The sequence below is a fragment of the Hyalella azteca genome, unplaced genomic scaffold (genome assembly GCF_000764305.2).
Source record: "Hyalella azteca isolate HAZT.00-mixed unplaced genomic scaffold, Hazt_2.0.2 contig10083, whole genome shotgun sequence".
Lineage (NCBI taxonomy): Eukaryota > Metazoa > Arthropoda > Malacostraca > Amphipoda > Hyalellidae > Hyalella > Hyalella azteca.
In genome coordinates this window covers 39,580-111,668 of record NW_025940132.1, presented here as the reverse complement: position 1 = coordinate 111,668, position 72,089 = coordinate 39,580, and the positions used below count along the sequence as shown (strand labels likewise).

Genomic DNA, 72,089 nt, shown 5'->3' with positions numbered 1-72,089 from the left:
GAGAGTATCCCGCCTTCAAGGTGGTGATGAAAGACATCGACATCATCGCGCCCAACGTGTCGTACAAAGGCGACACTTTGTGTGAGTTGCGGTGGTCTCTGTTCTTGTAATGACTTATATTTGTATTAATTGAGACAGACATGATGATCTGGTCATAATGAAGGCTATATTGACTATTCTATGTTGGGGATTAATTTCAAGTTCTATAAGTAGATTTTTTTAATTTGACTATAGAGTTAGACGAGTTTTGTCCTTGGCGATATAGCTGTCAATGCGTGAATTACATTTGTTAAGAGACAGAAATACACGGAACTGTGTCATGCGAGGACTCTTGTTAACATATAAATTAGCGGCCTTAATATAAGGAATTTATATATAATGACGATGTATCTGGAATATTAATAAGAACTGAAGCTACCCTAATCTTGGTAACTCTGTAATCGTAAATTATTAAAAATTCTATGCATTTTGAGATTGGATCATTTTACGTAAATCATTTACAAAGTTGCAAAATCCAATTTTTCTTAAACGACATCAAAGCGAGAATGAACTGGAAAATATGAACTACCCGATCGCTTAGCTATTTACACCGTCAGCTTGTTTAAGTAAGCATGTGGTGTAAGATGTAAATACATATTTTTGGTACTCTGTCAGAAATAATATACGTTTAAAAATTACTTTTTAAAGACAACACTTCCAAAGAATCCAGTGTCTCCAATCTTACAGATGTACAATGAATTTCTCATTTAATTTTCAAATAATAAAAAAAAATTATTTTTCAATTTTTTTAATATATAAATTTTTTTAATATATAATTTTTTTTTCAAAAATTATCATTCTATTTATTGATTCATGCATTGCCTCTGACTTCACACAAGTGTGCAAAATTTCAGATCAATTAGACCGGTAAAAGTGTGTCAAATATCAGTTATAAGATTTGTAGCTGACAAAATTATTTTTTCAATTTTTTAATATTGAAAAAAATTTTTTTTTAATTTTAAAATCATTTATTTTGACATTTGATTCATGCATTGTCTCCAACTTTTCACAAATGTGCAAAATTTCAGATCGACAGGATAAGTAGAAGTGTGTCAAATTTCGATTATAAGATTTGTAGCAGACAAATGATAATTTTCTCAACCAATAATTAATTTTAGGTGTCTCTCGTTGTGACAAGTTTATTAGTTTCTTCAATTGATTTTCTTTTTGTTTTTATTTCGTTTAAACATTTAGTTTTGTCGACGGCGTCGAATTTATTTCTATATACATGGTTTATATGGTGAGTGAACTTTGTGCTGAATTGATTTAAGTGAGTTTTTTCATGAAGTATTTTGCAAATTGAACTAAGTCGCACCGCTAGCAGTAAAGCTACGCTTGCATTATAATCGTTGCTTAATGAATTTTAAATCCATTTGATCTACACGTAATACTTCATTGAGAAACATAATCATATTCTTGTAATTTTTTTTCTTCTTGTAATTCCAGAATTCCTCGAACTTATATTCCTGTAATTTATTTCCAGATTGTATTGATTCTCCGCGAAGTGGCTCAGTTATACATTGAAAGCTGTAGCATTTCTTGACTGACCTTCCCCTATTATGATTCCAAGGATAATCAGCTTCTGAATTACGGTCGCCTTAAGCTCGCTTCCAACGTAAATTAGCGGCTCTCTGTCTGGAGTGATCATTGCTTCAATTATGTTCCATCTGTGCCATCTTGATGTGCAATAATGGTATCCAAGAACCAGTATTTCAAACAATGAATGTCGGAAACTGAAAACTGGTTTTAACTCGGAAGAATTAATTTTAGCGTGTTCCTATACTCATGTACTTTAGTTTTCGTTGACCTACCACGTAACCAACTATTACCGAACAGTAATAAATTCCAGGCGCTTGCCGCGCCAAGTGCCTCGTACAGCCGCAGTGCACGGCAGCGACGTACGATAAGCCCTCGTCTACGTGCAACCTCACGTACGTCAGTCAGTGCGAGGCCGAAGTCGAAACCAAAACTGGCGTCATTGGTCTCTTCAAGTCCGGTGAGTAAACTTTTAAATGTGAATATGCATATTGATTAAAATTGCGAAACAAGTAGCTAATGCACTCAATGCGGAATGAAAAATAATTTGGGAATTTCCCTCTTTTTCAAATGAACTTTTATTTTTAAATTATCATGCGGCAAGAAACAATCTTAAGGAGTAAAAGCTCATTAAATATTATTGAGGTTGTGCTTTATGCAGCGAGTAGAGCTATAAATTGATGGATCTCGGGGCATTTCAAAATATTCTCAGGCACAGTTTTACATTCGCTGATCAACGAAATCACAAACACGTACGTCATCCATATCAAAATTTGCGTGAATACCAAAGCGTTATCAAGAAATTATTCGGTAAGTGATCTGTAAATCGATTTCAAGCACCGTCAAGACTGCCAACGATATTCCTTCAAAAATATTTAATGCCTTGAAATTAACAACTGATGTCATGAGACGGGTGTTTATTGATACAATACACTGCGAAATGAGTGAATAATTATGAAGTCAGTGCTGATAATTTCAGCTGTTTGTTTTCAGATGTTCTACTAAGCATTGTACAGTAGAACATCTGTTCAATGGCCTGCAGTTGAATTTTTTGAGTTTGTGTATGACTTATTGCATTGATTCATGGGAAATTCGGCAAGATTTCAATACCACAGACGCGGTCATTAGAGACGTGTTCATCACCAAGGACGTCACTAACGACGGGTCTCTGGCGAACCAGCGGCGTCTCTGCAGGGCAGAAGGCGGCGAGCCTCTCGTCATCAAGACCAAGCAAGTCAGAGACAAGGCAGTGCAACTCGTCAAGGGTAAGATTCATTTCGTCCGTGCATTTCAAATTTAAGTAAAAAGTACATGTAATAATATACACTTTTTATTGTACAAGTTTCTTGCAATTTACACGCAATTTATTTGTTTTTCGTGTGACATGTATGTTGGGAAAAACATTTGTTGCACAGAAACGTAATTTTAAGACCAGCTGCGGCACTACAAATTCACAGTGGCTGCGGTTTGGTTTACAACCACACGTTGATTACACAATGAACCGAATTATAAATATAATTTTTAAAGCAGTCATCTATCTGCATATATATTTAAATTGAAGATTCTACACCATATATTCAGATCTAAGCAACGATTCGAAACCCATGCCAGCAAGCTTCCACGATAAATTATTAATTCAACTCACATACAGTTAGGTTGAGCAAAATATGAAGTACAGCATCAAACTTCCAATTTTGAACACCATTCGGCCCTGAAAGTAAAGCCTGTAGTAACTCTCCGAGAGGCAAACGATCAGCGGTTGAATTTTGCGCCAGTAACCGACTCGGGAACCAATTTTTAATGAAAATATATGAATATCGGCGCACAATTATGGGTGTTGTTTCCACAATAACAAATAATGGTTTCATAACTCCGTTTCATTTTTAATTTCTGCATTTCTTAATTGCAAAGCCTTGAAAACACCCTATCAAAGTCAAAATATTCTGAAATAAATTAACTAAGTCAGTTTTGAAATCATCATTAATAGAACATTTTTTCTTTTTCCAATTTACCGATAGAAAACGGCCAGTATGGATGGACTTCAACGAGGTTTGCCTGGCTGAGCGCCTCCTGCAACGACTCCCCGCCCTACCAGAACTTCACCTGGCCTGACGGCACCGACATCCACAACTGCGCCTCGCAAGCAAACGATGTACAGTACTTCTTCTCACAAGATGGACCAGCAACAATGCTCTCGAATTACAGCGTTATCCGACGTTCGCCAGTAGTCCTGCTTGTCGGTGTTTCGCCACAGCGTATACTAACTACACAGTTTCCCGTACTTTGCAGCAAAAACTAGCTCAGACGATGAACTCTCATCAGTTGATAACACGAAATTAGGGATCAAATGAACCAAGAAGACTTGCGAAAAATATCAGTTCTGTTCACTCCAATATGCAAGGCTTGGGTCTCCCAGTGTTCGTCTCAAAAATATAATATAATTATTTCTCTAAACAACTCACTATAGCTATTCGATTCGACTTATATTTGAATCAGAGCTCACAGATATATGTGGACTTGTAAGTGTTTCTTTAGGCTCAAGATTATACTTGATTAACACATTCAAATTCACAAAAAAAATTAAATTTCCAGATTTTTTATTAATATAGATATTGCTTAATTAGCAAAAAAAACTCAAGATTATACATGAATTATCGAGTGTTTAAATCAGTGTGCTTAAATTCACGAAGCAATTTCCACTGTTTGTACTTGAATGTAGATTATGCACTGTCATTTCATTATAAATCGCTCAGTTACTTTAATTAAACAGTGCATGCTCCAAGCAGTAATCAATTGAAGCATATCTTTTATTAAGTGTAGGGGATCGCGATTGGACTTCGAATTTGTTATTTTAGTTTCGAATCATCACAGATGTTAACTCGTGTAGGAGTTAAAATCTGTGTATTAGTATGATAGGTCACATTAATTACGTCCAAATTTGTGATAATCATGAGCTTGTCAATTCAGCGGTGTTTGCATAGTTATGAAATTTTTGTCTGGGTATTTCTATAGTTATGAAATTTTTTCCGTAAATATTTTATTCATTTGCGCAGTATTCATTTATATATTCTACTTTTTAGTCAATTATCACTAGATCTAAATTCTTATTCATTTTTACGTAGCAGAAAGATTCTGAAGTAATGCCAAGGGCTTCATGGGTGACATAAGCTACAGGGACACACGGTTGTATTTATAGTTTGTTTATTATTATAGTTGTTCTATAACATTTCTATTCATCCGTATTTTCAAGGGTTGTCAGTTCTATTATGCAGGGAAAGTTGATGTGTCCCGGTGACCCAGAAAAGCTCGTATTATTTTTTCCCCGATGCATTCTTAGTTTGACTCAACATCAGAAACAGTCTGAAATCCTCACATAAATCCTAATGCATTAGCCATGCAACTCCAAAGTCTCCATCGTTGTGACGGGCAATTATTTTCACGTTTTTCAAACAATTTCGATAAATATCGTACCACAGATTTGCTTTGTCAACTGTAGGTAGATTCCTGTAAGAAAATAAGTTTCTGATGATGAAAATACATTGATATTTGGTGATACGTTAGCTGATCTATATGTTCATACTAATATGATCTTTCCCTGCCTAACGACATTGGGTAAAAGAAAATTAGGAATTGTAAAATTCCCCTGTATGAATTAAGTGTAGTATTTTGACTATTAAACTTTTGACCTGACATCAGCGTAATTTAGGTTTCAGCGTTCAAGTCTCGGGATATCGCGCAGCAGAATTCATTTACTTTGCATGACTTAACATCCCAGTAAAATTTAGTTCTCAAAATTAGTATGACTTCATCACATTAAACTTGGAAAATCTTCAGGAGCGAGAAAATTTTTAATCAGTGATCGTTACGGCTGCAAAAAATTTACATCCTGGGTGCAAATATGGCCTGGTTATTATATTAAAAATATTCATCTCCACTGCATCTGCTTTTCTTCACAAATGTACTGCATCAACATTTATATTACAAGCACGTGTGTGAGTCTTATTCCAAATACTGAACACCAAACGAGAGATAATGACGGCTGAGAGCGAAGTTTTCTGAGAAGTCAGTATACGATATAAGAAAGGACAATTACAAAGGAAGGACGTTAGTTATTTTCTTTAAAGCAAAATTACAAGGGTCGAGAACTGTGGTTGTTCATCCGCAATGTATATCTCCTGTTTTGTTCTCAAGTTATTACATGAAGATTGCAATAAAATTCTCTCGATGATTCCTTGTTTCTTTATAATGCTCCTTGTTATTCCTTTGCTCTGTCGTCTGGTATATATAAGAAAATCTCAGGCAAAATCAATGAAAAAACTGAACTAAAATCCTGACTGTGGCTGGACCACACTTGATTGCGGCCTGTGTTTCTCTTTTCACTTAATTTTCACTTCTAATTATGGATGAAACGGACCCAACTCGTTTACAGTACTCGAAGAGAATATATGAAAGCTCATTTACAGTTTACATTGCTTAACAATCTTTTTTTAAAACATCATAATTCTGACTTAATTACAAGAACGTCATTAAGTCTCTTTCATAACAACCGAGTTACGTGAAAAATCTACATTATATATTTTTTATTATCTATCAATAAACATTTAACTGACTTTAGATTATTTTTCACAATGTTAGGTTAGCATGCAATACAGTTTTTTAACTATGGTTTACAAATCAGGTAACAATAAATTTCTTTCACAAAAAACAAGCAGGTGCAAATGAGCAACGTGCGGCGGTCTCGAAGCCACCGGATAAGTGATGGTCGTGCAGTTTGACAGGTTGTCTTTGGCCAAATAGCAACTTTGGCAATGCAACCTCGCCTATATATGGGTCATATTAACACAGAAAAGGAGGCATCAGTGCTACACAAAGCAAGGGCGTCTCTATTTTGACAATATGACACATCCATTTAACTGCTTGTACGGAACTCTGGCCAGCCCCATGCTAGATCAGAGTAGAGCTAAAAAGTTTATTTGTCAGCTTGCGTCGTACTATCAAAGCTGTACACGTAGCAGCCTAAGTAAACGTAGCGGCCAATTTCTCGACAGTTATTGGTCGGTTTAGACTGGAAGGCCGACAGTGATTTGCTGACGGAGTTATTTTTGTCCGTACTATTTTTGATAGTTAGGCCCCAGAGAATTTACATGAAAAATTCTGTCGTTACTTCTTTATCTAAGATTGTCATCATTATACAAAATATCGTTCAGTATAATGGCTAACGGAAAGCTTGTTAAACTTTAAATTAATTCCAATTTACATAAGTAATCAATGTAAGGTTTATTCGCTCACAAAGGGTTTGAAAACGCGAGTTTCCTTGAACTTCTTATCAATATCGGTTTCTGTGAAACAAACAACAATAATAAAATAATTGCGTTTAAAAATAGTATTGCGCGCTAGCAGACGAGTTCAATACTTTAATTCGAACACAAAACACAAGATCTAAAAACTCGTGTAAATATTCAGAACAAGATTCCTAATTAAAAGACGTACCAAATATTCCCTTCAACCTTGTAAGTCGAGTGCCAGCATCGAACTTGAAACAAACACGTGGATTAAAATCGACTATAACTAAGTTTTGTACGACATACACGCTCCATACGAACGATTTAGCCAAACAATGTACGCTTAAGACTTTATATTCAACAATTAGCACGGAACAATGCTCTGTTCTTAACGTCGCTCACGCTATTTATTTGTGATGGGCAGTAATAATACCAGTTTATTTTTCACAGTTTATTCTGGAATACTTGCAGTTGCCAAATTATTTTGTAGTGCGTAAATTGCAAGTTCACAGAAATCCACAATCCAGGTGAAGTTCTGGTAGGGTTGGGAGTCGTTGCAGGAGGCGCTCAGCCAGGCGACCTTTGGTGGTGGTGGCGACAGATTTATCACAGGGACATTTTCTGTTGATAGAAAGTAAATGATAGGAAATGATGATTATTATCAAAATGTAAACCTATTAAAAGTGAACGTTGGTTACAAGTCTTATAATCTCAAGTTGCCCAAAGAACGATTTCGATAACTTATTGACATTATCTTATATGTACTTCTCCTACTCATGATGCATAATCCAAAATGAGTCCCACCCTTGACCAGTTGTACTGCCTTGTCTCTGACTTGCTTGGTCTTGATGACGAGAGGCTCGCCGCCTTCTGCCCTGCAGAGACGTCGCTGGTTCGCCAGAGACCCGTCGTTTGTGAAGGCCTTGGTGGTGAACACGTCTCTGACTACCGTGTCTGTGATGAGTTTCAGTTTTAAAATTAAATTAAGTAATTTTATCGAGCTTGACCAGATTAAAACGATGAATTTGACCTGTAGCTGAACACATTTGCCAATGAATTATTTTTTCAACGCTTAGTCTAAGATCGAAAACATGATTTAAATGATGTCCCCAAGCGTAATTTGGGTCTAGATAAAGGCGTTAGCTTGCCAATATTATGAAGCTTTTATGGTCTGGAGTTAAACCTTTATTCGCCAATATTAATTTCATGAATATTCAAGGACATGGTTAAATTTGATGTATTTATATCCAGCCTTATGTAACTTATTCAACCTTAATTACAACCAGTCATCGTTTAATTTCAAATTAATATGGATTCCATGAATTTATTCAGCCTCAAATAATAATTATTAATATTTCAATTATAATCAGTATAATGATTCTTGCTTAAAAGTTTACTCACCGTACTTGAAGAGACCAATAACGCCGGGTGTGTTCTGTACTTTTGTCTCGCACTGACTGACGTACGTGAGGTTGCACGTAGACGAGGGCTTATCGTACGTCGCTGCCGTGCACTGCGGCTGTACGAGGCACTTGGTACGACAAGCACCTGGAATTGATTTAAATCTAATGAGATGAGCAGGCGTAAACAAATATTGAAAATTATTATCAAGGATCAGATACAGGACTTTATCTTTCAATAAGATGGCAAACCTATTCGGTATCGTAGTAATATTTCTTGGCTCGCATTCAATAGTTCAATGAGAGAATTCGTTTGCCACTAAAGCTTGAAATTTAAAGGTGGAAAAGGCCTTGACGGTGCGGACGTAAGTTAAAAGTTAACTAATTCATGGAAATCTAAGCATAAATGTTCTACAGGCATGCAGCACTTGACAAGCTCCGTTAAGACGTCACGTGGACCATTGTACCATGGTACCAACATTGCAACGCTGATATAAAATTTGGAAGCCTTGAATAAGTATTGAAACTCAGCTTTGGAATGGTTGAATGATAAAATCCTAATTCGGCTTGATGAAGAAGCAAACAACATAATTTGAGTTAATTCCGACTGCCTTTAACATGATTGCAATGCGTTTCCATTTGTCAATAAACAGCATCGAAAATAAGCAATCTTGCAAAATTTCCGTTCCTAGTGAAGATCACAGCTAAACTCGACCCGCACAACTCACACAAAGTGTCGCCTTTGTACGACACGTTGGGCTCGATGATGTCGATGTCTTTCATCACCACCTTGAAGGCGGGATACTCTCCAGCTGCCACCAGCTGCAGCAGCTGGAGAGTAGCAAGACGGTCCAGTTCATCTTTCCAGATACGTCAGTACTGTTGGAAAAGAGAAATCATGGATAAATTTCAGCATAGTTTTAGATCCGTACTAACATTAATAATTATTTAATAATTTACCTTCCGCAGTAATATTAAAAATGGTTTTTAAAATAACATCGTGTACTTATTGAGGACCTAACATCCGATTGCATAATTTTGGCGCTACTTAAATGGGATGCCGCGGGATATTCTCTCAACGAAATAAAGCCTTATATAAATTGTTAATGATCTGTAGATAGTTACTGAAGCAAAGTTGCTCCATCACGCTCTTAATTCCAAGCCCTGGAACTCAGACGATTGACGTCGATGCAGCTAGAAACTTATTTGTTAAAGTTGGCTCGATTTCGATCTTGATAACGTGGCAGCTGAACGAGCAGCAAGACGGTCCAGTTTATCAATGCAAATAAAGTCAGTCCTGCTGAAAGTCAATGAATAACATTTTAATAAAACCTCTATAGATGTTTGAGAATATTGATTGGTTAAATCAGACAAAACCTATAATTTAAACAAAAAGAAGAAATTTAACGTAGGAACATATAATTATCAACAACGTCAGTTAAACTTATACAGAAGTTAGTTATTAAAGCAATAGTTAACAAATTAATGAGTCAAGTAACGTAAGAAGTTTTAGATTAACAGTATCTAGAGGTTAGGAACCACATATTTAAACTTGACCAACAAATTCTGCATTTAGGTATGTGCAACGATAATAAAATAATCAAATTCAAACCTCTGGCAGGGAACAAGGGGATAAAATTTTCAAATGCTTTCAAACGCTGGTACGCTGCACTGTTCGATGGGAAGGCGCTCAGCTGGATGAGGTCGCAGCGCTAATAGATTCCCAGTACGATATCTCCTGCCACGGTGTTCTGCCTATCTGACGTGGAAGTTACGAAAACCTACACCAACGTAAGCTGATGCGCTTTGTACTCAACTGTACTCATAAGCAAGTATAAAAAACATAAATCGACAGAAGAATATCCTGATACGCGATGGTTGAACAAATTTAAATGTTATGGAGCAACAATACGCAGGGCCTTATCCTTTTTTGTATTGCTGGATACTTTTTCATATCATTTGGTACACGGATCCTAGATGTATTTATTCTGGTAATTGAGTCCAAGTTTTAGAAGCGGAGTCAAACCAAAGTAAAGGGCAATAACAAGATATTCTGTCATCAGCCCCAAGAACAATTTCAGTAATGTGCATAGACATTAACTTCTAAAACTTCTTAATTTGTACGCAACACAACATATAAGGCGAAAATTCGTTCAAGGTTCGGCGAAAACAATTTCCCCTGAAATAGGCGAAAAAAATAATCGGAGGCCAAAATTTGGACTTGTTAGGCACTCAATTAAATCATCACCGAACACATAATACGAACACACTCCATCATGACCGAACACTAAATACGAACAGCCGACGCACTCCAGAAAATAATAAGTTCGGCAGCCAAAATAAATTGGTAGCATATAATAAGTTAGGTAGCAAAATCGTTATGGAATAAAAAATATGCCCCAGGTCCTTCATTTTCCATATTTTAGTGTTGTATTGAAATTATTTAGATATATATAAATGCTCTTTTTATTTTTATACGCCATGATGCGCTCTGAGTTCCATTTCTAGTGCATTGATCATTTATGCAAAAAAGGCGCTAGTGTTTTAGATGACCTGAGTTGAGCGCCTTACCGCAGTACTTGAAAATTTGAAGTTGACTCTGCGCTCGTAGATATTCAATGTCTCTCAAGTAAGATATTGAAACAATTAGAATGGAATAGAAGTGTCGGCACTGAAGAAATAGGCCCATGGCCTGTTGTCGATTCTTGAGTTTTTCGTGACTTGATTCACAAGGGATCCGGCCTTTGGAACCCGATCTTTCCATAACTGACGATTGTTTGAGATAGCTGCTGGACTTATTGCCTGGTCCGTAATTTGCTAGGCATTTTAAGACTGAACATATGCTCCTGTATAGCTTCGTCTAGTCTGTTTGAAGCATATAACAGTTGCTATGAAAAATTATGACTGTATATAAGGTATCACAAAATATGTAACAATTTAAGTAGGCCTTCAGAACTCACACAAAGTGTCCCCTTTGTACGACAAAAAAATGACATTGGATGCTATAATCTTATATAATTGAAATCATGCCACCTGTCCGAGAAATCACTTTCAAAAACAGGCAAGAGCGTGGCATTTAAGTAATATCTTACTATTATATAAACACCTACCCAGGTGAGTTGAATTGGAAGTGAAAATCGTCATCATTCTGTAAACGCAACATTATAATATATCCATTTGCGACTGCTCGCTGAATGCGGCGTTGGCACTGGAAAAGTTTTGCAAGCGAAAATTCCTTGATTTAACGTACATTGCGCCGATGCTCATATTATTTGGTGATGTCGAAAGCAAGCAGCATATATTTTGCACAAATTGAGAGACATTAGCTTACCAGCATATATTTAAATACCTGTTAAATACCGAGATAAAGAATTTTCGCAGCATCTATTTTTTATTTACCAAGAGCATGTTGTTTAGAAGCATCTAATATATACTATTTCTTGATATGATCAAATTAACATGGTAAGCTTCAAACAGACTGACGATTGTCTTCTACGATTGAATTATATTCAAACTTGCGACGGTGTCAAAAAGGGGCGCGAACTCCGGGGCGCTATGATGTCGAAATCTTTCATCACCACCTGGAAGATGGCAGGCTCTCTTGCTGCTACCAGCAGCAGCAGCTGGACCAGCAGCGAAAAGCTGCAGCGCATCTTTTCAATTACACTACATAGACTGGAATTAGGAAGTTGTACGCTAGTTTTGATAGAATATTAGATAGTTTCTGGGTTTTGATTGCACGGAAGTTCGATTTGACAATGTGAAACTGTCAAATTTTTGGTCTAAATTCGCGTTAATTCGATGGTAAAAAGGAAAGGAACGGCCAACAATTAGTTGGGCATTAACGTTGACTATCCTAAAAATTGCTGCTGACACTTTGATCGAATACAGCAAAAATTTCAAACAAAGGATTTTCGAAATTTATTTTTATTTCTGGTCGAATACCGTGCTCAGCTGTCAACATTCCAATTGAGCGAACAATGCAATGGAAACGCGCTCAAAATTGTGCATTTTCATGGTCGGCTAATGATCAAAAATTGTTTATCTAAGTTTTATTGTCTATACAATACACATCAAATGTCCTTAATTGCAATAATGAGAGCTCAGAGCTTATTGTAAAATAAAAGTTTTCCTCTTTGTTAAGGAACTCAATGAACTCAGTCCACAATTAAGGAGCACAACGAATTGAGAAGCATTAAAATTTCAAGAGAAGTTGTTTTAAAAATTCAAAATAAAATTCAGTAGTGAGACTTTTTTGGTCAAAATCTTAGATTTTACAGCAGCAGTAACCGGAGGACAAAGTCATCTTAATTTTTTTGAAGAACCACATTTCGAGTCTTCCGGTCCAGTTCAAAATAGTTTATTCCATTTTAGTTTTAACTGGGGAAAATCAGGTTATTTGACATAATAACGTTTCGAATGCATATGGAAATGAAAAGATATTATTAAACATGAGCAATACAAAATATTAAATCCGTTCAACTGGTTTCAATATCCAACAAGCTGATTGTATGAGAAAAACTAAATATACGTATCTATTTAAAACAGCCATATTTACGTTCGGGAATTTTTTATACATTATTTCAGCACTTTTAATGCCATTGCTCAAAAGTTATATTTTTGTGAAAATTGAATGCTGCAGTTCTACTTAATATTGGTGCACATCATTCCCTTGTGATCCCTGCAAGTTATAAAAATCTATATTTTCATTCGATTCGACATTTAATTCAACACAAATCTAATGCTTAATTGCTGAGGACAAAAGGTAGAGTTTATAGAATAAAAAATAATTAATAAATTACAGGACGGTACCTGGAAATAGAGAACGGGCCAAGGGCTCTCAGTGAGTGCCGGTAAGTAACTGAGAACAAATTCCAGAATTTAAGACGTAGCATTGAGTTGGGAATTTGAAATGAACTTCGAGCCAACCAGTCAATGCAATAAATAATTCAGAAACTTTAAACCTTAATCAAGAGTTGAAAATCAATGCAAGGTCAAATGAAAAATTTATTTTCTGTTCAGAGCATAAGGTGATAAAATTGTGCAGTGTAATTTTTTTAATATACCGTACAAATAACATGATCTTAAATTCAGAGGCAAAATTTTCAGACCAAGAATAATATTTACTAATAAATAACAAAATTTATGATCTAGAAAATGAATCTAATACGTCGTTACCTTTAAATGAGTTTCAATAATTTTTAACATTCCCCGCCATTTGCAATTCGCACACGCTTCATATAAAATAATTTAGAAAAAAGCAGCACGAGATCAAACTATAATATAACTTCAAATGAATGATAACGGTCTCAAGTTTGAGCAAATGCACGGCGCGTGATATGAAGTTGAAATTAAACTGCTCCTAATTCAAAACATTCGTGCATCGAACAATTGTATTATTGTGTTCAATCCCGTTCATAAAATCAATGTATCAGATACTCGTACATTGGTATTTGATCAAGTATGAATATTTATATCCGGTCCTAAATGGTATCTGGTCAGGTATGAATATTTTAGTACAAAATGTTGATTCAGTAGAAAATTTCGTGGTTTATTCTTTAGTTTCTTGAATTTGAGAAATTCGGGGAACGTAATTGCTGAGCGGAGAGCTGACATTTTTCCGAACTTATGAGAGATGGAACTTATTATTTGCTGCTGAACTTATTATTTGCTGCTGAACTTTTTATTTGCTGCCGAACTTATTATTTGCTGCCGAACTTATTATTTGCTGCCGAAATTATTATTTGCTGCTACAAGTAAAGCATGTAGCACAAGTAAAGCATGTAGGCTGATGTAGCACAAGTAAAGCATGTAGCACAAGTAAAGCATGTGGCACAATAAAGCATGTAGCACAATAAAGCATGTAGCACAATAAAGCATGTAGCACGATAAAGCATGTATCCTTAGTATCCTTAGTATTTGTTTGAGACGTAGCAGTCCCAGGCCACGACGGTTCGCCGCCTCTGATTATCGTTCATCCGCCCTCATTTGGGCCACCTGATGCACGATGCTGTTGATTGCTTCTCGCCGCTGGTAGTGTTGCAGGGGTGGTCGATCTGGGATTGTACTGAGGAACACGTCTAGTTGTCTCTTGAAGGTCTCCAGGGTGAACTCCCCCTCTCTTAGATCCCTTGGTAGGGCGTTGAACAGCCTTGGTCCTGCAACGGAAAGTGATCCTTCCCACAGGGACTGAAATCTGACTGCGGATCTGTTACGTAGTGGGGGGATCTTGCAAGGGGGGAGAAGGGGGGAAGGTCTCGCTCTCGAAGTTTGGCACCATTCCGGTTATCATTTTCCATGTGTACAGAATGATGAGCATGTAGTACGGACTGTGAATGACTGTAGAATTCCAACTCGAAATTTCCCCCTAAACAATAAATGTATTCACTTGACAACGACGAAAATGCTGTATGAGTTACACGAGTGTTAGTTAGTCGTTTCTGAATTACATTCAATTGCAATAACTGTATTAATTCAATTAGAAATTCCCTAACCCAGAAAATTCTTTTACTCAGCAACAAACAACAACAAAAATACTGCACGAATTTCTCTATGGATAGTTCAGTCGTTTTAGAATTCTGTTAATTTACAAAAACCGTTTGAAATACTTTCACTCAACAATGGAAAATATTTTGCATTATTTTTTCTCGAACGTCAGTTCAATCGTTTCTGAAATTCATCTAATTTAAAATAATACGGTAATTCATCTCAAAATTTACCACTAACTCAAAAAATGCAGTCACTTGACAACGCCAAAAATGCTGAATGAATTTCACATGTGTCAGTTCGGTCATGCATGCATGGTACCAAAATTACGTTTTATTATTGATTTGTAAATGGAGTAAGAAAATCTAAACATAAACTATAAAAAAATAAGTTTAGACTCATTTATGATTAATGCCATATTCGGATCATGATGGTGAGAGCCCAACATAATCGCCTATAAAATTGAGGTCCTTTCACATGTTTCGAAGCAGCTTATTTTTCACGATCACATATTATATAATTTCTATTATAACTTTATGTAACCATACCTATAATTTGGAAAAAAATGATTATAAATAGAAAATTATGATCTAAATCATCGCTTATTATTATTTAGACCATAAGACTTAATTCTTATCCCATTGTCATCAAACATTTAATTTTATGTCATTTCTTAATAGATTAGAAACCGAAGAAAAAATCTTTAAACGTGATTATCTCTCAATCACAGTGCGCACTCGTGTGCAAAATGTTCAATCATGTTTGTTTGTATCTCGTTCAAAATATGCACTTATAAGCAACATGCCTATAAATGATTTGCCTCTCGATCAAAGTTTGCACATGTACGGGCGTAAATTCTTTGTTTTCCATAATTCCTAACTTTAGCCCAGCTTTTGATAAGTACCCGAGATTATGGTTCCGGAGGACTTGAACATTCCTCATGAGAAAAACTCGTTCATCGTGAAAAAGAAAAAAAACGAATCTATAAATAATGTCTATACTCAAGATAATTCAAATTTTAAATATTTAATTTTGAGAAACGTTTGGTAGTAATTAATTCATTATTAAACGGCAGAATTTAATGAACTAATTGAATCATTGACCATTTGACGAGTGCGGTAAAGTGATCGGCAACTTTTGATGAACTGATCTGGCGCGGCACACAAAATTTCTCTTATATTTGACTTCATTAACAATTGTTCGAAATGATCATATTCCACTCATTCGAACGGTACTCTTATGGGCAGAATATTTTAATTCGCAATTGCTTAAATTCGTGGAGTTTAATGTCTGAGGTATTGGCACGGTGAAATTTCGTATGGCGCTATTTTAATTCCAGATAAAAGCTAAGTGGCACACAAACGACTCAAGACTCTGTACAAGAAAATGCATGCTGTTTCATAAATATAAATAAAAGCCTAATGAAGGTTTAAAGAAAAGATTTTGACTATAATATAATCGGTTTGAACGGAAGGACCTAAGATTGAAGTAGTGTATTAGTGAAGGCTTTCATCATGTTTGACTAAAATCATTATCATCGTTATATCATCTATCAGTCATTAATATCATTACATCATGATGGCGACTAATATCCTACACCTCAATGATCTAATCATAATGAATAATATCTTGCATTTCTCAATGATGACCAATATAATCCATGATCCAGTATAAGTATCAAAGAAGTAAGGAATGTTTTCCTTAATCTCATTTCTTCTAAAACTGCCAATGATTGCAAATTAGAATACAATTCACATTCTCACTCTTGGAGAACCCCTCGAGCCCAGGGAGCCTGAGGGAGCCTGATGGAACCTGAGGGAGCCTGAGGGAGCCTGAGGGAGCCTGAAGGAGCCCGATGGAGCCTGAGGGAGCCTGAGCTAGGGAGCCTGAGGGAGCCTGGGGAAGCCTGAGGGAGCCTGAGGGAGCCTGAGCTAGGGAGCCTGGGGGAGCCTGTGGGAGTCTGAGCTAGGGAGCCTGAGGGAGCCTGAGGGAGCCTGAGGGAGCCTATATGGGGGAGGAAGTTGAACGAAGGTTACCATGGACGGGTTACCAAAGGATGGCTTAAGACCGTGCCTATGGTAGCAAGGGTAATAACAGGAGAATAAGTAAATCTGGTAGTTTATTCTGGTAGGTGAGTGAGAGACTTGAATTAATTATGAAAACTGAGGTGATGGCGAGAATTGTATCGGGTAAGAACCGTGCGAGTATATAGGGTGTTAATGTAGTATATACGAGATCGTGTAATATAAATGTGTACAGGCAAGACTCAGTGATTTAATTTAATTAATTTTAACACAACACACGAGAAAGCACTCGGCAAGACATTACAGTAGCAAGTGGAATAGGCTTGCTTAGGCTTTGAACCTTAACAACGTTTGCCAGTGGAGTCTAGCTGAAATTTGCGCTACGTGCAAGAACTATCGTGAAGTACATAGTAATAATGGTCATTATCAGAACTTAAAATTATTGCAAAATAACCGGATAATATATTTATTAAAACTTACCGTGCTTAACTGGCTTATGTTGATGGTTATGGTGTCTTTTAAATAATGCTTTCGCCTTTGACCTGAAGACGAGGTTCAAGGGATGCAAATTATATATAATTAAGACATCAAAATCGACGTATCATATTTAATCGGGGCACCTTTACTAAAGTTTGACGCGTTTCTATATATTATTCTTTATGAAAAATTTTATGTGAGTAATGTATCTAAGTTTTCACGCATAAGGAATCACATTTTTAAAAAACAATTTTAGTCTAAAAGGTTATTCAACCCCAAAAAGTTTAGTGTGCCTTCATTAGAGAGTTTTTTAGGTGAAGAAGAGAAAATGTTTAGGAGAAACTCACACAAGTGTAAAACATATATGACCGTTTAGTTCCCAGTGGTTAACATAACATAACATAGTGATCTCGGCGCTGAGGTGTAGGACTGATGTGGCCTGCATGTCACCGATTCTTTTCCTTTTCGTGCCTTGTTCACAGAAGATCAAAAATCGTGTCATTTGACCGAATCTTTTCACCACTGACGAAAGTTTGAAATAGCTACTCGACTTTCACCGGGTTCGATATGGTGCTAGGCATTTAAAATCTGAACATATAATTTTCCATAGCTTTATCTAGTCTGTTCTTGAACGCGTTCATACTTGGAGCGCTAACGATGTCATCGGGGAGGCTGTTCCACATGTTGGTGATTCGAAGCGAGAAGAATGTTGTCGCGTGGAGAAGTTGCAGCTCAGTTTTTTTAGTTTATGGGTGTGGCCCCTGGTGTTGCTTCTTGTTTCAAATTCTAGTAATCCTTTGGGGACCTTGTATAAACCATGAGTATACTTGTATACTTCAATGAGGTCCCCACGCAGACGTCGATAACTGAGGCTTTGAAGCTTCATAATCTTTAATCTTTCCTCATAGGCCTTGCCCTTCAAGCCTGGAACTATCCTTGTTGCGCGTCTTTGAACATTATCTATTAAATTTTTGTCCTTTTCAAATCTCGGTGACCACACAACGTTTCCAAACTCTAGATTCGGGCGCAAGACAGCAACAAACAACTGCTTCATCGCTTCTGCATCTAGGAACTCGTATGAGCGTCTGATTAATCCAAGAAGTTTGTTGGATGTGTTAGCTAGCGTTTCAACATGCTTAGAAAATTTTAGATCCTTGTCGACATAAACTCCGAGATCTTTTTCCACACTAGACTTATCAATCATTACTCTCTCGTTGCAACCATGTCTTCTCATACTGTAATCTTGCTGTTCATTGTTCTTCCCGAGGTGAAGTATTTTACACTTGTCAGCATTAAACGCAGCTGCCACGTATCAGCCCAGTTAACAAAGCTGTCAAGATCATCTTGCGATTGCGCTTTATTTGACGCATTCTTCACCAAATTATAAACTTTTGTGTCGTCGGCATACATGGAGCACACGCTGGACACTGCTTCTGGCAGATCGTTCATAGAGGCAACGAACAAAATAGTCCCAAGAACGCTCCCTTGTGGCACGCCACTGCGCACTGATGCCCAGTCTGACACGGTTCCGTTAATACTGACACGTTGTGTCTACCTACTAGAAAATCTCTGATCCATTGGAGGACGTTTCCCTCAATTTCCAAAGACTTCACTTTACGTACCAGCCGCTCATGCGGAACACTGTCAAATGCCTTGAAAAAATCGAGGTACAATGCATCCACTTTTTCCCTTTCGTCCAGCAGGCGAGTCCACTCGTTCAACGTAGATAATAAGTTAGTGGTGCAGGATCTACCGGCAATAAAACCATGTTGACAGTCTGATAGGAGATGGTGAGCAGTCAAGTAATCGATAATCCTATCCCCAAAACAGATTCCATTAGCTTACAAACAACACTTGTCAGACTGACAGGGCGATAGTTGCCGGGGCTGCTTTTGTCACCTTTTTTGAACAATGGTGTTACTTGAGCTTCCTTCCAGTCGGACCCAGCGTTCAGGGTGCAGAAATTGCCTTCGACGTCACCATGATTGATCCCCTCAAAATTAAGAAAGAGGGTTAGTATACCAATAACAGCTGGAATTCTGCACGTGCTTGATGGTGGTGTCTCCCATGATTAATGATGAAGACTCGAAGACTTGAAATATACAGCAAGAAAATGGACTTGCTGGCTTTTGCGATTTTGTGCGTTGACCGCAGCTATATTCTTGTCTTTGACAACCGAGACAACCGAAGACTACGTCAGCCAGCCTATTATGGGTCTAGCTGCAGTACGTTTGCTTATATTAAGAGGCGGGAGTTGGCAGGGTGGCCTAGTGGTTATAGTTAGTTCCAAAATTGGAGCAGGGAGTTGCGGGTTCGATCCCAGCGTTCTGCGACAGTTCTGGGCAAAATTGGCAAGAGAGCAGGGCGGTTCGACACAGTGGATATTGGAGCCGTGAGTTGCGAGGTTGAGACTTACAACAATCTGTAAAAATTCTGTGCTGTTCAGAATCGGCGACATGGCCTAATCTGCAACGTTGAAACGATATTCTGTGATGTGTCGCATCGAGTTCGCTCTTACACTCGGTCCTGGTCGAGTCAAATTTCGACTTAGTCTGGTGCAGCTCTCCCCAAGCCACACACCATCACACTCATACATTAGTAATAAACCTGCAGTTTACTTTACGTAAACCAAGGCACTCTGGATAGAAGAATCCCCGATATTATCCATCAGCTTAACATGGATTTTCGGAGAAAATCTGCGATATAGATTCAAAGCTAAAATGTAAATAAGTGGTTAAATTTGCACAGCCGTAGTGCATTAGCAGCAAGTAAAGGGATTTCAGGGTATAAATTGCATGGTGATAATTACGATCAAGACTCAAAAGCAAACACTGAGTCAGGTGGCCTTTGGAAGCACGTAACTTCAATATTTAGAGAGTAGCGATCAAGACTCAAGAAGAAGCTCTGTGACAGTTAGACATTTGAATTATGCAGCTTATAAATCTAGAGAGTCTCAAGAGCAAACGGTGTTGGTGGGTTAGTCTTTTGAAGTACGTAGCTTTAATTTCTATATGATATAGATTCTGTAGCGTATAATGTGTAGGTCAAGAAGCCACATGGGTCCTGAAATGTTATCAGATGTGACCGAAATTCCAATGCTACAAATATTTGAAATACGATGCTATCTCTGCCGTTTAAAGGTCACACCTAATTTTATGACACACATAATTTCTATTCTTGTGCGCTTTGATACATTTTAGGCAATGAACGGGGAAAAATGGCAATCCGACATTTTGCGGACATTCGAGGTACAACTTATGTGGAACATAGCACTTTGTATCCAATGAGCATCTCCATTGCTGAACGCAGGATCACGTTGTTCTCAGAGAGCATCGTTGCAGGTCCATCAACATAGTAGGGAGTTTTGACATCATTTGTATTTGATGCACAGTTGAATATGTCGCTGCCGTCAGGCCAGGTGAAGGGGAGAGACAAGTTTTTTTCGTCGCCAGTCGCACTCAACCAGGCAACGTTATCCAAACTAAGAATTTCAACCGCGTATTCTGTTGACATGAGTGCAATTTGAATTTTATTAAAATGTTTTTAAACAACGTATTTTAATTGTTATTTTACAATGTTTTTTTTTATTTGTGTAACTTTTTGCTGTCAAATTCATTTTGATTAATTCAATTCATTTTATGATTAATTTCGAAACTAGGTGTGTTGAAACATTCTCTGATGGCTGAAATGCTTTAGAATATCCACAACAATATCTAGTCAATGGAAAGTGATGTTTGAAAATAATTAGTCTTCTATGATGCGAACAATGATTTTCACAAAATAATTTCAAATTGCAAGCAAGGATGGCTTAACTTAGCTAGTTTTAATATAGCTTCCAAAATATTAAACTGTTATTCTTAACTATTAAGTCATCCCGAAGCGTACAATGTATTAAGTAATTTAGGAAATGGGCGTGCACGCTGTCATTTTAATATAATACGAGAATTTACATGCACAAATGAGTCTCACCCTTGACGAGTTGCACTGCCTTGTCTCTGACTTGCTTGGTCTTGATGACGAGAGGCTCGCCGCCTTCTGCCCTGCAGAGACGCCGCCGGTTCGCCAGAGACCCGTCCTTCGTGAGAGCCGTGCTGATGAACACATCTCTGATGACCGGACCTGAGGTTAGTTCAAAGACTTCACCAATATTTTTAGCGCATTTTCTCATTTATGGAAAAAATGCTCTATTGTGCTCATCATGTTCGTCCGTCTGTCTGTCCATCTGTCTGTCTCTTATATTTTTTCTTCACTGTCCAAAAATATCTGTTTTTCATTAAAGTTATGCAGTAAATTATTACGTTGATGCAGTGCATTACGTGCAGTAAATTACGTTGATAATCCCTCATTACCGTTATTTTAATTCATATGGTTATTCGTGTTCAGGAACTGCGGTGGGTTCACATATTTACACGCACTCAATACTAACTTATGAATATTATTATCTGTAGGCTGGGAACTTGCCACTTCAAATGCCTCCACACTAAAATTTTATCAAGCCTTCACAGACCAAATTAATATTTCAGTTTTAATTATTAATCGCGCTACTAACATTTACTAATAATTCATTACTAATCATTCATAATTCACATACCGTACTTGAAGAGACCAATAACGCCGGTTGTGTTCTGTACTTTTGTCTCGCACTGACTGACGTACGTGAGGTTGCACGTAGACGAGGGCTTATCGTACGTCTCGTTGGGCGCGATGATGTCGATGTCTTTCATCACCACCTTGAAGGCGGGATACTCTCCAGCTGCCACCAGCTGCAGCAGCTGCACCAGCAGCAAGGCGGTAAAGTTCATTCATGCAGCTCTATTAGATATGCTGTAATGAAAAAAATAATGTTAACTAGTTGAAGTGCCAAGTTTTATAACCCATAATAGTTGAGAATCCCTCATGAAATCATCTTTACTAAATCCTAATACTAATTATTATAATCCCGTACAACGATGCCTCAAAATTTCTACGTGAAATATAAAGTTTCAAGTCCGGGTAATATCGCGACAAGATATGGTTTGTAGGTAGGTGACGAAAATTGTATATATTATTAGTGTCAGGCTTCATACAAGCACAAAGAGATGAAAAACACATACATTGAATAGAATATTACAAAATATCAAATTAAAAATAAAACAGTAACTTGTGCATTTCATCAAAATATAATCTATATTATTAATATTATCAACATTTATGGAAAAATAAATATTTTTGTTTTTGCACTATTATAAATTTTAGAAACATTAAGTGCTTAGCACCAAAACAAATCTATGGGAAAAGGTGCTCGATAATTTAAACTAGATCGTATAAACTTTCATAGTTCATTATGACAAGTTCGATTGGAGATCAAAGAAATATTTTTATTTATAATCTTCTTGATTGTTTTCTCGATAACTAAGACTATATATATATTTGTAGACATTGGCTGCTTGAAAATCAGTTGAAAATCAGTGAAAATTCCGAAAGATATTTTTAATATTTTGCCAGCGTGTCGAATGATTCAACATTCACTGTCAAGTTCCAAGCAGCGTTGAGTATGACACGCATAAAGTGAAGCACAGAGATGCGATCAGAGCCAACGCTTTGTTTTAGTATATAAAAACAAGCAGTATATGTTTCAGTATATAAAACGATGTTTCTGTATATAAAACGATGTTTCAGTATATAAAACGATGTTTCAGTATATAAAACGATATTTCTGTATATAAAACGAAGTTTCAGTATATAAAATGATGTTTCTGTATATAAAACGAAGTTTCAGTATATAAAACGATGTTTCTGTATATAAAACAACGTTTCGGTATATAAAAAAACGATGTTTCGGTATATAAAACGATGTTTCGGTATATAAAATGATGTTTCGGTATATAAAACGATGTTTCTGTATATAAAACGATGTTTCAGTATATAAAACGATGTTTCAGTATATAAAACGATGTTTCTGTATATAAAACGATGTTTCAGTATATAAAATGATGTTTCTGTATATAAAACGATGTTTCGGTATATAAAAAACGATGTTTCGGTATATAAAACGATGTTTCGGTATATAAAACGATGTTTCGGTATATAAAACGATGTTTCGGTATATAAAACGATGTTTCGGTATATAAAACGATGTTTCTGTATATAAAACGATGTTTCTGTCCATAAAACGATGTTTCGGTATATAATGAGACACTGATGCAGCGTCATTATTATAATATAGATCAAACTCTACAGGCTGCTTACGCACATTAATCTGCACTAAATCCTACAAATCTATATCAGTTTGATGTGGTATTCATGACGATCTGAAGTTGTCGCCTAAGCCATATTACGTGCTGAAGTGTATCAGAATAACTGAGATATTGTTAATATCGTTAACAATGCAAATACTCATCTGAATCGGGACTATGACGAAAAACTTTACGGTGTAATTTAAGAAAAATTAGTATAACCTAAAATTAATCAATTTAACGTTAAATGAGTTATATAAATCCCACTCTAGTTTATGTGGTGCACTAAATTTGATTTGAATTTTAATACATATATTATCTTCCTTCGCTGTTCGAAAGTTTTTAATGCTGAATTTGGAATTGACATGTTTTTCGCTATATATTAAGGGCATTATTACTTGCATTCGGACACAAAATCGTGAGTTAACAATGAATACTGGTACAAACTTTTCAGAGCTTTCTGTTCTCATCGAAAGTTAAATAACGGAATAATATTTGTCTCAGTTCTCGAATTTTCTCGTATTCTTAGTAAGTTAAATACTCGCACTAAACTCCGTGGAGTATTTTCAGGGTCGTTTCTGCTAAGTTGAAATTGCAATAATTTCCTCATGTTCAAAAAGACAAATTTAATGTAAAGAATGATGCCTGAAAAGTCGTTAAGATGAGGCTAATTGACGCGATTAAGTCATTGCTTACTTGCAACATTAATCAGATCTTGTGTTGAGAAACAGTTACCGTGATTATTTATGGATATTTGTCAAAGTTTTAGTGGGTGTTGGTTTGTAACCTGGATCTACAAATGTATTTGAATGAAGCTGTCGGGCCCATTCCTTAAATGAATAAATATGAAAATAAAGCGGCCAATGGCCCCAGAAATTATCGTTGAATGACAAATCTTTTTATACTTAAAGAAGGATAAATAAAACTGAACATGAAATAATTAATTCTAAAGACATATCTTCAGGTACAAAAGCAGATATGAAAAACTGTGCGTTTCCTTAGGCTAACTATCGGAATCCAAAGAAAATCTTTTTCAAGTCTTCATTTCGGAGCCTTTCTGCTCACACAAAAATGAGAACAAATAGTTAAAACAAATTAAATAAATAAAAAACTAATCAGAACAAAAAAATATTGCACGGCTCACACGCGATTAATAAAGAAACAATATAACTGACATGCTTGCACCTGGTGACTACACAGAGGTTAGTGCCTTCATTACACTCGCTTCTCTTCACTAACGCACTATTGACTCATCAATAATAACATGCACAGGTGGTACATTTATTTATTCCTTGCGATCAAAACGCATGAAAATTATAAGTGTAACGTTTGAAAGTAAGCAACATTATGTAGAATTTAAGATTTCTTATCACGAGTGTTAAGTTCTTATTAATATTAGTAATCAATTTTGACTAGATACTAACCTGTTCACTCGGTGACAAGTATTCATTATTCGAGTATCAGACTTATCGAGTGTTTCTGTTTTATAAGTCATTTTACTAAGTATATCTAAAGGTTTCAATTGCTAACATTCTCATTCCTTCTATATGTTTATCCATACAGAATATATAATATCTTCTATCTATACAAATTAATTAATTTGATATACCATGAGCATGCCTAATATACTCTCTCATCGTCTCGAAGTTTTCGTGACTTTTCGTGAACATGAACAACTGAGGATTGATAATTAATCGAATATTTAATTAAAAGTCTCGACGGTTCTAACGCTAAGTGGATCAAACAGAATGCAGCAAACCATGTTCATCATAAATACAGTTTGTTCAGGTTAATTTGATTTACACAAAAGAACGATTCAAGAAACAACGGTAACCCTTAATTTTGATTGAAACTTTCCATGCGAGCGGTTATAATTAAAACTTCACAGCAAGGTTCTTGCGTTTTTATTAGAATATGATTAATTAACTTCTTCATATCGCTAGGTTGGTTGGCTTTAATTTGAAAAAAATGCGGTCTAGTGAAAGTTTTTTTGTGAATGAACGAAACTTGTCAAAAATGAACTTATCAAAGAATATTAAAGGATTGATAATTTCTGGCTTTATTATTTATTGGGGTTTAAGTGAAGTACTACAAAATCCTTCGGTTAATCGCTGGTGAAGAGCTGGTTCTTGGAGCTGGTCCACGCCCGCGCAGAGGTAAGAAGCCGGGGTCAAAGTAGCAGCTAGAGCGCCTGGGGTGCCACCTAGGGTTGGTCCTGGCGCAGACGACATCGACTCTAACACGTGCCCACGTATGCGTCCAGAGTCCCGACCGTGCTTAAGCTAAGCTACCATGCAAGTCTTTCTTCATGAGTCCAAAGGTAAACCGGGGCCGAAGATTCTTCATAATTTCCGTACAATATGACTTGATGCGTCGACAGATGAGGCAAAATTGAATCTAGCACGAATCTACATCAGCACCCTTAGAGTTGCCGCAATGAGGACAGACAACGAACTGGCGAAGATTCTTCAGAGGAGAGTGAAGTAAAGTAGGGGACGAGATGTTAGTTCCACGTTGAATGTGCACACTAAAACTACTTCCAACGTCACTTAAATCATTTGAGGCACAGAGCAGGTTAGGATGCTTAATTTATGCCCGAAATTTATCAGAAATTAAAACTAAATCATTTTTTTTGTTTAGAGTATGTAGCCCAAGTAAAGCATGTAGCACAAGTAAATGTAGCACAAGTAAAGCATGTAGCACAAGTAAAGCATGTAGCACAAGGAAAGCATGAAGCACAAGTAAAGCATGTAGCACAAGGAAAGCATGTAGCACAAGTAAAGCATGTATTACGGACTGTTGAATCTAACCGATGAAGCCAACAATAGAAGCGTTTCAGAATTTTTTTAAATTCCATTGTTGTGGAATTTCAACTCGAAATTTCCCCCTAAACAAAGAAATGTATTCACTTAACAACGACTAAAATTCTGCATGAGTTACAAGAGTGTTAGTTCCGTCATTACTGAATTCCAATTAATTCCAATAACTGTAGCAATTCAATTAGAAGATCCCTAACCCAGAAAATTCTTTCACTTAACAACAGCAAAAATACTGCACGAATTTCTCTATGGTGTGTTCAGTCGCATATAAATTCCATTAATTTTCAAAAACCGTTGCAATTCGACTCGATATTTTCCTAGCCTATGAAATATTTTCACTCGACAACGGGAAAAATTTTGTATGATTTTTTCTCGAGAGTCAGTTCAATCGTTTTTGAACTTCGTTTAATTTAAAATATCACGGTATTTCTTCTCGAAATTTACCCCTAACTCAAAAAATGAAGTCACTTTAGCACGCCAAAAATGCTGAATGAATTTCAAATGTGTCAGTTCGGTCATGGTACTAAAATTGCGTTCCATTACTGATTTGTAATTAGAGTAAGAAAATCTATACAGAAACTATAAATACAAAATAAGTTTAGACTCATTTATGATTAATACTATATTCGGATCATGATGGTTAAAGCGTAACATAATCACTTATGACATTTAGGGTCTTTCACATGTTTTGTTGCAACCTATTTATCGCGATTACATCTTGTATAATTTCTTATAACTTTATGTAACCATAACTATAATTTTGAAAAAAATGAATGTAAATAAAAATGTATGATCTAAATAATTGCTTATTATTATTTAAACCTATAGACTTAATTCTGATCCCGTTCTAATCAATCATTTAACTTAATATCATTTCTTAATAGAGTAGAAACTGAAGAAAAAAATCTTCAAACGTGCTTATCTCTCAATCACAGTGCGCACTCGTCTGCAAAATGTTCAAACATGTTTGTTGTTTGGATCTCGCTCGAGAAGTGCACTTATGAGCAACATGTCCATAAATGATTTGCATCGGGATCAAAGTTTGCGCATGTACGAGCGTAAACTTTTTATTTTGCATTAATTCCTAACGTTAGAACATCTTTTGATAAGTTCTCGAGATTATTGTTCTTGAGGACATGAACATTCCTCATGAGGAATGATCGGTTCATTGTGAAGAAGAAAAAGCGAATCGATAAATAATTTCTATGCTCAAGAGCAGGCAAATTTCAAATAATTAATTTTGACAAACGTTGAGTAGTAATTAATTAATTAGTACTAAACGCCAGAATTTAATGAATCAATTTAAAGTTTGACGAGTGCGGTAAAGTAATCGGCAACTTATGATGAACTAATGAGAGAATGCTCTAAAAATAGAACTGATAAATAAACAATCATAAATAACAAGATCCATTCGTTTCCGCCCGTCAGCAACTGGTCTGGCGCGACGCACAAAATTTCTCTTATATTTAATTTCATCAAAAATTGTTTACAATGATTATATTCCACTCAATCGAACGGTACTCTCATGGGCTGTATACCTAAATTCACAAATGTTAATATTCATGTACTTAAAGTCTGAGTTAGTGGCACGATAAAATTACTTAGTGTTATTTTTTTCTAGATAAAAGTTAGGTTCACTCAAACGACTCAAAACTCTATACGAGATAATCCATGATTATTAATGTTTCATAAATATAAATGAAAGCTTTATGAAGGCTTAAAATTAAGATTTTGATTATAATGTAATCGGTTTGAGCGGAAGGATCTAAGACTGAAGTAGTGTGTTCGTGAAGGCTTTCATTATGTCTGACTAAAATCATTATCATCATTATATCATATATCAGCCATTAATATCAATATATCATAATGTCGAACAATATCCCACATCTCAATGATCTAATCATAACGAATAATATCTTGCATTTCTCAATGATGAACAATACATTCCATCATCCAGTATTAGTATCAAAGAAGTAAGGTAGGTTTTCCTTATCTCATTTCTTCTAAAACTGCCATTGAATGCAAATTAGAAAACAATTCGCATTATCACTCTTGGAGAACCCCTCGAGCCCAGGGAGCCTGAGGGGTTTATGATTCGATAATTAATGATTGTGTGATGTTCACAATTATTCAATAATTAATGCTTGTGTGATGTTCACAATGATTCGATAATTAATGATTTTGAGGGAGCCTGAGGGAGCTTGAGGGAGCCTGAGAGAGCCTGAGGGAGCCTGAAGGAGCTTGAGGGAGCCTGAGGGAGCCTGAGGGAGCCTGAGGAAGCCTGAGGGAGCCTGAGGGAACCTGATGGAGCCTGAGGGAGCCTGATGCAGCCTGAGGGAGCCTGAGGGAGCCTGAGGGAGCCTGAGGGAGCCTGAGGGAGCCTGAGGGAGCTTGAGGGAGCCTGAGGGAGCCTGAGGGAGCCTGAGGGAGCCTGAGGGAGCTTGTGGGAGCCTGAGGGAGCCTGAGGGAGCCTGAGGGAACCTGATGGAGCCTGAGGGAGCCTGAGGGAGCCTGAGGGAGCCTGATGCAGCCTGAGGGAGCCTGAGGGAGCTTGAGGGAACCTGAATTAGCCTGAGGGAGAATGAGGGAGCCTGAGGGAGCCTGAGGGAGCCTGATGGAGCCTATATGGTGGGGAAGTTGTACGAAGATCACCTTGGACGGGTTACCAAGGGACGGGTTAATACCGTGCCTATGGTAGCAAGGGCAATAAATGGAGAATAAGTAATTCTGGTAGTTTATTCTAAAAGGTGAGCGAGAGACTTGAATTAATTAGGAGAACTTAGAGAGACCCAGTGAATTAATTAATTAATTTTAACACAACACACGAGACAACACTCAGAACAGCTTTGTAGTAGCACGGCAGAAGTGGAATAGGCTTGATTAGGCTGCGCACCCTAATGATGTTTGCCAGAGGGCTGTAGCTGAAATTTGCGCTACGTACAAGAACTATCGTGAAGTACATAGTAGACATTGTCATTATCACAACTTAAAATTAATACAAAATTACTGCATATTAAATTTATTAAAACTGACCATGGTTAACTGGCGTATGTTGATGGTTATGTTGTCTTTTAAATCCTGCCTTCGTGGTTGACCGTAAAAGAGGTTCAGTGGTGTGAATTATACATAATTGGCATCAAACTGTATAAAATCTCGTTTTGTTCTGATAATGCTGCTGATATTAGGAAGTAGAACCCTTAACAGTAATGAACAGTAGTTTTGACCTTGATATATAAATTCACACTGAAGAATAATAGCTCTGGCTATTTATCTAGAGATATAAAAGTTAGCCAATAGTTAAAATTCAGGTATAGCTCCAACATAAAAAGTGTAAACAGAGAGTAAATCGATGTATGTGTATCATTCATAATCGGTGCATCATTATTAAAGTTTGACGCGTTTCCATATATTATCCTTTATGAATTTTTTTTTGAGTACTGTATCTAAGTTTTCATGAAGAAGCAATCACATTAAAAAACATTTCTAGTTTAAATGAATATTCTACCAGAAAAAAGTTTAGTGTGCCTTTGTTTTAGAATTTTTATAAGAGAAGAGAAAAAGTTTGGGTGAAACTCACACGAGTGTAAAACATAAATGACCGTTTAGTGCCCAGTGGTTGACCCAGCCTTCAGGGTGCAGAAATTGCCTACGACGTCACCATGATTAATCCCTCTCAAAATTAAGAAAGATGGTTTGTATCCCATTAACACCTGGAATTATTCTGCACAAGCTTGATAGTGGTTCCTCTAATGATCAATGATGAAGACTTGAAATATGCAGCAGGAAAAAGGACTCTCCGTCTTTTGAGATTTTTCGCTTTGACCGCAGCTTATCTTTGGCAGCCGATGGCTACGTCAGCCTATTATGGGTCTAGCTGCAGTAAGTTTGCTTTGTAGTGATGAATACGCCGCATACAGTGAAGAATACGCCGCATACAGTGAAGAATACGCCGCATACAGTGAAGAATACGCCACATACAGTGAAGAATACATTGCAAAAAGTATAGTTGCAAGGTGATCTTGACAGGTTGGTTGACTCATTTGATAGGGCTGATAAGTGGCAGCTGCGTTTTAATGCTGACAAATCTAAGATTATCCACCTTGGCAAGAATAATGAACAGCAAGATTACAGTATGAGAAGACACGGTTGCAACGACAGAGTGATGAGGTCGAAGTCGACAATGGAAAAAAATTTAGGAGTTAATGTTGACAATGAGTTGAAATTGTCGAAGCATATTGAAGCTCAAGGTAATGAAGCCAATAAACGACTTGGACTGTTCAGATGCTCTTACGAGTACATACATAGATGCTAAAGCGATGAAACAGTTGTTTGTCCGAACCTAGAGTTTGGAAACGCCGTGGGGTCACCGAAACTTGAAAAGGACAAAAATTTAATGGAGAGTATTCAAAGACGTGCAACAAGGATAATTCCGGTATTAAAAGGCAAGCCTTATGAAGAAAGATTAAAGATTATGAAGCTTCCAAGCCTCTGTTATCGACGTCTGCGTGGTGACCTCATTGACGTATACAGGTATACCCTCGGTGCAAACAGGGTCCCAGAAGGAGACCTAGAATTTGAAACAAAAAATCAACACGGGGGTCCACGGCTATAAACTAAAAACTGCGTTCACTGTTAGAAAAATTACCGTTAACGGTATTACCGGCGTTTCAGTGGCCGGTCGGCACGTGAAAAGAAACACCGTGATGTCGTTTTTATTATAATATAACACTAGAAATCAGTAAAACATCTGATAAAAACGACGAAACAGTTTATTTTCACGGCGCGACCGGCCACTAGAACGCCAGTGGGACCGTTTTTTCACCGTTTTTTCTAACAGTGTTGTAGCTCATTCATGCCACAACATTCGCATGAATGTCAAAGCCTCCCTGATAGAGTCACAGAGTCACAGCCTCCCTGCTAGCTTCATTGACGCTCCGAGTATGAACGCCTTCAAATAGACTAGACGAAGCTATGCAGGAGCATATGTTCAGTCTTAAAATGCGTAGCACCTTACGGACTTTGCAATAAGTCCATCAGATATCTTAATCAATTATTGTCAGTGATGGAAAGATCGGGTTCAAAAGGTCGGGTCCCTTGAGAATCAAGTCATGAAAAGTACAAGAATCGGCAACAGGCCATGGGCCTATTTCTTCAGTGCCGATTCTTCTATTCTATATAAAGAAGCGAGTGTTTGCAGGGTGGCCTAGTAGTTACAGTTAGTACCTAAACGGGAGCAGGGAATTGCGGGTTCGATCCCGGCGTTCTGCGACAGTTCTGGCCAAAATTGGCAAGGTGGCAGGGCGGTTCGGCACTGCATGTGGATATTGGAGCCGTGAGATACGAGGTTGAAACTTGCAACAAGCTGTAAAAATTCTGTGCTGTTCAGAATCGGCTACATGGCCTAATCTGCAACGTTGACATTATATTATGTGAAGAGTCGCAGCGAGTTCGCTCTTACACTCGGTCCTGGTCGAGTCAAATTTCAACTCAGTCTGGAGCAGCTCTCCCCAAGCCACACACCATCATGCACACTCATACATTAGTAATAAGCCTGCAGTTACTATGCGAAAACCAAGACACTCTGGATAGAAGAATCCCCGATATTATCCATCAGCTTAAAATGGTTTTTCGGGTAAAATCTGCGATATAGATTCAAGGCGGAAAAGTAAATAAGTGGTTAGATTTGCACAGCCGTAGTGCATTAGCAGCAACTAAAGGAAATTTTGGGTATAAATTGGATGGTGATAGTAGCGATCAGGACTCAATAGCAAACACTGAGTCAGGTGACCTTTTGAAGCACGTAACTTTAATATTCAAAGAGTAGCGATCACGACTCAGAAGCAAACACTGAGTCAGGTGGCCTTTAGAAGCACGTAACTTCAATATTTAGGAGTAGCGATCAAGACTCAAGAACAAGCTCTGTGACATTTGAATTACGTAGCTTATAAATCTAGAGAGTCTCAGGAGCAAACAGCGTTGGTCGAGTAGTCTTTTGAAGTACGTACCTTTAATGTCTAAATGACATATATTCTGTAGCGTATACTGTGTAGGTCATGAAGCCACATGGGTCCTGGAATGTTATCAGGTGTGATCGAAATTCCGATGCTCCAAAATATTTGAGATGCGGTGCTATATCCGTCGTTTAAAGGTCATAATTAATTCCATGACAAACATAATTTCTATTCTTGTGTGCTTTGATACATTTTAGGCAATGAACGGGGAAAAATAGCAATCCGACATTTTACGGTCATTCAAAGTAAAACTTATGTGGAACATAGCACTTTGAATCCGTAAGATGACTCCATTATTGCACGCAGGATCACGTTTTTCTCAGAGAGTCTCGTCGCAGGTCCATCAGTCAGGAATGGCGTTTTGGTGTCATTTGTATTTGATGCACAGTTGGATATGTCGCTGCCGTCAGGCCAGGTGAAGGGGAGAGACAAGTTTGTTTCGTCGCCAGTTGCACTCAACCAGGCAACTTTATCCAAACTAGGATAAACTTTGACCGCGTATTCTGTTGGCATGTAGACCATGAGTGCAATTTGAATTTCATGAAACTGTTTTTAAACAATGTATGTTAATTTATATTTCAGAGGAAAAGCATAAGTTTGAGTTTTTTTCATTTTTTAACTTTTTGCAATCAAATTCGTTTTGATCAATTCAATTCATTTTTTGAATAATTTTGAAACTAGATGTGTTGAAACGTTCTCTGATGGCTCAAATGCTTTAGAATATCCGCATAAATATCTATTCAATGGAAAGTGATGTTTTGAAAATAATTAGTCATCGATGATGCTAACCATGATTTACACAAAATAATTCTAAAATACAAGCAAGGATGGCTTCACTTAGCTAGTTTTTATATAGCTTCCTAACTATTAAGCTATTAAATATTAAGCTATTATTATTAACTATTAAGTCATCCCTAAGCATACAAGATGTATTAAGTAATTTAGTAAATGGACATGCTTTCATTTTAATATAATACGAGATTTTTCATATACAAACAAATCTCACCCTTGACGAGTTGCACTGCCTTGTCTCTGACTTGCTTGGTCTTGATGACGAGAGGCTCGCTGCCTTCTGCCCTGCAGAGACGCCGCTGGTTCGCCAGAGACCCGTCGCTTGTGTTAGCCTTGGTGATGACCACGTCTCTGATGGTTGTACCTGAAATATGTTCAAAGACTTCACCAATATCATTTTCTACTTTGTCCAAAAATATCTGTTATTCATTAAAGTTATCCAGTAAGTTACAATGAAAGAATGACGTTGATAATCCCTCATTACCATTATTTCGATTCATATGGACTGCGGTTTCGAACTGATTCATTTCGAGCTGCGGTGGGTTCACATATTTACTCGCAATCTATACCACTTATGAATATTATTATTTGTTTGTTAAGAACTGGCCAAATCAAATGCCTTCACACTAAATTCTTATCAAGTCTTCACAGACAAAATTAATATTCCAGTTGGAATTATTAATCGCTCTACTCACAGCTACTAATAATTCATTACTAATCATTCATAATTCACGTACCGTACTTGAAGAGACCAATAACGCCGGTTGTGTTCTGTACTTTTGTCTCGCACTGACTGACGTACGTGAGGTTGCACGTAGACGAGGGCTTATCGTACGTCGCTGCCGTGCACTGCGGCTGTACGAGGCACTTGGTACGACAAGCGCCTGGAATTTGTTCTCATTTTATGATATTGATTTGCGCGTTTAATGGTGTGTAGTCAAGTGTTTAGTGTTATATTTATAGTATTTTTTGGAATATTTATTAATTTTAACTTGAACAGCAGCTATGAGCATGTGTTCTAAGACTTTTAGATGCCTGAATTGAAATACATGTAGTGAGTCAAGAATAATTTGTGATGCTAGATGTGAAAGACATTTTTTAATATTTTGGAAAAGAACTATATTTAGCTTTGGAATAATTCCCTTTAATGTTATTTTCTTGACTCGGCCAATACAAGATCCACAGTTTATAAATCTTAATTATAGGCTCATTAACTTAAAATTAATATATACATACATATATATTAAATTAAAAATGGTCTACATCGAATGGAAAATGGTCGACCTCAGAATTAAATTCTGTATTATCTGTCGGAGTCTCAAAATAAAACCAGAAGCTAATAAAGAAATTCCGGTAAATATTCGATCAATTATTGATACATAAAACTATACAAAGCCATCTCCATCTCTTCACTACACAAACTATTCAGCCTCGTAACTCGACCCACACAACTCACACAAAGTGTCGCCTTTGTACGACACGTTGGGCGCGATGATGTCGATGTCTTTCATCACCACCTTGAAGGCGGGATACTCTCCAGCTGCCACCAGCTGCAGCAGCTGCACCAGCAGCAAGGCGGTCCAGTTCATTGTTGCAGCTCTACTAGATATGCTGTAATGAAAAAATAATGTTAACTAGTTGAAGTGCCAAGTTTTATAACCTGTCTTTGATGAGTCTTTGCTACACCAATAAATTTCTGAAATATTTTGAGTAAAATTGAAGAAATTTTGATGAATATTATGGCAGTCTGAAAATTGCTGGCAAATTTATTTTTCGTTTGTAACGGTTGCTGAGAACAAAGAATAAACAATTGAACATAAAGTTAGAGTTATCTACGTTCTAAACAGTGTAAACACTTGAGACTTCGTTTGACGATATTTTTTGAGTCCCAAATGTTGTCAAAATTTTTTTCACGCTAAATTAAACCAGTTCAACTAGGATATTCTTGGATTATTCAGTTTTGCAACAAGAAGAATAACTGGTATTATGACAAGATTTTTTTTTGTTATAAGTGGGGTAATTGCCGGAAAATATTTGCTTGAAAATAAAAGCGAATCGATTTCTTACTTCGTGATTCAAAAATTTCCCTAGATTTTTTTTCAACAAATAATCAAATATTTTAGATTTTTCGAATTTATTATCATGATAATTTACGGAGGAATTTATCAATACATTATTGCTTGCTTATATACGGAATTAAACTCGTTAAATTGCGCCAGTGAATGCAAAGCTCGTTTATATACATAATTGTAATTTGCATCTGTGGCACAATAAGAAATAAACTTTCCTTACGTATAATACCAATTTTCGAAATAAATTAACATTCAGAATTCATTGCAGATTTTATTTTAAGCGTGCAGGTATTTATTTTATTTTAAGCTTGCAGACATTCATTCTATTTTAAGCGTGCAGACATTCATTTTATTTTTAGCGTGCAGACATTCATTGCATTTTAAGCGTGCAGACTTTCATTATACTTTAAGCGTGCAGACTTGCATTATATTTTAAGCGTGCAGACTTTCATCTTTTCTTGGCCGCTCACGATGCACCGGCTGCACCCATCGTTGTCGCTTGTCATCTTAGTCTCTGCTACGGGTTGAGTCTCTGCTACGAATTGAGTCTCTGCTACAGGTTGAGTCTCTGCTACAGATTGAGTCTCTGCTACGGATGGCTTCTGCTACGGTTGGTCTCTGCTACGGTTGGCCTCTGCTACGGTTGGTCTCTGCTACGGTTGATCTCTGCTACGGTTGGTCTCTGCTACGGTTGGTCTCTGCTACGGTTGGTCTCTGCTACGGTTGGTCTCTGCTACGGTTGGTCTCTGCTACGGTTGGTCTCTGCTACGGGTTGAATTGCTGCTATGCGCTGCGCTTGAGAAGCGGAGGCTGAGACTTAATGAAGTTCATTGTGATGAATATTGAACATTAAGCCCAGTGTTTGCGATGAGTTTTGTGAATTAAGCCCAGTGTTTGTGATGAATATTGAACATTAAGCCCAGTGTTTGAGATGAATATTGTGAATTAAGCCCAGTGTTTGTGATGAATATTGTGCATTAAGCCCAGTGTTTGTGATGAATATTGTGCATTAAGCCCAGTGTTTGTGATGAATATTGTGCATTAAGCCCAGTGTTTGTGATGAATATTGTCCATTAAACCCAGTGTTTGAGATGAATATTGTGCATTAAGCCCAGTGTTTGAGGTGAATATTGTCCATTAAACCCAGTGTTTGAGTCGGGTCTCTGATCTAGCATGGGAGCTAGCCAGAGTTCCGTACACTCAGTTAAATTGATGGGTCATATTATCACAATAGTGACGGCCATGCTTCGTGAAGCACTGATACGTCCTTTTCTGGGTTAAGATGACCCATATATAAAGGCAAGGTTGCAGTGCCAAAGTTGCTATTTGGCCAGAGACAACCTGACAAAATGCACGACGATCACTTATCCGGTGTCTTCGAAACCGCAGCACGTTGCTTATCTGCATCTGCTTAGTTTTTGTGATAAAAGTTATTGATACCTGATCTGCAAACTATACTTATTTCAAACAAAGACTATTTTGTAAACTAAACTAATATTGTGAAAAATAATCTATACTCAGTAAAATGTTTATTGATAGATAATAAAAATATATAATGTATATTTTTCATTTGAATAGGTTGTTATGCAAGAGATTTTATCACGATCTTGTAATAGAGCCTGTACCAGGATGTTATAAAAAAGTTATTTAATTTAAACTGTAAATGAGCATGTATGTATACTTTTTAGCAATGTAAACGCGTTGGTTCTGTTTTATTCATAATTAGAAGTCAAAAATAAGTGAAAATAGAAACGCGGTACACAAGCGTGGTGCAGTGGCAGCCTCAGGCAGGATTTTATGTTCAGTTTTCTCATTAATTTTACCTGAGATTTTCTTATATATACCAGGCGGCAGAGGAATAACAAGGTGCATTACAAAGAAACATGGAAGCATCGAGAGAATTTTATTTCAACCTTCATGTAATAACTTGCAAACAAAACAGGAGAGATATATTGCTGATGAACAGCCTGAGTTTTCAACATTTGTAATTTTCCTTTATGTTGTTCACTGTAAACTTCTCGGAAAACTTCGATCTCAGCCGTCATTATCACTCGTTTGGCGTTCAGTTTTCGGAACAAAAGTCACACACGTGCTTTTAATTTTAATGTCCATGCAGTACATTAGTGAAGAAAAGCAGATGCAGTGGAGATCAAAGTTTTTTTATGTAATAACCAGGCCATATATGTACCCGATAGCTAATTTTTTGCAGCCGTAAAGCTCCCGGGTTAAAAATTTTCTCGCTCCTGAAGGTTTTCCAAATTTAAAGTGATAAAGTCACATTAATTTTGAGAACTAAATTTAATTAATGGGCTGTTAAGTCATCCAAAGTAAATGGATTCTGCTGCGCCATATCCCGAGACTTAAACGATGATACCTAAATTACGCTGATGGAAGGTCAAAAGTTTAGTAGTCAAAATACATACACTCAATTCCAACAGGGAAATTTTACAGTTAATAGTTTTCTATTACCAATGTCGTTAGGCAGGGAAAGATCATATTAACATGAACATATAAATCAGCTAACGTATCACCAAATATCAACGTATATTCATCATAATATTTTCTTACAGGAATCTTCCTACAGCTGAAAAAGTGAAGAGGTGGTACAATTTACATAGAAAATGCTTGGAATACGTGAAAATAATTGCCCGTCACAACGATGAAGACTTTGGGTTGCATGGCTAATGCATTTAGATTTATGTGAGAATTTTAGACTGTTTACGATATTGAGTCAAACTAAGAGCGGATCGGAAAAAAGAATAAGACGAGCTTTTCTGGGTCACCGGGACACATCAACTCGCCTGCATAATAGTGTGGACAACCCTTGATAATAAGGATGAAAATTCAAATTCGGCATGCATAGCATGGGATGTAGAACAAATGCAAAAACCTCTGTGTAATCATATTTGAAGACCATTCAACTTGAATCGGAATGAACAAAAACTAAACAAACTAGTACTTAGGCCAGTGAATGTCGGTTTTCGGAACAGAGAAGTAAAAAAACGGCAATTAGATTTGGTAACATTGCAATCGAGGAAGGACAAACAATTGTTAGATTCAAGGTCTATAGTGAATTTGATAGAATTATGTTGTAAGGTTACGTAATCAAAGAATGGTTCGATATAAGTGGGATGTTTGAAAATTAAAAAGGTGTTAACGATTTTCAAACATCCCTCTCATGTCAAACCATTATTTGATTACGTAAACTCGCAGTATCATTCTATCAAATTTGCTATGGAGCTTGAATCTCCATGACTTTGTCCTTCCTCGATTGAAATTTTTTTCAATTTAAGGATATCATTTTTAAGTTGTTAATAAATGAATGAATGTAATATTTTTATTACATTCTTCATTTCAAACTGTAAAGTGTTTTATCATCCTTAAAACAAAAAATATGCAATTGGGGTAGAGGGACCAGGGGTGGGCGCCTTGCCCAAGCCTATGGGCCCATTGCCCCAGGGGTGGGGCAATGGGCCCATCTTGGCACTTTTTACAAAGGAGTGTTTAACTAAAAATTAAATTACTCTATAGGCTTCTAATTCGAATCATACATTCCTCATTAGTTGTAACTTTAAACAAAAAAATGAACAAACTCGTATCAATTAGAACTTCATCAAAAATTTAGTTTAAAAAAGGGGTGGGTGCGCTGCCCAATGTTACCCTAAGTACTTTTTGTACAAAACTTTAGCGCGACCTCCCTTTTTAGTGGAAGGAATGATTGCATTTCACTTGAGATATAATGTCAAGAAAACAATATAATTATACTAATTTACTTAATCTGAATTATGTTGGGTGAACACAATAGCTTTAAAAAAGAAGGATAGGCCCGAGCTGCTGCCCGGTGAACGTCCTCTGAATCGGGAGCAGGAGCTTCACCTGGCTAGTGTCAACCAGCCATGTGGTAGCACAGGGAAACTGACGCGCTAAGCTCCGTGCAGCCCATTCTGTCATAGGAAATGCTAACTGATTTGAATTATACGAAAACCAAATAGAAAATTAGAACAAGCTGAACATTAGGGTCCGAAATATTGTTAAATGCTTAAATTTACGGACATAGTAAACAGCTATGCTCTTAAAATTTTATGGTCATCTTAAAATTAGAGATTTATAAAACTACTGCATACTGTAACTGACTGCAAGCTTTGGCGTGTTTGCCTGATTTGTATTTCGCATTTGACTTCTGAATTTCCGCACACAGAATCTTGTATATCTTGACAACTTCATCGTCAAGTTAGTCTTGGCAATTCCAAGCTCAGCTTTATCCTTTTATTACACCCACGAAGCAGAAAGAAAGCGTAAGTGAATATCTAAAACTCTCACTCTCTTGCTGTCTCTTTACACTCTGACGTTGATCAAAATAGTTTCGTATTTATAATGTATTATTTGAACCCAGGATATCAAAGTACAGAGTTCTGAACAGTGAGTCAGTGACCAGTTTTTAATGATGAGTGACCACTCATTACATTGCTGTCGTTGAAAAAATCTAGAAATGGCGTAAAAAATTCGCTCTGAGTCTCTGACTTCTAATTCAAATGCAAGATTCACTCACACACACCCTAAATATATCGTCCACTTTCAAGTGCCTAAATTATCGATGTTCACGCAGTTGGTGAGCACATTCAATGCGTATGTAGATAATGCAACGATGCAGAACTTCCGCCTTCCATTCCGCAATCTAAACTTTAGTGAATCCTGGACCAATTGCGTCACGACCGGAAAACTTCTCATCCGCACTTCTGTTGGATGACGTGTCATTTATTCATCTGCTCCACCTGAATCCAAGATGAATAAATAAATTGTTTTCTGCCCAAAATTTGCCTGCATAAGGTTTATCTCGAATCATGACGAAATAATGGAAAATTAATCGTTTAAAAATAAAGATTAAAAATGCGAATCGAATATGAAGATGATACTAATTATTATCTACTTAGCTTGCATTGTTTGGTGTTGTTGGTGTAATAAAAAACCTTTTAATAGCTTCTAAAAGTTTTTTACATGTAGAAGTGTCAGAAGCATATCCCAGCCTTCTGACTTTATGTCCTTGTGTCGCTTGACTGTTAGGCATGAATTTTCATTGCAGTCACTTTTTTCTTAATCCTAACTAGAGTCCATGCAATCCTATACATGATAGGTGCGGACCGCTGCGTGTTTAATGAATACCAGCACATGTGTTTTTTCACATATAATAAAATTAGAAATGAAATAATCAGTGGCCGCAAGGCGTTGTTGGGATGAAGTCTTATAGTTGGTCTACGGATCAGTCATGTTTTGGTTATATCGCTGCCACAGTCTCCTCAGACCGTTTTCCCTAACATTATGAAGCAATAACCGAATGCACCAAGCACTTTAAAAGGACGGAAACTTAAGTATCAAAAATAAAATACTTAAAAAAACTTTAAAAAAAAACCACGCTTTTCTTGTGGACTAAAAAGTAGAAAATAAATTATGGCTCGCCCCAAAAAACGTGTGTCGGGCAGATTTATGATTAAAGCGAAAAGCACACAACACACGAATTTTGAAAATTTGATGGTGAACGTACAGCCCGACCCACGTTTTTTGGGGCGAGCCATAATTTATTTTCTACTTCTTAGTCCACAAGAAAAACGAGGTTTTTTAAAAAGTTTTTTTTTTAAGTATTTTATTTTCTCCTTTTTAGTCCGTTGCTACACATGAAAAACGTTGTTGCGAGACAATTTACTTGACTTGACGTACGTATCGATGATACGCAGCGTATCATCGATATACGCAGTCTAAACACGAATATCCTCTCGAGGATGACGTGCATTAAAGGTTCCCAACCCCTGCTTGTGAGTTCCTTTAGAGTTTATAACTACTGCAGAAAGGTCAGCCATCCTACATAATATTCATTTTATTCCAGTTGGCCACGCAAATGCACGAAAGAAAATTCTTTTCGAAGTTCTGTAGAAAATTGTATTCGAGGGGATACATTGTTGTTCCCGTATTTATCTGGGTGCGTGGCTGTAATAAAGAAAGGTTCGGTAATGAATAAGTACGCCTGAAAACGTGCAACAAATTATTGATTATTGTATTGCCATCGGGAGCTGAGCTTCCCTAAAAGTTTCAGAGCGCTAGCTAGCGGGAAAGTTGGTGAAATATCGATTGCAAGATTTGATCATCACAAACAGACAGACAGACGGACGGACACGAAAGCGAGCTAAGAAAAACATGGTAAAATGGTCATGGGTTTCATTTTAACCGAGTGTAGCATGGCATAAACTGAATTATCATGCGAATCTAACCACGAAAAATTCATAAATATTTAGTCTTCGTTACTTTGACTTGACAGGGTCATATTTGATTTTAAATTGGATCTATGTTTTGAGCAGCAGGAGTTTCATGCGACTTATTACCGTTCATTGCTTGCATAAATTGCCTTCAAATTGTATAGTGCAAGCAATGTAAATTTGACGCACAAATGTCTGATTTTTTTGATGGCGAGATAATAGGTCTTAATCAATAACTTAAACAAACTTGGAGTTTTATGCATTAAAATATTGTCGTTGTACGTTATCGTTGTCAACAAGATAAATTTTAAAATTATAATGCTCGTGATTCTGAAAACATTTATAAGCAATCAGGTTATCATTTGTTTTTAAGACATCCAATGCCATCACACAGGTTTCTGTTTTTTTTTATGCATAGAATCTCATTGGTAATACAAATACTGGTTGTGCGTGGCATTTGTCAAGTGAAACTCGTGACGACACTCAGCTACAATTATTTCCTAACTAGTTAGTGAGTGAAAAATGATTCACGTCTCTTGGGTGATTAATCATCTTCCATGATTCATTGGTCCAGTATATAATGGCTGCTTTGTATTATATCATTATATCATTACCAGAGCAACATTTCAAAACGGTCATATCAAGATTATTATAGATATTCACCAGTATGTCCGACTTTTTGTAAAGAAATGTAAAATGGTGTGAATAATATTTCCAGGATCTATGAGCAAATGAATGTTATTGTCCAGAAGATAATTGCAAGAATCGAAAGATTAAAAGACCTGCAGCGAATGCTTTTTTTTGTCCTTGAACAAAATGTTCACTGTTCCGAATTAATTACTTTGGTTGGAAAGCGAAGTTAAAGTTTAACCCCGAACGGTTCAAAAGTCAAACATTATGCCAGAAATCATAGGAGTAAACCGAATATATTTATGTATAAAAATTACCATATACATATATGAATGGGTTATATGTTATATGAATGTGTTAAAATTCATTTGGAAACAATTCGCAATTTGTTTGAATCAATACCCCTGAATACCTACACTATAGGCCTACTAAAATATATTTCGTTAATATCTCAGGTGCTTCCCTCATTTTGTCTAACACTTGCTTGTAACATCAGAAAGATAATTTCATGATGGATTCCATGAATTATTTTACTTGAGTTTTTTTTTCTTTCCAAACTTGGTTGCCAAACAAAGAATATATTTATACTAAAATTAGAATCGCTTTCAACGTTCATATCTTCCCTTTTCTTCCAAAAACACCCGTTAGTCTGTAGCCGTGGCTGGCCTCACGCTGGCCTCACGCTGGCCTCACGCTGGCCTCACCGCGTCCAGGTGTGCGGCCTCTCAGGCAGGAGCTCAGCCTCCCGTTAGTCTGTAGACGTGGCTGGCCTCACGCTGGCCTCACCGCGTCCAGGTGTGCGCCTCTCAGGCAGGAGCTCAGCCTCCCGTTAGTCTGTAGACGTGGCTGGCCTCACGCTGGCCTCACCGCGTCCAGGTGTGCGCCTCTCAGGCAGGAGCTCAGCCTCCCGTTAGTCTACACTTGCGATCGACGGAGTAAAGAAGGTCCACTGCAGGGCACACTCACAGCAATAAGTGAGATTTTGACCGCATAAAGAAGCACTTTTTGTTCTTGTTAGGGTCATGCTAACCCAGCGTAGCCCGAGAAAATGGCGAATTAGAACTACGTGCAGAAAGTCTGTTAGTAATTGGACAGTATTACTCATGCATTTTCCTGAGTGGAGTCGAATCCGTTGTTCAATTAGACTTCGAATACGAAAAAAGTTCGATTCCGTAATGCTTGAATTTTTTAATGCCAGGCCGATGGTGATCAACAGCCTAATTTTCCAGTGGATGGTGGGAAACATTTAGTGTGCAAAATTTAAGCTCAGTAAAAGCTTAAAAGTTTACTTGAGAAATTACTAAGAACATTTTCAAGCAAAAGTGAAATAAAATATTATATTTACTTAGAAAATGCCAATATATTTCAGAGAAATTTTCGTTACGTGAAAATGTTCTTTACGATGTGGGGGTACAGTGGTAATTCTATAAAATTATCAGACATTATCTTCGTGAATTTATTTCCGACGGCAGCTGATTGTCTAAGGCAGATCTGCAGTTATGAATTAATGATTGAGCTCTCGAATGAATGCTTTTCTAAATAAGCCGTTCTCAAATTATATCAAGCCAATTAACAAATTATCGAGCATAGTTGGGAAATTACACATAGTTTGAATATTGATATCGAGCAATTTGATACCTTATTCTGCAAAAATTATTAATTATTCTAGCATAAATAATACTTAATACAACACTTTAACTTCACTTCTTGGGAAGTGAACACTTCTTCACTTACTTCTTAAAACTTTTTGACTTCACTTCTTGTTTGTTTGTTAGTATGTCTGCCACAAATCTTATAATCAATATTTAACACACTTCTACCATTCCCATCGATCTGAAATTTTGCACACTTGCGTAAAGTTGGAGACAATGCATGAATCAGTTGACAGAATATATAATTTCAAAATTTGATTTTTTTTCAGTATTAAAAAAATCGAAAAAATAATTTTGTCTGCTACAAATATTATAATCAATATTTAACACACTTCTACCTGTCCAATCTATCTGAAATTTTGCAGACTTGCGTAAAATTGGAAAAATGCAATGAATCAATTGACAGAATAAAGAATTGTAAAAAATTAATATTGAAAAAAATTGAAAAATAATTTTGTCTCCAACTAATCTTATAACCGATATTTAACCCATTTCTACCTGTCCAATCGATCTGAACTTTTAAACTCTTGCGTTAAGTCGGAGAGAATGCATGAATCAATTGACAGAATAAATAATTTTGAAATTTTTTTTTATATATTAAAATAATTGAAAAATTATCATTTATTTAATATTCAAAAATGTATATTGGAGACACTGAATTCTTTAGAAGGGTTGGCTTTAAAAAGTAATTTTTAAACGTTTTTTATTTTAAAATTAAAGCCGCCAAAGTTACTCTTCCACTGAGTGCTTTTCGATGTGTAAGAGCACGAAACTGTCTCAGCCACTTCCTCTTGTTTTCTACAGATGACAGATTTGCGGCGTCATATCCATTGATCCAGCAGCTTATTTTCCAAGTCTGTTTATGATTCACGCGCGCAGCGATCATAAGATCGACACTTTGCGGTTGCATTCATGTCACGGTCGCGGTGTGAACCAGTCCAGAAAACCCGGTTCATGTTATCCAAAAATGTTAACACATCTTTCTCTATCATGTAATTAAAACGAACCGTAAATTCCGAGCGTTTATATTTCCGCTTGAAATTGAGACTATTACAAAAATTTATACCCATGTTAAATCCCGCATTCATTTACCTTTCCATGATTGAATAAAACATTATTTGAACCATTATAAACAGATAATTATTCACCAGTTAGTTAATCAGTTAGTTTACCAGTTAGTTTACCCGTTAGTTTACCAGTTAGTTGGCCAGTTAGTTTACCAATTAGTTTATCAGTTAGTTCACCAGCTAGTTTACCAGTTAGTTTACAGTTAGTTTACCAGTTAGTTTACCAGTTAGTTTACCCGTTAGTTTACCAGTTAGTTGCCAGTTAGTTTACCAATCAGTTCATCAGTTAGTTCACCAGCTAGTTTACCAGTTAGTTTACCAGTTAGTTTACCAGTTAGTTCACCCGTTAGTTTACCAGTTAGTTTACCAGTTAGTTTACCAGTTAGTTTACCAGTTAGATAATTAGTTAGTTTACCAGTTAGTCTACCAGTTAGTTTACCAGACCAGTTAGTTTACCAGCTAGTTTACCAGTTAGTTCACCAGTTAGTTTACCAGTTAATTTACCAGTTAGTTTATCAGTTAGTTCACCGGTTAGTTTACCAGTTAGTTTACCAGTTAGTTTACCAGTTAGTTTATCAGTTAGTTTACCAGACCAGTTAGTTTACCAGCTAGTTTACCAGTTAGTTTACCAGTTAGTTTATCAGTTAGTCTACCAGTTAGTTTACCAGTTAGTTAACCAGTTAGTTTACCAGACCACTTAGTTTACCAGCTTGTTTACCAGTTAGTTCACCAGTTAGTTTACCAGTTAGTTTACCAGTTAGTTTATCAGTTAGTTCACCGGTTAGTTTACCAGTTAGTTCACCGGTTAGTTTACCAGTTAGTTTACCAGTTAGTTTACCAGTTAGTTTACCAGTTAGTTTACCAGTTAATTTGCCTAATCCTAACCTCCACCTTGTCTCGTATAATGCTAGCCTTCACAGATGAAATTCAATGAATGATACATTGCTAAATGAACGCAGGTGTCCGACGCACCTGTACTAATGAGCACTTAATCACTTGTTAATGAGTAGTCAACCACCTGTTATAAAAAAGCTGCGCAATAGATTTGTTCAAATTACATATATACACCGTCATTTCATATTGCTACTGCCTCATATTGCTACTGCCTCATATTGCTACTTACTCATATTGTTACATGCTCATATTGCTACTGCCTCATATTGCTACTTACTCATATTGTTACATGCTCATATTGCTACTTACTCATATTGCTACTTATTCATATTGTTACTTATTCATATTTTTACATACTCATTTTGCTACTTACTAAAATTGTTACTACTCATATTGTTACCATGTATATTGTTACATACTCATATTGTTACTTACTCATATTGCTACTGCCTCATATTGCTACTTACTCATATCGCCACTTACTCATATTGTTACTAACTCATATTGCTACTTACTTACATTGCTACTTACTCATATTACTACTTACTCACATTGCTACTTACTTATATTGTTACTTACTCATATTGAAATTTACGCATATTGCTACTTGCTCATACTGCTATTTACTCATGTTGGTACTTACTCATATTGCTACTTACTCATATTGCTACCTACTCTTATTGGCACTTACTCATATTGCTACTTACTAACACTGCTACTTACTCATGTTGCTACTTACTAATACTGCTACTTACTCATACTGCTACTTACTCATATTGGCACTTTCTCATATTGCTACTTACTCATATTGGCACTTACTCATATTGCTACTTACTTAGATCTCGCGCTATGTCATCAAATAGATCTTTGGTCTGAAGTTTACGTGTTCCCTCTTTCTGATCACGAAACTCTAAGTCGGCCTCGAAAAAAAGTAGTTTTCCCACAATTACGAGTGTATATTTTTAGTAAACATAGATCATTAAATTTGAGTACTCTGAAGTATAAAAATAAGACATTTCCATCGTATACATAAGATATTTCCATCGTATCATATACATAGCAAACGAAAATGCGCTATTAACGTCTTGAACTATAGGTGTGATTATTGTTTACTATGTAACATCTAGGGCAACTGAGAGGTAGGTATGTCGACCTCATGCAATCACGAAAAGCTGACACAAGTGTTCGGTATGTATACATTAATTGCTTTGGGGAACTGATATTTTAACACAATTTCATTGTGATACATTTGTGGTAAAACGTCATCATCTAATTTCCAATTCTCATTTCAGTCATACAAATTATAAAATAGTGTGCATGAATTCTATTCATCATGATACCGATATTTTTTGCAGATAAATTAATATAAAAACATATTTTTTTCAAGCTAGAATCCGTCAATAATTAGTTTACAAATTCACTGCAATTACCGGGCCCAGAAGCGAGTCTTCATTGTTCGTGCAACTATCCGCTCTTCGTACGTACGTGTGGCTGATGCAATTTTATCTGTATATTATAATAGCAAATTATAACCTAGAAATCAACGAATCAAAGTGCGATACTCTGCTGGTTACCAGAGAAGCCTCCCGGGCGATCTTCAATACTATGAGATAAAATCATTCATTGAAATAAAATGATCATAAATTTGTTCTACTTTTACACAATCATAACAGCTGATGTAATTGATAATTTTTTTAACTAGTGAAGAAAAAATATTTCTATTAGTGGGACTGCATTTCCATAACCGAGGAAGAAGATTTTCTTGTATTCCATGTGTAGAGCAAACTGCATGAATGCCTCGAGTGTTTCGCAATCAAATTATAAATAGCAGCCAAAAACACAGGAAGATGGCATAAAAACTGCCTTAGTGCTGCAAAGAGGGTAGCAACAGATGCAATTCTTTATCTGAAATTTATGTCAAACGCGAGTTTCAAAATTATTCCAGCAATCGTCCATTTATCGTCGATCCAAAGCGCGGTCATCCAAAGTTCATCCATTTTCTTTATTGTCGCAAAAAACTAACCGGGCCCTTGACCTTACAACAGAAACAGGGAAGATGGCGTACAAGGGACTGTTACGTATCAGGCGGAGCATCAACTGTCCCACACTCACTGCGGTGATCCTGATCACAATCACGCTTATGCACATCAATGGCACGTAAGTTGGCATATACAATGGTAGATTGTGCGCTATTTTTGTTAGCTTATTTGCAAAAAATATGTATTAGTGTGCGGCATTCAAAGTCGATTCATTTTTCAGATGGATGCTTAGAAGTGTGTGATGAATGTTCCTAATATCAGGCCCCATGAAGTAATAATTGTCTAATAATAAGTAATAATAATATTAATAAATAATAAAATATACAAAAATGTCCCTTAATATTATCGCTGTGAAATTGATACAGTTTTTAAAACAATTCTGTCAACTTTGATTCAAGTTTGTACGTATGTACAAGCATGAAATAAATACCCGATCGCCACGGTCGCAAGCGGCACCTGCAAACGTTGAATCAATGTTGACGGCGATAATAATTTCTCAGTGATATTATCACTGAGAAATCTATCATCAATCTATCAGTGATAATAGAGACATTTTTATAAATTTTTTAAAATCCATATCTTTCATTACACTTTACATCTGTTTTCTTGCAAGACTAATGATGTGGGCAAAATATGTGTAAACTTTACGACAGAAATTACCTAATCAATTTGACCCATCACACAAAATCTTTTATAGCAGATAATAGGTAATACTTTTTTATAGCAGAGACTAGGTAATAATCTTCATAATAGAGACTATATAATTGGTTTTATAGCAGAGACAATATAATAATCTGTATAACAGAGACTATGTAATAATCTTTTATAGCAGGGACTAGGTGATAATATTTGTAAAAGAAAATATGTAAAAATCATTATGGCAGAGACTAAGTATCAATCTTTAGAGATGAGACTAGGTAATAATCTCTTATAGCAGAGACTAGGTAATGATCTTTACCGAAGAGAAACTTGATAGCCTCAACAAGAAATTTCTATTTGATGTTGATTTGTCGTTAGTGTAAATTGCAGTTTTCCCCCAGCCAAGGTGAATAGGACTGATAAACCTACGATGCTGTAAATTAAAGCATTATAATATAAACCCATTTATGAGAAATCTCCTCCTAAATTATGGAATAAATAAGCTTCATAAAATATATATCAATTTTCCAATCCAATTCTATGAGCAGAATATTCCATGCTTGACACGCCTTATTTATTTGTATTTTATTTATTTATTATTATTATTTATTTTTCTACACGCCGTATGACAGTTGTTACATAAAGATTTGTTAAATTCTTCAGATCCAGACCGACTTTTGAGCCACCGCGTACAGTTTCAAGTGAGTGTTTCTGATGAATTCAAGAGACTCTCAAATTCAGACATGAAATACATGTATTACTGTAGTTCGGCAGAAGCTGTTGTTTAATACAAGATATACTCTCATTAAGATATACTATCAATAAGATAAACTCTCTGGTCTTCAATGGAATCTCTGGTCTTCTGGTACTAAAATACGTGTTTGTACATAAAAATGCCTTCGCCTAGATCGAAAAGTATTGAGTTGTCTATGAAACTGTAATGAAATATATCTCTCATTAGTATGAAAATTAACGGATTATATGTCGGTTTATAGCTGGGTTAATTGAATACAGGGAATCTCGTCTACTCATTGCAGTCAAGTCTCAAAATTAATTGATGATGAGCACAACATTGTTCAGACAAATTATGTGGCAGGACTAATTGTTCCATTCACATGTGACATTTTTTCTATATTGTTTGATGCTAACATTAACTACAAGGAAGCACACCCCAGTCAGCGTAGGGCTAGCAAGAAACCTTAGATTTTTATGTGATCAGATAAAGTAGAGATCCTCATTCTAGATTTTATTCATTCAGCCCGAGCTGTTGTGTTTAGAATTATTTACCTTCTTTCACCTAACAAATTAAAGGCATCACCCGCGTTCTGCAAACAAGCTAACCATTATGAAAAAATAAAGGAACCATTTCAAGGAATTAGAATAATTATAGTGAAAACTATCAATAATTTTTTTATCCAGGGATAATGAAATGTTTACTTGATTTCACTCCTCCCCCCCCCCCAACGACCCCACAGAACCCCAGCGTGACCAGCAGCATCGCCATATCGATGGAGCGAAAATTCGGGTCCCCGCTGATGGAACAAACGAAAACTTCAGTCTTCCTACCAAGAAGCCAATTTTGAACTGGGAAAATTTTTTCGATTACATAGAAGAGGCGGCTGGGTGTAATAATCTCGTGAGTAAAATAATAATTGATCTATTTCCTTATTGTATTGTTTAAGGAAGCTTAGTAGGTATATTGTATATTTGAAACGAAAGGGAGGGAATAAGGGATGAGTGGTGCAAAATAAGAGTCATTTGAAATATGTCATTTCTTCTCAACATATTTTTTTGCAATAAAATTAACTGACCGCAGAAAGTATAAAATCCCATATTTTAAATTTTGCAAGCACTTTTCAAGTGCCCATCAGCACAGAAATCTAAACTCATTGAAAATTTTTGCATATTTTTATTGCCAGCAAAGCCCCGTATATTCCCTTTACACTCACAGAAAATGTTTGGAGGAGCAGAACGCGGGCGTTCAGGTCAAATTGATGGCGACAAGGCCGTTTGTTTGGACACCAACGTCGCCCCCACTCCGGGCTCCTGCATCGTCCTCTCCTTTGGCATCAACAACGAGTGGAGCTTTGACGACGCCATGGAGCAATATGGCTGCAAGGTCAGCTTTGAGATAGATTGTATTAATTATTTAAGTAAATGAAGGGAGGAGTTGGAGCAGCGGGTGGAGCTTTGATGACACTAATGAGGAATATACGGCTGTACGGTGAGGGATGGAAGGAATTCAACGAATACGTAAGATTAGAATTGAAAATATTTTCTATTTTAGCAACGACTTCACGATTAAGATTTCCATTAATTGTCTTGTATAGTAACGATTATTGCATTGCACTATCATTAATTGTTGTAGATTTTCGAATAATTAACAATTTTTTCAACTGACCGTGGCAGGTGTACGCGTTTGACCCCACGATGGGGGAGCAGGCTTACCTCAGGGGAAGCAACATCCACTTCTACCCCTGGGCCTTAGGAGGCGAAACTGGGGTCGCAAAATTCAGGGGGAAAAATAGAACGGTAATGGGCCACTCTCCGTGCACCAGGCATATGACGTTGAAATACCAAGGATTAAAAGTTTTCTCGTTGAAATCAACTAGTAACCAATGTTGTTTCGACCTCATCTGACTCCAGGGTAGCCAGTTCTCAATAATGTATAAATGTGAACTTTGAACAATTTGAAAAATGACAAAGTCCACTGAATAAAAAGTAAAAATTTTAATGTAAAAACAATTCATATCCGTAAGTTGCAGATGAAGTTTCGAGATAAATTGAATAGTTTTTTTCAATTTGAACTAGATAGCAGGCAAACATGCATATGTCAAACTTTGATTCTTAAACGTTTTATCTCGAATTTTTGTTCCATTCATGATATATTTTTTGGATTCCACATGATCATTCAATTGTTGAACTTAGCTAAGGTTGCGTTCTGCTCGTTAGGCTGTAACGAGCTCGTTAGCTCGTTGTGACCTGGGCCCATACTTTCAAAAAAAGTTAAGAGATCGTAAGCCCATCAGCCAATCATTAACGGCCACGCAAGCAAAATCCACCAATCATAGACAAGAAAATAGAGCGTAAGTACTTACGTTCACATAGCGAGCTTTGAAAGTATCCACCAATCATAGACAAGAAAATAGAGCGTAAGTACACTTACGTTCACTTAGCGAGTTTTGAAAGTATGGCCCCTGCCAACTAAAATTCCGATGAATATGTATCTTCTGTCTGAGTCACTAGTATCAAATTTGTTCATCAGTTTATTATTTACTTACTTTTAATTCAATTATTACTTTCGTCTACACCCAATTATTAAATTAAAAATCTTTCACACCAAGCAGAATCATTATAGCAGAATCATTATATTGTCTTCTTTAATAGTGTTAATGTAGACTTCGTTGAAGTTCCTCATAGTATAGTATCTTCGGCATTGAAGAATAGGCCTGGATAGGCCTGTCGCCGATTCTTTTATTTTTCTTGACTAGACTGGTCTTTTGATCAAATCTTTTCAACGAACGGTAGGTTTAAATCGTTTCTAAATTTCAGTTGTTCCGTAGCATACGAGGCATTTGAAATGCCTTGTATCCTACGTATCCTCGTCTCCTCGGTGACTTTTGCCGAACGGAGCCTCGTGGCGAAATTCTTCTACCATTGATTCTTCATTAGTAAACACCAGGTCTAGAGTATTTGGAGTCTGATTACCTCTAAAATGGGTTGGCTTTGTCATGTGCTGGTATAAAAATGAGTCTCTCGCAGACTCCATGAACAAGGATGAAGGGTGATTCTTATCCCTTGGAGAGGATTCATGTGCCCAGTCTAGTTCTGGATGGTTAAAGTCACCAACGATCAACATATGCGACCTGCTGAAAGTCATGCTTGGTAGAAAACTGTTCAGTACTTTATCGTTATCAGGGGAACTGTTGGGTGATCTATACAGGACACCTATTAGGAGGCTATCCCTGCTTTTTAGAGAAAGCTCACAACACACTGATTCTCTAGCTGGTTGGTGCTCTTCTAATAACTTAACTTGTTGGGCCCCATAAAAGGTTCTAACCCACAGAGCTACACCTCTACTACACTGCTCTTCGTTTAAGTTATGAATGCAATCAAAACCTGGCAGCTGAAATTCAACTGGTACAATTCCCCCCCCGTGATTTAANAATTTTCCCCCGTGATTCTTAGGAAGTGTCTCTGTAATACAAATAATGTAAATACACTCGTTTCCGATCACAGTTAACAGTTCATTTCTTTTGTTCAAAACGGAATCAGAGTTCGTGTAGAAACATTTCAAAACTTTTTGTGCATTTTCATTTTGATGTACGAGTAAAATTTTTACCTTATTTACATAACTGCATTTATGTACATGATTTCCACTATTTAATTGTCTTCCATCTCCCCTGACTGTCGGTGAGCGGCGGAGTCCTCGTGAGATCTTGAATGTTGTTGACATGATTTTCCGTGCTTCTGCATGTTTCGCTCCTGCCATTTCTTGCGGAATTCCGCCCTCTCTAAAGGGTTGGAATCCTTCTTAACAAAAACAGATTTGAATTCAACAGTTTCTCGTGTTGGTGAACACTATAAGTTCTGAATGATCGGACAGATCTGCACATATCGTGATATTCTTAAGAAGATAAACGAGGAGAAAAGCGTCATCGACTACCTCAAGATCGACGTCGAGGGCTTCGAGATTGACTTCTTTCGCAACGTCCTAAACGACGACGTCGAACTCCTGGCCAACGTCAAGCAGATCGGAATGGAAATCCACCCAGGTGACGGATCCCTGCTAACATCCACAGAGATCAAATTGCAAAAATTTAGATCGATATCAAGTATTAATGGAATTTTAAATCTGAATGACATTTGTAGGTATATTTAAAGATCGTCTGCTTGTGATAAATTTATATTAGAATTTAAGTAACTCCACACGACTGATTTAAATAAATAATTGACTGTTTTGTGCAGGGAGGTCGACGACGAACAGAGACAAGATCTGGAGCCAAATTCGGCAGCTGCGCAGTCTGCATTTTTCGCAGGTCTCCAGTCTACCGAACGTGGTTGCTGGCAATTCTTACAAATTCGAGAACAAAACTGTTTCTCAATGTTATGAAATTCTTTGGGTTAATGAACAATTCCAAGGGAATTGAGTTCCCTTTTTCGTAACTTCTGCTTGAAAGAAACGTGCGATGCATTTTTTTGCCTTTTTCCAATAATAGTTCAAATAATGTTCAACATAACTCATAAGCAAAGAAAACTCCACAAAAACTCATACTATTTTTAAAGAAAACGTTTCGGAGTCCAGCTTCATCGTCAGTTTAAAAATTCTAGAACACTGATAAATCAGTAATTAGTATAGTAAAGATTAAAAAAAAACTTGAAGGGTAAATCCTAACTATTTACATTTTTAGAGGGTGGGAGATAAAAGTTAAATTTAAACCAGGCCTGTGTTTAAATATATACCATGATTCTAAAATGCGCAAATCACAAACACCGGAAGTGTAAAGTAAAACCTTGAAATTACTATCAGAAGTTGGAACATCGGTAATAATCTCTTTTTACATCACTTCTCTTTAACTTCACTTCTTGTTGTTTGTTTGTTTGTCTGTTTGCTACAAATCTTATAATCAATATTTTACACAATTCTACCTCTTCAATAGATCTGAAATTTTGCACGCATGTGTAAAGTTAAAGACAATACATGAATCAGTTGACAGAACAAATAATTTTGAACATTTATTTTTTTAACTTTAAACTAAATTGAATAAACAATTTTGTCTGCTACAAATCTTATGATCGATATTCAAGACACTTCTACCTATCCAATCGATCTGAAGTTTTGCACCCTTGAGTAAAGTCGGAGACAATACATTAATCGAGGGACCGAATAAATAATTTAGAAAATTTAATTTTTATGCATTAAAAAGTTTTAACAATTATCTTTTTATATATTAAAAAATTTTTTAAATTATTTTAAATATATTCAAAAATTTTTTTAATAATTGAAAATAAAATCGGAAATTCATTGTACTTGTGTAACATCGGAGACACTGCGGATTCCTTGGAAGTGTTGTCTTTAAAAAGAAATTTTCAAACGCATATTTTACAACACTTCTCTTTAACTTCCCTTCTTGTTGTTTGTCTGTCTGCAACAAGTCTTATAATCGATATTTAATACACTTCTACCTCTCCAATCGATCTGAAATTTTGCACACTCTCGTAAAATCGGAGACAATGCATGAATAAATTTTCACAATAAATTATTTAAAAAATTTAATTTTTATGATATTAAAAAATTTAAAAATCAAATTTTTATTATATGAAAATAAAATTAGAAATTCATTGTGCATGTTTTCCATCAAAGACACCGGATTCTCTTGAAATCTTGTCGTTAAAAAGTAATTTTTAAACGCATATTTTTTCATAATTGCTGAAAAGTTTTACCGACAAATTGATGGTTTGGGCATGACTCTTCCGCTCGGCATAACCTTTGCAAATATTTTTATGTGTTTACACGAGGTTTCTTGGCTGTCCAATTGCCCTCTTGATTTCAAGCCAATATTCTACTACAGTTACGTTAGTGGCACTTTTTTAATTTTTAAGCATCCCTCTCACGTTAAACTCTTCTTAGATTACCTAAATTCGCTACATAAATTAGTGAAATTTTATTCTACTTACCATATTCTGCACGCTGAATTCGAATTTTTACGCAATATCATTGCGCTTATTTGATTACCGACTATCTGGTGTTTACCCAAATAATGACATTCATGTCCAAGCGGTACAATGAGGTTGCTTCCGAGCCCGACTGTAGGAATGTTTTTTATTGCTCTCTTCCATACTTCGGTCCTGCATCCGAAACTGTGTCAATGGAGCTAAAACTTTGTTTTTAAAGTATTGCGCAAATGTTAATCTTCTTGTTATATTGGTCAACAATTATAAAATCGGTTATGTTTTAGATACAAAGGTACCTTCCCTAAGCATATGCGAGCGTCCCTAGTTAATAAATATAGTTGTGCACGATGTGCATCTGCGTACGTCGGGATGACGTCTCGCAATCTTCATTCTAGGGTCACGGAACATAGTAGCAAGAGTTGTAGAACAGATCACTTACTATCGCGCTCCACCTCATTCGGCTGTGAGTGCTCACGCCGAGCAGTGCGATGTTCCAATTTCTGATAGTGACTTCAAGGATTTAGCTTCCACTTCCGGTGTTCCTGATTTGCGTATTTTAGAATCATTTCATATTTTCAAACATAGGCCTTGTTTAAATTCAACTATTAGCTCATACCCGCTGGAAATTGTAAATAGATAGGATTTACCGCGTAGTTTTTTTGTAATCTTGACTGTACTAATTACTGATTTTTCTGTGTTCTATAATTTTCAAACTGACGATGGAGCTGGACTCCGAAATGTTTTCTTTAAAGATAGTATGAATTTTTGTGGAGTTTTCTTTGCTCTTAAGTTTTTAGTGAATTTGCGATTCAAGCAAAGGAATGGCATTATGTATAACATATATTTGTTACAACTAGGTTTTTTGTGCTACTGCAATGAATTATTTTGACAATTTTGTGTCACGCTATGTTGCCATTTGTTTTCTCGTTACTAATTGCTTCTTAAAGCCATAGAGATAATTAAGAGTCGTATAGAAATTACAAAAACTTATGAAATTCCTAAACTGAATTTGGTCTTCCCGTGTTGTAGGTGTTCACACTGCACGAAACTAAAAAATGATGTCGTTTAAAGTTATTTAGTACATATGCAAATATCGTTACCGTAGCTACCAAGTTATTCTAAAATATCATTGGCATCGTGAATCACAGTTTATTTTTTTAATTCTACATTTTACGTAGGTCTTCATGTTGATTTTTAATTTTAATGCAAAAAATATAGGTTTGCACAGATTTCTCACCTGAATTGCGTAATAAAGTAATGCTAACTAAAATTGAAGCAATTTTTGTACATATCCCATCAACTGTTTCAGGCTGCTCCCCTCTAAAGATAATGACTAGGAGCAGCTTGCTCTAAGTCAGACAGGGAACGATAATGACTAGGAGCAGCTTGCTCTAAGTCAGACAGGGAACGATAATGACTAAGAGCAGCTTGCTCTAAGTCAGACAGGGAAAGATAATGACTAGGAGCAGCTTGCTCTAAGTCAGACAGGAAAAGATAATGACTAGGAGCAGCTTGCGCTAAGTCAGACAGGGAAAGATAATGACTAGGAGCAGCTTGCTCTAAGTCAGAAAGGAGAAAGATAATGACTAGGAACAACTTGCTCTAAGTCAGCCAGGGAAAAATAATGACTAGGAGCAGCCTGCTCTTAGTCAGAAAGGAGAAAGGTAATGACTAGGAACAGCTTGCTCTAAGTCAGACAGGGAAAGATAATGACTAGGAGCAGCCTGCTCTTAGTCAGAAAGGAGAAAGATAATGTAATTATTGGGAGCAGCCTGCCAGACTGTAGCAAATCACGTTTGAAATCCTTGCCAATACTGAGGCAGTTGACATAAAAACTATAATCAAATTTATGATCTTTATCACGTGCGTCTATAATCAATCTTCTGAATTAAATAGATTCCAAGATCTTGATTATTGGTCTCCTATAAATTAATAAATAATTAATAAATTATGTTACTCATTATTTCCATCGCATTAGCCGTACTTCTAGACTATATATGCTTCTCTCTAATACAACTTTCTTTTGCAGGATGAATTCACGCGTGTGATTCGAGTCAATATATTTCAGTCATATAAAAAACTGAATGTCTCCGTGTCTCTGGTATCTGACTATATCTTTTGTCAGGAATATTTGGTTTGCGATCTATGCACTTGAATGCAGAGGCCGATGTTCGGGTTGGTCTACGGGTTATTTTATTGTCAGAAAACCAGATAAGTTATCAGCTCTTATTATTATTATTATTATTAAAATTAATATTATTATTATTATTATTAATTTTATTATTATTATTATTATTATTATTATTATTATTATTATTATTATTAATATAGACTTATTTGTTGTAGTTTACCTCCAGACACCGTACCACCGGTTTATTGGTAAATAATTTCGCCGGATCTAAAAAAATATTAAATATCCTCGCAAATTTCATGGAAATTCAAGCAGAATAATTTTTCTGATTATTTTGGTGATCAAAAATACATTAACCAGTACAGTAGAATAATTTCTTTTCGGCTAATGAAATTGGCAGGGATTTAGGTAAAAGATTTTCTAACTTAATATTCGATGACGATAACTTTTCGATGTAATTTGCCGCGTTAATTCAATGGTTATTTAATGTCGAAAATTATATTTATTGCATGCGGTGCAATTGTTTGCATCACCATAATTTGAATTTCATATTTTACCTCTACCAAACGACGAAAATATTTCGTGGTTAGGATATTTTCTCAATGAAGATGAATTAGGCACGTTATCCTGTTCTCGTAAAGACAGAAGTGAGACAAATTTATTCACTTCGCGGAAACAATCCTTCACTCAATTATAGCACATATGGAAGGCATACCTAACGCAAGACAGCACAGAACAATTGTGAAAACTTCATCACAATTCTACTAATGGATGTTGGACAATGTGCCTGCATTTGAGACATCTGTTGAATTAGCGATATAGAAAGGGAAGATATTCTTTAAATTTTTGCATTTGAATGAGCATCTTGGTTTTAATATTAAAATAATTCTCTTGTGACCGAAGAACGTTTCGTGCCGGGTGAGATGAAAATGCCCGATGCGGCTTCATATAACCTGAAATTTTACACCATCGTCATCAGCGACACAGCCTCCGGCTCCGGCATAATAATGATCATATAATTTGAATATCTTGAGAAGCTGTAACGAAACATCGGAGTAATTAAAAATGGTATATCTATAAAAATAAACTCAAAATATTATATCACTTATAAAAAGGCTGAGATTGATGAACGGTGGGAGATTTTCTTAGTGTGTGTCTGGGAAAAGTGAAGAAAAAAGGAATTGCACCTGTCATCAAGCGCGGCGTTCATGCCAGAGTACTCCTCCTGTGCCCATACTTTCAAAAAAGTTTTAAGAGATCGTAAGTTCATCAGCCAATCATTAACGGCCTTTCAAGCCAAATCCACCACTCATAGACAAGAAAATAGAGCGTAAGAACTTACGTTCACTTAGCGAGTTTTGAAAGTATGGCTGGTGATCGGTGCGGTGAGTGTGGTCACTCTGGCGCTCATACACGAAAGTCCATCCTTAAATGACAAGTAAGTTTAACTGCAAATTAAACTGGACTTTAATTGGTTCACAGGGAGTTATAGTGTGTATCTTGTCAACATTATCGGCATGAATAAAAAATTACTTTTCGAGATCATTATGCATATGTAAGTTACATTTCGACATCGCTGTGAATGTACGAAATAGAAATTCCGTAAAATTTAATTCACATTAATTCAAATTCGCATTCCTATATCGATAGAAGCAATATTTTGTTAAAATTTTTGTGGGCGAGTACCTCTGTAACATCCCGCATAGTTAGTTTCTCGCCAGTTACTGCTGTGTATCGCTAACTACTACAAGATACTAGCGCTGCATGCAATTATAGTTAAGGCATTAAATAAATGCACTTTTTAAATTTAACGATTGATTGCTGCAACCGTGTGAGTGGCGAATGGCCACTCGCCGTAAAACAAATTGCTACAACGTACAATCGACCGTTGCTAATTGATTCAAGATTATGTTGAAGCAGTAAACATTTCCATGAATTACAAAGTAATCAACTTAGCATTGATCACAACCCAGAAGATTTCAGACAACACCTATAATGCCCTTGCATATCACTGCATGGAGGCACGCGTATCACAGTTCGCAAACCATGGCACTAAAGCTACCAGAAAATAGACTGTCTAACCATCCTGGGTACAATTCTGTTTGAGCATATGTGCGATTCATGATCTATTATTGCGATGATTACATGATATAGCTAGATGCTAGATTATTACATCATCTAGCATTGCAACATAGCCGGTTTTGACTGTCAAATTTACATGAATTTCCGAGCCTGAGTCATACGAACGAATTGCACAGAAACCCTTAGTCTAGTGCAGATATTATTCGCATTGTCAGGCCCGCTTACGTACGAAGAGCTTCCCTTCAGGTATATAGCATTGAAACTACGTTGTTTACAGGTTGATTTCGTTGAAGTAACGTTGTTTTAAACTTACTTAGATTTTGCTGAAGTTGGTTGTTAGTGTGTTACTTGTAGCCTCACTACCTTATCCCGATGCAGACAGTAGACCCCATGTGAGTTCTGAATAACTATGTCTATGATTAAGTTCGTTCATGTATTTCATAGATAAATTCTATTTTCATTTGAATAACACTAAGATCATCCCACTTCTTCATTATAGATTGTGAATTTTTTGTGATTATGTAAAATAGAGGAGGTTGTGATTGTATAAAATATATTGATTTAAGTCATTTCAACATAGGAAGGATTTTATGGACTTTGAGTGCTATATCGTTGAGCTACCCTTTTAAATTTTGCTCCATTTTTGAGCTCCTGTTGAATCTAAGATAAAATTTTTTCAACGGATCTATTAGTTTGATGCTACCAGAAAAAATAAGTGCTTTTTGATAAATACAATTCCTTCCATTAGATTAAAGATTTTAGTTAACAATTTTGTTTTACTGATGACGACTGATAAGTAAAGCGTCATTCATCTTGGCTATACGAATAAAGACATTTTGCCCATTGCTCTCTTCCTTAAGCTGAATATGTTTTTTTGGATGTTCATTTTCTGCTCTCGAATTAAATTTATAATGAGGACATAATGCACATCAATCGCGTTACTAATGACACCTGCTGAATTAGTCAACAAAGGTATGGTAAAGATTATTGTATTTTAATTCGTATTATCAGATTCGTATTTTGTTGTCATTCGCCTTCCATTGACAGTGAAGAGATGTCTTCTAAACTGCATATATAGAGCTGGTTTATGTGAGGGCTTCACTGGGTACATTATAAAGTTTGTATCAATGATAGCATTTATTTTATCTAATGGCAAGTTTAAACTTTCAACTTCCATGCATCACCAATTTAAGGTACCATTATCGCCATCATACACAACCTTCATTGTTTAGCCCTGTTAACTTTACGGTTTAACCTGCACTTTTCTATTACATTTCAGGCAACCTACTCGAAAAGACCTGCTTTTTGTTCTTCACAACCTGCAGGCTAAGAAACGTTGCTGTAAGATTATGCCTGAAACTCATTACACTCTACCTTCTGAGCAGCTCCGATGCTACCTTCGTGGAAAACATGTAGCAATAGTTAACATATTGCGGCAAAATTTTACCTGCAGGTCGCAATATTTCACAATTAGTGTCACTGTTAATGCTGCACAATATTTTTTAGCCTAGAAAACAGTGTCAGCGTAAGTTGGCCGCCACTTGCACTACGATCAACGTCCAGTGGATCAATACAACCGCTGAAATATCGGCTTTGGTTTACTTAAAAAACTTGAATGCCTGCATCATTACACGATGACATATTAGTATGATCAAACAGAGACTACGTTTCTATTTAAAATTTCACTGAAGTAAATAGGCTTCGCAGTAAAAATTGTTTTTACTGTCGAAAAAAGCAAGCTATTTTTTACGATTCCTGAAGTGGCGATGATTTAAATTTCCTGGCCTAGGTTCTCGGTTTAGGGCGGGAAGCCAGGAGTTCTGACAGCTGTTTGGAAAAATAAAAGTCGTGGGCAAGTTAATACAAGTAGCTTTTATGCGTTCCTGCGTTACATGTTACCATTTGTTTCCGAATATTGCACGGCTGTATTGGTGGAAAAATTACTATTTAGTCTAAAAAAGTATTGTTTGAATTGGCTTCATATCACCTTTAGCAACGCGCAGCTAAGCCTCGCGAAGAACTATTTCAATTTTATTGTAGAACGGCTTGGGCTAGACGATAAACTGTCACTTCTTGCTGTAGAAATATGTTATCGATATATATTAATTAGTAATGTTGTGACACATAATCGGTTGAACTCATCGATCACGCAGCGCGGTAAGAAATTCAAGACCCGATACAGAACCCGAGGACAGAGCTAAGAGGACGCGGCTTAACAAATTTATTTAAACTAAGGCATTATGGTTAAGGGCTATTAACTACTAGAATCACTTTCCTTCAGAGCGAGCCTTATACTGCCTTTGAATATTGCAGGTCGCGCTAATAAATTGGACTAAATTCACCGATCAAAAGTTCAAGCTGCGTTAAGCTAAAGATTATTTAGTTTCGTTACGACCACTTAGAATTTGCAACGCCTATTCACAGTTCTATGAGCATACAAATTCAAGCACACTAGTGAAAGCCTGAATTTTAAACACATTAATTATCTGCAACTATATTTCTTAAATCCATACCGCTCGTCTGCACGCCTGCTCAGTGTTCACATCAATATTTCGAACTATAATACTTAATTCCATACGGCATTTCAGCACGCCTGGTCGTTTCAACTAACCAATGTGGAGCGCACAGGCTTCAAAGTAGAGCACCAATAGGAGAATCAGTACTGGCAGGAATATTTGCTATATGACAAACGGAACAAAAGTTTTTTTTATGGAAACAATATTTTTGCTTAATAATATTTGCGTCGAATTCTAGTGAATCTTTCCCATGCCAGACACAAAAAGCATGGAAAACGTTACATAAGAAGTCACTCAAAAGACCGAAATGAAAATAGAAATATTCATGTCGCTCATTTATAGCTTCCCCTCAAATGTTAAATAATGCATGACCCTCAGAGTCTGTTGAAATATTTTTTATTTTCAAAGAGCAAAACAGCTCTAGATTTACTTAATTTTTTCGTTAAACCTTTCTGAACTTACCTGAGTAATTATGAACTTCCCTTAAAATTATTTTACTACGCTAGCATTATCACGGGTAACATAAAGAAAAATAAGGGTTTTACTTCTATTAAAATAACTTTAGAAAAAATTTTCTATTTAAGGAAAGTACTGCTGAGCATACCATAACAAACCTAGCAAATTGCATAGCAAATTGAAATTCAACAACAATTTCTTTTCCGTTATGTGTGTGGAGTCCAGAAAAAAGATCTCTCGTCAAGGCTAACTTAAACATTGTAAACTATCGATCTCGACTGTAAGTTTTCGTCTTTGAATTTACATATGAAAGTCCACCGTAACGAAAACTTCTATACTCCACAGGCGTGACATGAAGTTTGAAGCCTGATACAGAGTCGAGATCGAGGCGAGACTCGCAGCCAGGCGCTTGTTCGTAGACCACGACAGACTCTCGCTAGAAGCCCTCAATCACGAGGGTATTTTGAGCCTTTAAACATATTCATAATTCGTTTATTGAAGATCTGCTCTTCGCACAAAATAAACCATCGAGGTGAGTTATAAATGCAGTACTAATTTTTACTAAACGATGTCTAATTATTAAGCGTATACTCTCATTGTGAATTGTGAATACTCAATTTATAACCAAATTAATTGATTTATGACCGATATAATTTTACAGAGAACACAAACGATTTTCGTAAATAATATGCAACTCAATTATTGTAATTGTTCACTATATAGAGAGTCAGATAGTTATAAATCAAATTTCTCATTTTTTCTAAGAAATTAAATTATTCGTCAGTTAATCCTAATTAATTTACCACTGTAATTATAATTCATCATTCGTCCGCTCCCAATAGTGTAAATGTGAAAGATAAATTTTTTTTAAACGTTCCTCGCTTTGTTCAGATATATAGTGAGGATCGATGCTATTACGATAGTGACATTGGAGCGAACTTAGAGCAACTTACATTGCCAGAGTTTTCTTTTTTTGTTGATTACAAACCTTTACCGTGGCCAGAAAATATTTTGTTTCATATCAAAACGTAAACGCTCATGTAAACCTGACGAGCCAAACGAACAACAATTGAATGGGGACATACTAGTGTAGTTCACAAATTTACGTGCGACTGTTATTCTTTACTGAGCAAGTCATTCTATTCGATTATATTATGCATTCTAATCGATTATAAGGCTGATAAAGATTGTTTCTTTTGTTTTTAGCTTAATTTCATCTTGCATCCAGTTAATTGAATAAATCATTAAATCCGCGCTGAAGATTTTGAACAATCGTCTTGTGGAAATTTGCGATCTTGAGCGAATTTTTGTTTCAAATTTAATTTGTGGTTACTATTTTATCAGATAAATAACTGAGGCGTGCAATCTTAAAACAATAGCAAACATAAGACGGTTTATTACGCTGTTACTCATGTACGGTTTATTTTGCTATTAGTATGAATTTGACTATTAACTTCTCATTTTATTCAGCGGCTCTGAAGCACCGATCACTGCTGTTTACTCAGACTGGAGCAAGCTGCTTACTTTACTCGAACTCAGATGTTTGCTCTCACTGAATATTTCTAGGTACTCTGACTGAACCTCGTTGGTCACTTTGACCACACTTTGATGGTTACTTCAACGAAATTTGCGAAATATTGTTTGTAGATCGGCATAACTTCGGTAATTAGATCGACCGAACATATCGCGTGTAATTAAGTGTTTCGCAGAAAAGACCAATTACTTTGATTGTGATATATTAGTCACGGGGAGGCAATAGGATAGTGTAAATGACGCAAGTTAGATCTTGCAAAAGATTTTAAATTGAGCAATTCAGCTAAACTGATATATGGTTGGAAAGTGGAGGATATATTGGTAGAGAATTAAATTGGGATAGTCTAACTCACATGGCTGCTCTAAATTTGAGCGATTAAATTTTTTTACACCTATGATCACTACCGGTCAACATTAATGCTCAATGAAAAATCTTCATACTCATTAAGCATTTCTTTAGTCATCGTAATTAGTTGGACTTTTCTATATATTCCAAATATCTGCTCATTAAATATATCCCAGCAGCATTGGCGTAACTGGAAAAATGAACTGCTGGACGGTCATGCTGCTCGTACAGCTGCTGCAGCTGGTGGCAGCTGGAGAGTATCCCGCCTTCAAGGTGGTGATGAAAGACATCGACATCATCGCGCCCAACGTGTCGTACAAAGGCGACACTTTGTGTGAGTTGTGTGGGTCGCGCCCAACGTGTCGTACAAAGGCGACACTTTGTGTGAGTTGAATTGGTGGACTTTATGTTCTAGGTCGATTCATGTGCGTTTAATATGTATGAGTATATATAAGTATGAAAGAAAAATATAGTAAATGATTACTGCCGACCTAATTTGCTCTTATACAGGTAGTTGGCTGACAAGTGCAGGAATGCGGTGGTTCAATTAATTGAGCTTATGTTTGAACGACCTAGCAATCTGTTTGTTACATTGACGTTAGTTACGATCCGTGTAGTCTGCGTTTATAGTTGGGTATTGCTTCAGAATTTGTAAAATTGAAGCTACTTTATAGCAGTATTCGTATATGCATGGAAAGTTTGAGAGACAGTTATTATCCCTTTCTTCTTTCTATCAGCAAATGTCCTTATAGGTATTCGCCTCTAATGATGAATTTGATATATGGTCGAGCATGATAATATTGAACTGCTTTTCAGATTTGCGTAGATTATTTCCCCAAATATTCTGTATATTTCCAACGATAAGACCTGTAAGATAGTAAATTAACATAATGTCTTTTTAAACTCTTATTAACTACAAAATTAATTCCTGGCACTTGTTAAAAATCACTCCTGAAAAAAAATCCCTCTTGCAAAATCAATTGCAGGCGCTTGTCGTACCAAGTGCCTCGTACAGCCGCAGTGCACGGCAGCGACGTACGATAAGCCCTCGTCTACGTGCAACCTCACGTACGTCAGTCAGTGCGAGACAAAAGTACAGAACACAACCGGCGTTATTGATCTCTTCAAGTACGGTGAGTACAATTTTTTGACTATGCGCCAACATAATCTTTCCATTTCGGTGATGATATTATAGGAGGTTGATCTCTAGGTAACGACTGGACCTTTCCAAGTATGCTGCGTTAGTATAAGTGAAATATTGCTTAGTGAGCGTATTTCCTACAATGGCCACCAGGAAGCCAGCCAATACTCGCACATGCTGCTGTAAAATTGCGATTTAATTTACCGACTCGCGAAAACGTATGCAATTTATGAATGAAATTCTTCAGTTGTAGAGTATTTATTAATCACTAGAATTTGTAAGCCTAAGCATTTCGGGTCCAAAATATTCAAAACATTTTTTAAACAACAACAGACACGGTCATCATAGACGTGTTCCTCACCACGGCTATCACAACCAACGGGTCTCTGGCGAACCAACGGCGTCTCTGCAGGGCAGAAGGCGGCGAGCCTCTCGTCATCAAGACCAAGCAAGTCAGAGACAAGGCAGTGCAACTCGTCAAGGGTGAGAAGTTGCTTCTACGAGCACATTTTGAAAATTGCAGTCAAACTTATTTGAATAAATATTCATGCAAATAGTATCGAAATTATTATTAGTATCGAGACCATTACGCAAGCCTTGGAATTTTGTTCAAGATAAGAAGAAATTCTTAGGCTCATAATTTATATATAATTTCTGGTGTCATTTTAAAATTTGCGTACCTGAACCATCTGAAACCGAGAATATTCATGCCATAACATCCTCTGGCCCACAATCTCGTACAACGATTAACAACCGACGAGCGAAGAATTTTCCTCTACCAGGCATGTGATCAGTTCTGATAACTTCAATGCACACTTTAACTTTATTCTCGAACAGAAAACGGCAACCAATATTTGTTGTTGGAGCTCGTTGCCTGGCTGAGCGCCTCCTGCAACGACTCTCTGCCCTACCGAAACTTCGTCTGGCCTGACGGCACCGACATCCACAACTGCGCCTCGCAAGCAACGGACGTCCAGGAACTCTACATAACTGATGGACCAGCATCAATGTTCTCAGAATATAACGTGATCAAACGTTCAATAGGTCAAAAAGGCATCATGTACCCAGTGCTGTGCTTCAACTATTAACATGTACGCATAACTCTCAAGTGTTAAGCTGGCTGGCTTTACTTTTTCATATCAACTTCTGCAGGGTGTCAGGAGTTGAATGAAGCAGTCGTGATTCAACTCTTTATGAACGTACACAATTTAGAGATAGTTTCAATACAAATGAAAGTCGTTGAACTGCCAGAGTGCCGTGTCTTGTCTGAAATAAACTCAAATACCTTTACTAACTACTATTATTTTAGTTGTTCGCACTATTCATCGCACCATTCATACTCTAGTGTTCGCACTATTGATACTCGAGTGTCAATTAAATGGTACGCACGATTGGTACGCACGTTGAAATGGTACGCCTACCAAAAAGTAACGCAGCCCCGATTGTAATTTACTGTTAAACGCCAGGTAACTAATCTCAGCAATCCACCTTAATTTAAATTGAAACATTTCCCCAACTTAATACGCTAATTATTAGCACATAATAAAGGAAATTTTTAAAAAATAAAACATAATAGTAGGACATTGTATAATTATATTAGCCGCTATTGTACTAAACCTCCAGTTGTATGTATAAGATCGGAAAAAGTTCTAGAGCATTTTTTGAGTGCTCATCAGTCAAATTAACATTTGCGCGAGCAAGCATAGAAATATGGAGAAATTCAAATATTTTATTGAAGTTCAAGAATGAATGAACGTTATAAGATATATTGATACCAATATTTTCTAGTACATATTTTATAAAATTTTGCTTCTTGAAGAAATGAATTGATGTTGAATCAATAATATACGGTCACTGCCATGTAGCGATCGGTCAGAGCGATCTAATGCTTGACTGAGGCATGACAACGTAGTAGCCCCAAGAGGAGGGCCGGGGGACCATGGTGGTTCTTTTGGGAGATATTAAGTGACCATGTGTGATACCTTAAATTGCAAGTTCTGCTAAAAAAGTTTACAATTTCCGTTCTGGATAAAAGTACAATATTATTTTCTAAACTCAATGTGGAGGTGCTGAATAATAGTTATATTGAAATCCATATCTCCATAAGTCTCACTGCTCAGCACAAATATATTGTAGGCTCACAACCACGAGCGCGTGCATCACATTCGTTTATTTTTTGCATTTGAAGTGAAGAAAAACTTTGCATGGGATAGAAATTTTCTTACATTAATTTTTCTAGGTAACAACCAAAGTAGAAATTTGAGGTCCATCAAGAAATTCCATACGTAATAGACAGCTGAATTACAAATAATACATCACAGTGGTAATTAGCTGTACAGGACGCCTAATTTACCAGTGAAATATAGGATCTTTGTTGGCATTCTCCTTCTGATTAGTGCATTCCGTATAGATCATGGGCTGACAATGCGTTACATTAGTGCATTCCGTAGCTATAGTAATAGTGCATTATATAGTGGTAATTAATGAATTCCGTAGCAAATGTAGCTACGGAATTACCTAATTACCACTATATAATTAGTGAATTCTGCAGCTATAGTAATAGTGCATTATATAGTGGTAATTAATGAATTCCGAAGCAAATGTAACTATACCATACAATAGTGCATTCCGTATAGGTCATGAGCTGACAGTACATAACGCATTCAGCTCCCTGATTATATCATTTCACTCTATTGATTAAATATCAGAGCCATCATCTAAATGAGAAAATAATGCTATTTTTTCATTCAACTTCTTGGATTGAACATGATTGTTGGACGTTCATCAGAAAATCACAGTGAAGAAAAATTATTAACAATTAACTAGTGATATGAAGAAGATAATTAATTATATTCTACCAATAAAAAAGCAGGAACCTTGCTGCGAAGTTTTAATTATAATCTGTTGCACGGAAAGTTCCCACAAAATTAATAGATACCGTTGTTTCTTGAATCATTCTTTTGTGTAAATCAAATTAACCTGAACATACTGTATTTATGAAAAACATGTTTTGCTGCATTATGTTTGACCCACTTAGAACCGAATGAACTTTTAAACATTCAATTAATTACCAACCTTCAGTTGTTCGTGATTATTAACAGTCAGGAAAACTTCGATACGATGAGAGAGTATATTAGGCATGCTCAAAATATGTAAAAATTTTAATTTTATATAGATGAATACATAGAAAGAATCGAAATTTTAGTACTGGAAATCCTTATATATACGGAGTAAATTAATTAATAAAATAGATAAGACTCGATGAGTCTGATGCTCGAATAATGAATAATTGCCACAGAGTAAATAGGTGTGTAAAAGTTTTTAGCCAAAAGCTATAACTAATACTATAAAGAACTTTCCACTCGTGAAATGCAATCTTCGATTTTATATAATGTTGCTTACTTTCAAACATTAAAGTCATAAATTTTCATGCGTTTTGAATGCAGGGAATAAATAAAAATACCACCTGAGCATGTTAATATTATTGATGAATCAACAGTGCGTTAGTGAAGCTATATAATTAGAGAAGTTTGTGTAATGGAGGCACTAGCCTCTGTGTAGTCACCAGGTGGTAGCAAGGTAGTTATATTGTTTCTTTATTAATCGTGTGTGATCCGTGCAATATTTTTTTATTTGATTATTTATTTAATTATAAATTTGTGTTCTCATTTTTGTGTGTGCAGAAAGGCTCCGAAATAAGGACTTGAAAAGATTCTCTACGAAAATCGATAGTGAGCCAAAAGAAACGCGTGGTTTTTATATTTGCTTTGGTACATGAAGAAATGTCGTTTAAATTAATTATTTTATATTACGTTTTATTTATCCATCTTTAAGTAGCATAAGATTTATCATTCATTTTAATGTCAGTGGCTATTGACGGTTTTATTTTCATATTTATTTATCTATGGAATGGACCTCGACAGCTTCATTTAAATATATTTGTAGTTCCGAGCTTCGAACCCACGCCCACATAAACTGTGACAAATATACATAAGATAATCATGTGAACTGTTTCTTAACACAAGTTCTGATTAATGCTGCAAGTAATCAATGACTCAATCGCGTCAAGTAGCCTCATGTAAACGACTTTTTAGGCGTCATTTTTTAAATTAAATTTGTCTTTTTGGACATGAGGAGATTATTAGAATATCAACCTAGCAGAAAACGACCCACAAAATCTCCGCGGAGTTTAGTGTGAGTATTTAACTTACTGCGATTTCGAAAAATGAAATAAATAGTATTTTGTTATATGACTACTGATTAGAACAAAGCTCGGAAAAAGTATGCACAAATATTTATTGTTAAATCTCAATTTTGTATCTGAATGCAAGTAATACTACCTTAATATATAACAAAAAATATTTAAAGTCCAAATTCAGCATTAATAACTTTCGTACAGCTAAAGAAAAAACTATAAGTGAAAACACCAATAAACGTTAATGTACGAGTTAAACAATTGTGAGGCTGATATAACTAATTTCACGTTAAATTGATTAATTCTAAGTTATACTAATTGTTTTGCAAAAATGACACCGTAAAGTAAAGACACCTTTGGCCCGGATCAGATGAACATTTGCATTTTTAACCATAACAACAAAATCTCAGTATTCTTATTCAAAATCTCAGTTACACTGCAGCACATAATAAGGCTTCGGCAACAACTTCAGATCGTCATGAATATATACCTCATCAAACTGATATCGATTTAGAATATGTAGTGCAGATTAATGACAAGTAGCCTGTAGATTGTAGAGTTTGACAAGTAGCCTTCATTTTGACAAGTGGCCTGTAGAGTTTGACAAGTAGCCTTCATTTTGACAAGTAGCCTGTAGAGTTTGACAAGTAGCCTTCATTTAGGCAAGTACCCTGTAGAGTTTGACAAGTAGCCTTCATTTTGACAAGTAGCCTGTAGAGTTTAACATGTAGTCTTCATTTGACAAGTAGCCTGTAGAGTTTGATTTATATTCTAATAATGACACAGCTCATTATTAGAATATAGATGAGTTGCTCATGCAACTAATCTATTTTATTAATGTTGCTTAGTTCGTTGTTTTACGGCAAGTAAAGTGATACACGAGAAAGTTAGACAGTTTGCAATGTTTCTATACTTATGGTTCAAAATTTAAACGAAATGATAAAGATATCGAGGTAGCCGACATATAGATTTTACAGAACACAAAGGCCATCTAAAAAGCCTTTCGAATTGATGAACTTATCTGAATAGGACGTAAATTTTTGAGCCATGGGAACATAACTAGTAATAGTTTTCGATAGAATTGATTATGATTTTTGGAAAGCCGTTTAGTCTTGGCTTTTTGGAAAAGTAAAAAATTAGGGATGAGCTGTAAAAAGTTCAGAATCTAATATTTATAGCACAGCACCGGGTAACCCGCGGTTCTTTGAACTGCTGAACGCCGGACGACGTTTTGTTCCGTCAGCATTGTTGCTGGTCCGTCTAGGCCGCCATAAGACGCCTGTACATCGGTTGCATTTGAGGCACAGTTGCGGATGTCGGTGCCGTCAGGCCAGAAGAATTGTCGGTTTTTGTTACCAAAGGCGCTCAGCCAGGCGGACTTTCCACTCTCATATCCAGGGCTATTGTCTGTTGACAGTGAAGCGACCCATGATGAGGTACTCAATGATTAATAAAGATGCAAGATAATGCAATGAAGAAGGATTAGAACAAATTAAAAAAATTTATACACTAATTTCATGCTATAGCCGGAAATTTTCAACTTCATGCGACTGGCCCTAACTAAATAAAGTTGAATAAAATTATTAAAACTCGGTCGCAGAAATGATATCCATTTATGTTGATCTCATTGTCGGTAGACACAAATATCTCATGCCATTACTACATGAAATGAAGGGAATTGGAGAGAAAGTTGGAATTACAGATGAGTCCCAATCATTCCTAGTTTGTTTTTGTCTTGCATAGTCCTGGCCATATCGCCATCAGCAATGCTTCATAATTATTTATTCAACCGATTTAATTTTGTGATGTAAGTTTTAATTTGAGATGACGTGCCTTTGAAAACTTATATAACTAAAATATGGATTAAATAAGAAAACTGAGACGTTAATTCAGATAATAATTTAAAATGTTGTCAGCAATTCAATGCCAATTATTTTACAAAATTAGACCATTTTCCCAAATTATTTCGTTATTTTCCAGAATTTTACAGACCAAGCATATCTTACCCTTGACGAGTTGCACTGCCTTGTCTCTGACTTGCTTGGTCTTGATGACGAGAGGCTCGCCGCCTTCTGCCCTACAGAGACTACGCTGGATCGCCAGAGACCCGTTGGTTTTGATAGCCGTGGTGATGAACACGTCTCTGACGACCGTGTCTGTGGTACGTTTTAGTTTTACATTTTCTAAAGTAATAATTTTATCGAGCTTGCCCTGGTCAAGACGTTAAAATTTTGCCAGCAGCTTAATACTTTCGCGGATTAATTACTTTTTCAATGTTCTTTGTCTTTGGTAGAATTACTTTGTCAATGTTCTTTGTATCTGGTAGAAATCTTGATTTAAATGTCTTCAAGCATAATTTGGGCTTAGATGAAGGCGTTTGTTTGCTAATATTATTTAGCTTTTTTGTCTAGAGTTTAAATTTTATTCACCAATATTAATTTCATGAAGATTCAATGACATGGATAAATTTGATACATTTTTATTCAACCTTATGTAACTTATTTAGCTTTATTAACAACCAGTCATAGTTTAATTTCAATTTAATATGGAATTCCATGAATTATTCAGCCTCAAATAATTATTAATCTTTCAATAATTATAATCAGTATAATGATTCTTATTTGAATGTTTACTCACCGTACTTGAAGAGACCAATAACGCCGGTTGTGTTCTGTACTTTTGTCTCGCACTGACT

General features: G+C 36.2%; 2 protein-coding genes across 2 annotated transcripts; one reads left to right on the top strand and one right to left on the bottom strand.

Annotated features, from left to right (window-relative positions):
- Positions 1 to 32,541: 32,541 nt before the first annotated feature.
- LOC125178480 lies at positions 32,542 to 35,643 on the bottom strand. Its single transcript, XM_047882277.1, has 3 exons — positions 35,631 to 35,643; positions 33,296 to 33,445; positions 32,542 to 32,792 (listed from the first exon to the last, which is right to left on the bottom strand). The coding sequence occupies exons 1-3, from the start codon at positions 35,641 to 35,643 to the stop codon at positions 32,542 to 32,544; spliced, it is 414 nt and encodes a 137-aa protein (XP_047738233.1).
- Positions 35,644 to 47,006: 11,363 nt separating this feature from the next.
- Positions 47,007 to 53,532, top strand: LOC108675513. The gene is made up of 8 exons (XM_018163537.2): positions 47,007 to 47,118; positions 47,687 to 47,798; positions 48,983 to 49,020; positions 49,795 to 49,955; positions 50,271 to 50,438; positions 50,729 to 50,851; positions 52,926 to 53,094; positions 53,288 to 53,532. Exons 2-8 carry the CDS (start codon positions 47,698 to 47,700, stop codon positions 53,467 to 53,469), a joined length of 942 nt encoding a protein of 313 aa, XP_018019026.1. The 5' UTR covers positions 47,007 to 47,118; positions 47,687 to 47,697; the 3' UTR covers positions 53,470 to 53,532.
- The last annotated feature ends 18,557 nt before the right edge of the window (positions 53,533 to 72,089 follow it).

What these genes read in the sequence shown, in the direction of transcription:
- LOC125178480 (XM_047882277.1), bottom strand. An exon ending in GGCAGTGCAACTCGTCAAGG is followed by an intron (nt 32,793 to 33,295) that starts GTGAGATTTGTT and finishes ACATGCCAACAG; the next exon opens with AATACGCGGTCAAAGTTTAT.
- LOC108675513 (XM_018163537.2), top strand. Translation starts at nt 47,698, where the DNA reads ATGGCGTACAAGGGACTGTTACGTATCAGGCGGAGCATCAACTGTCCC. An exon ending in CTTATGCACATCAATGGCAC is followed by an intron (nt 47,799 to 48,982) that starts GTAAGTTGGCAT and finishes TAAATTCTTCAG; the next exon opens with ATCCAGACCGACTTTTGAGC. An exon ending in TGGAGCAATATGGCTGCAAG is followed by an intron (nt 50,439 to 50,728) that starts GTCAGCTTTGAG and finishes TGACCGTGGCAG; the next exon opens with GTGTACGCGTTTGACCCCAC.